The sequence below is a fragment of the Pituophis catenifer genome, unplaced genomic scaffold (assembly GCF_029215685.1).
Source record: "Pituophis catenifer annectens isolate HBS135680 unplaced genomic scaffold, rPitCat1.0.hap2 SCAF_11, whole genome shotgun sequence".
Taxonomy (NCBI): domain Eukaryota; kingdom Metazoa; phylum Chordata; class Lepidosauria; order Squamata; family Colubridae; genus Pituophis; species Pituophis catenifer.
In genome coordinates this window covers 1,139,560-1,200,507 of record NW_027256891.1, presented here as the reverse complement: position 1 = coordinate 1,200,507, position 60,948 = coordinate 1,139,560, and the positions used below count along the sequence as shown (strand labels likewise).

The 60,948-nt window shown below is 46.3% G+C and overlaps 1 protein-coding gene across 1 annotated transcript; it reads right to left on the bottom strand.

The window, feature by feature from the left end:
- Positions 1 to 3,107: 3,107 nt before the first annotated feature.
- Positions 3,108 to 16,243, bottom strand: FGF16 (fibroblast growth factor 16). The gene is made up of 3 exons (XM_070951880.1): positions 15,922 to 16,243; positions 7,542 to 7,645; positions 3,108 to 4,142 (listed from the first exon to the last, which is right to left on the bottom strand). Exons 1-3 carry the CDS (start codon positions 16,187 to 16,189, stop codon positions 3,897 to 3,899), a joined length of 618 nt encoding a protein of 205 aa, XP_070807981.1. The 5' UTR covers positions 16,190 to 16,243; the 3' UTR covers positions 3,108 to 3,896.
- Positions 16,244 to 60,948: the final 44,705 nt, after the last annotated feature.

Sequence of the window (60,948 nt, the reverse complement as noted above, 5' to 3'; positions counted from 1 at the left end):
TTATGGTTTCATGAACCATCAGCCTATGACCAGAATCATAATACTACAATGAAGTATGACTATCTGATTGAAAAAAGATGACTTTGTCTTACAATAGTTGAGTTGTATTGAATGTTTTGCAATACTACATATATGTATCCTGTATTACATTTATCCACCTGATCAAATTAGAATCAAGACAAAGAAAATAAGTGTGGGACATCTCTGATGCGTAGTTGAACAAAAGCTGTTCACTTGCTATCAAGGATTGCCATAAATTGCCATAAATCCACTATAGCCATGATGGTGAACCTATGGCACGGGTGCCACAGGTTGCACGCGGAGCAATATTGGTGGGCACGTGAGCTCAACTCCGGCCAGCTGATTTTCGGGCCTTCTGGGCTCACCGGAAGTCAGGAAACACACTGTGAGGTGTGGGGGTCTCTGGGCGGGGTGGGGAAGGCCGTTTTCACCCTCCCCAGGCTCCTAGAAAGGCTCTGCAGCCTGGGGAGAGCGAAAAACGGGCCTGCTGGGCCCACCATGCCATCGCGTGCCAAAAGCAGGGGGATGTGGGGGGTCATGCATGCATGCCAAGGGGCGGGGCGCATAGAATTATGGGTGTGAGCATGCATGCGACCACCACCACCCCTCACTCCCCCCGCTTGTGGCACGCGATGACCAAAAGGTTAGCCATCACTGCACTATAGATTTTCAAGCAAGATGCTTGTTGCATTTGCTGTGTTTGGGAATTACATTTATGTGAAATAGTTTTGCGATTTAACTAAGCTCTAAAACATGATTAAAGAGGAGTTTGGAGGTCAATTTAGGGCAGGGAGTTCCAGCTGGAATCCTTGTGTGTCTGCTGCATTAGGACTTGTTCATTACCTCCAGAGCTGCAATGCCAAAGCCTTTTTGTACATTTCATACACTTTCAAAAAGTCCCTAGCGAATTGAAAATGGAGCATATCCTGATATACTATTAAATGTGCATTTATTAAACTTTAAAAAGTAAGTTACAAAGCCACTTCACTCAAGTTACTAAACCAGGAGCCTTTTTCATTAACCTAAACACCAACGGTTTGTTTTATCGCTGGGTTCACACACATCATGTGCTCCCCTTTGAAGCAGAGTCTCCTCCAGAGCACAAGGGAGGTGGAAGATCCCAGGGAACAGATCTACTCCACCCTTAGGATCTCCTTGCTGTGGCCAGATTACTTGAGTAAAGCCAGGATTTTTAGTGATATTTTTGAAGAGTGTGAGATTTTGCCTGGTCTATTTTAGATCCTCCACTATGGTGTTGGGGTGTTTCTTATCTCAAAATGGTGGGGAATGACATGGTTCATTTATTAAAGATCATGGTCGGAGCATCCATATTATGACAAAAGATCAAAACAATTTAGGGCATGCTCTTACACAAGGCTATTATTGTCAAAATGTAGCAGGGCTGGCCAAAGCTCAACTGAAACCTTAAATTCAGCATTTATAAAGTTGGGTGTGTTTCTCTGCAGATTTTCCCCCTGAGAGGAGTAAGTGGAAGTTTAAAGGTAAAAAAATAAACACATATGTAGTGAATTATTTACAGGACACTAGATAATGTTTTAGGCAACGGAAAAAACATTATTTCATCTTGACCCCAGCATTCCCCCAGCCCGTTTTAGGGATATCATCAAAGTGGAAAACAAGGAGAATTCCAGATTGCACTCAAGAAGAGATTAAAACAGTCCTTTTCTTAATGGGTATTTTCCAGATGTGTGAGATTTCAATCCCCTATTTCTTCCAGTTAAGTATGACTGAAGGCTATGATGATGCAAAGAGAACGTAATCCATCTGAATGACTCTCAGTCAAAAAAGATAGGACCACAGTATCATTTAAACCACTTAATTCTGTTACAGTCAAAAAATAAGTAGGGGATAATAATTTGGCCAGAAAATAGTTACATGCCCAGGGCCCAGAGAAGGAACCAAATGGAAACGGACTGAAATCTAAAACTCTTCTAAAATGATTATACAAATCTTTCCTGGCATGGTTATATTGTTTTCTTGGCAATGGCACAATGGCAGTTTGCCTTCTTCTGCTCTGTTTTTGCCTTCTCAGGCGAGCCTACAGCCGTGTTTCCCTAGAGCAGAATTTTTCAATCTTGGCATCCTTAAGATGTGAGGACTTCAACTCTCAAACTGAATTCTGGGAATGAAAGTCCACACACCAAGGTGAAAAAAACACTGCCCTCCCAATCCATGCCAAGCGAGTCGCATCCTACTTAGCATCCAAACCGTCAGTACCATCAAAGATCGCTAACTTCACCCTCATGGCGGCTAGAGGAAAACATCAGGATGGGAGAGGCATCCTGAGCAGAAAGAGGCCCAGGCACCAATCTTGCAATTATGGAGTCTATGGAGAAATTCCTATTCCGTCTTATGTCCTTGCCGGTCTAAGACTGGTAGCAAGAAGAACGCTGGGAGAGTTGAGCCTGTTCTACAATGGCAGTAGAGATGTCCTGGGAATGGGTTATATGAGGAAAAATTCATAATAGAAAATGCCACACTAGCTTTGCCATTTTTCAGGGCAGGGTTCCAGGAACTGGTTGCCCTCCAGAATCCCAGCAGCCTCACTGGTTTAGCATGCTGGGAACTGTAATCCAATACTCTGGGCTTCCCCCTCATGTTCTCCAGGTGTGAGAATGACCCAATTGTTAACCTGGAGAAAACCAAGATTTTTTTTTTCCTTAGAGGGGCAAATTCTAAGCAGCTCAAAAACAGATTTCCTCTATGAGGGGAATGGAGTTGCCATAAATTTAATTCAATTTTGGCTACAATTCTAAACTCGCCTCTTTGGGTGTAGGACAGCAACTGAATGGGGCTAGATTGGCAGACAATCCAATCTCTGCAGAAGCACCCACCAAGCCTCTCTCCATCACTTACCCTAGGAGGCTTTCTGTAATTGTAAGTCGGTACCACATTCATGGTTTTAAATCTTATTATGAATCAGTATGATTACAATAAATTAATAAGCCACCTGCAATATATAAAGACATTTTATTGCTAATAAAGCTCCTTAAAGCCCCGCCCCCCTCCCACTTTTGCCTACATCAGTAGGACCTCATTCTTTCTGAAGAAAGTTGGGCCATCATATCTCTCATTTTAAAAATAATATATATATTTATATATATATATATATATATATGAAATAAATAAATATATAAAATAAATACAATATACACTTTATAAATAGATTTGTCCTTATGAACAGTATTGTGTTTACATCTTCAAAATGCTCGTTCTTTGACCTCACCTCCTGCTTTCTATCGGACTCCAACGGAAGGAAACGCAAGCAGGCCGAAGGGTGTGCTTGCACAGAAAAAGCCACATTCACACACGCCTTCCTGAGGAGCCAAACATCCCACAGAGTTGGATTCTCCCCTTTACTACCATGCAAGTCCACGAGTTCTCGGATTTCGGATCACCACCATCTGCCAAGTTGCAAAGGGCCAGTTTAGCAAGCAAGCGAGCTTTTGAGCAGAATGCAAATTATTTCTGAATTCTTCTGTGCCTGGTTCCATGGCCTAGGATCAATGTTGCTGGTGGTTGTCGAACACCCATCTCTTCTGCTCAGTCTGATCTGCTTCCTCTTCCTAGCCCACCAAATTGTGCATGTAATTAGAAAGCGATCCTATGTAGGGTTCCAGGCTCTGCCCCATCCCGTCGCGCTCCCTGGAGACGAAATCCACCTGTGTTATACCCTTCTCTGAAAGCCAAGGGATCCGAGGCCAGGGCTTCTCTACGGGTTAAGTAGGCTTGCAGAAGGGATGAAATGCATAGGCTTATAGTGCTCCAGCAAAAACTTGGAAACCCAACTGTGTACATGTATATATGTTACACAATCACGGGCCTTCATATTTGTTCTCAAGCTGCAGGGAGTATCACCTGTAGCGCAGAAGGTCTCTGTACACAGCAGGTATCTTAGCAGGATCTACCGGCCTGGGTAAAAAATGAGTAAATTTTTGATGTCTCTTAGTCCTGAATCCTTCTCGGGGAGATCCATCTTTGTTCAAAGCAATGTAATATTGCCGCTCAGAGTCCGTGTGCTTGTAGAGGGTCGAGGCGTAGGTGTTATACCAGTTTTCTTCAAATTGCTCGCGGAAAACACACTCCTGTGTGAGCTTCTTCTGTGTGAGCAGGAGGTGGGAAGGAAACAAAAGAGACATGAAAAACGATCCTGATAAAGGGAAAAATCCCCCTGACTCAACCCAAGGATGACTAATAACTGAGTGACTTCTATCTGGATCTCCTTCTTAGAGGATCAAGATGGACAATTACATTTTCTCTTTCTCTTGTTCACCAGAGCTTCGTGTATTAGGGCTGATTATTGTTGGATTATTGCAGTTCTGTGCAAAAAATTAGCCCATCCCAATGTCAATTTGTATGTTTCATCCTGAAGGAATGGAAGCCGACAATGAACCCTACATGGCACAAAGGCCAACACAACTCCTATGGTTTCTAAACTTCTGGCTTTGCATGTTGTGTAAACCCAGCCCAAAGTGGCTTACGCAGCAAGTTGTGGTTAGAAATCCCTTGGCTTATTGTGATCTCTGATCCCTGCTTCTGTGGTCTTAGAAGCTGGCATCTGCTTTGCTCAGGCACCCTGAACAATGGCAACAATATGCCTCCGTTGGAGATGATGAAGCCGCTCCGTTGCCCTCCTTTGGGGGCTGCCCTCCCATTCCGGAAGTTGTCTATTTTTCAAGTTGCACTAGAGTGCTCCAGAGACAGGATCAAAGAAATAAGAATTGTTTGACTAAGGAGCAACTTACGCTGTGTGAATATTTAACTGTAAGGAATTGTTGTTTTTAAACACTATTATGGGTCCACCAAGCCCCAAAGGGACAACTGCTTAGCTGCTTGTGAAAGTATGGAAACTGAGCCCTTGCACTCACATTATTCAATTTTGATTAATTATTTAGTATTAGCTTTATTTTAAAGACTTTGTGTTTGATGTTATATTTTATATTATATTATATCTGTGTGATTGTTTATATTCTATTCCAACTTGTTTTATTATTGGACATTGACCAAAATATCCTGGCTCCCCTTAACAGATCCTGGGCTTTTGCCCTGGGTGGATTGATCTTCCTTTTGTTCTTCAGCACCCCCAAAAACAGGAGGGTGGGATGTGGGTGTCATTTGCCTTCAGAATCTTACGATATAAACAGGCGCTTGTTACATTATTGAAATGTAAAGTTGGTGCTGCAGGTTGAATGTGAAACTGATGTCCTAGTTCTGCCCTTAGAGCAGTGTTTCTCAACCTTGGAAGCTTGAAGATGGGTGGACTTCAACTCCCAGAATCCCCCAGCCAGCAGCGCTGGCTGGGGGATTCTGGGAGTTGAAGTCCACCCATCTTCAAGCTTCCAAGGTTGAGAAACACTGCCTTAGAGTAAACCTTAGGATGTATTCTCCTCCATTTGCCAATTTGGGGTCCCACTAAAACATGGGGCATCAGAGCAGGGCACAGGAAGGAGCGGGCAACTCAAAGCCAACACTCAGACCTCGGTACTCCCCCTGGCCTAGAGCAGCCGTGGTCTCTGCTGAATGGGCGGAGGTCAAATTCCACCCTTCCAGGGCATTGCCCTCCTTGGGCCAGAAGAGATGGAAGCTCCAGAGGAACCTTCGGGTTGGCTGCTCAGTAATACCCTTCTTGGCTAGGCCAGGGGTGGTGTCCCTAGGACCACAAGGCACCAACAAAAATGGGAGGGTGGACATGCCCTCCATCAAGGAAATATAATTCATGTTAGTTAACTTCATGTGGGAGAGAGCTGGACAGATCAGCAGGAAAGCTCATCTGGAGAAACCAACTCAAAGGGGTCACTTCTTGGACAATGAGGAGGAAAGGCAGCGTAGGTGGTTTCCCCACTGAGAAAGCCTGTGGTGAGGGCAGGTCTGAGGATCCCACCTAGGACTTGGTACCCTGTTAATCTCTCCTGCCAAAAGATACTCTGGGAGGAGCAGGAGGCAGGTGTGGGAGATATCTGCTCACATTCAAAGGGCTAAATGTCCCCAGACTTTGGGTTGTTAACAGAGATGGCTACCCCCCCTCCCTTGTTTTGAAGTCACATGACCCTTCCTGCCCCACCTGGGGGCACAGGGGTAGTGGTTGCCACTAATGCTGTAATACCCGAATGGGAAGGCTCATGTGGCAAAATTACACAGAAGAACTATACAAGAATGAGCTTAACGTTCCTGATAATCATGATGGGCTGGTCACGGACCTCGAGCCAGACATCCTAGAATGTGAAGTCAAATGGGCCTGAGGAAATCTGAGCAACAACAAAGCTAGTGGAGGAGACAGTGTCCCAGCTGAGCTATTTAAAATCTTAAAAGACGATGCAGTAAAAGTGCTACACTCAATTTGCCAGCAAATTTGGAAAACTCAACAGTAGCCACAGGATTGGAAAAGGTCAGTTTACATTCCAATTCCAAGGAAGGGCAATGCCAAAGAATGTTCAAACTATCGCACCATTGCACTCATTTCACATGAGTGCAATGTTATGCTCAAAATCTTACAAGCTAGGCTCCAGCGGTAGGTGGATCGAGAACTAACAGACGTACAGGCAGGATTTTGAAGAGGCAGAGGAACTAGAGATCAAATTGCCAACGTACACTGGATCATGGAGAAAGCTAGGGAGTGCCAGAAAAACATCTACTTCTGCTTCATTAACTATGCTAAAGCCTTTGATTGTGTGGATCACAACAAATTGTGGCAAATTCTCAAAGAGATCTTATTTGTCTCTTGAGAAACCTATATATGGGTCAAGCAACGGTGAGAACTGGAGACAGAACCACTGATTGGTTCAAAATTGAAAAAGGAGTTCGGCAAGGCTGTATACTGTCGCTGCTTATATGCAGAGCACATCATGAGAAAGGTGGGACTAGATGAATCACAAGTTGGAATTAAGATTGCCGGGAGAAATATCAACAACCTCTGATATGCAGACGATACCACTCTAATGGCAGAAAGCGAAGAGGAACTAAAGAGCCTCTTGATGCGGGTGAAGAAGGAGAGTGCAAAAGTTGGCTTGAAACTCAACATTAAGAAAACTAAGATCATGGCATCCGGCCCTCTCAATTCCTGGCAAATAGATGGGGAAGAAATGGAGGTAGTGACAGATTTTATTTTCCTGGGCCAAGATCACCGCAGATGGGGACAGCAGCCAAGACACTTGCTCCTGGGAAGGAAAGCTATAATAAACTTTGATGCGGCTCAAAGTCTAGCCTTTCATACAAGGTGAGGCCGAAAGGGGTTACATCATCTCCATTGTGGCTCTGGACCTTTGCAATTTAGTCTGGAATTCCTTTTTGCAATTTTAATCTTGGTGTTTGCTATATATTATCTTTCTCCTTCTCAAGAAAAGGTGCCTGCAGCTCGTGGCTCTTGCCAGGGCCATAAACGCACCAGCTGTCCTATTGCTTAGAATCATCCAAATGGCCAACAGATCAAGGTCATTTAGGGAGGTCACTCTGAATAATATCAAATTCTGATAAAGTCAGAAGGTTGTAATAATTATACTTACCGATCCGTACAGCTCCCCTCTCTCATTCATTCCAAGATAAAGGCCAGAATCCACTCCACGGATACTAACCAGTCCTACAGCCAAACTTATAAACTCCAAAATTCCTTTAAAAAGATAAAAAAAACAAAAAAACACCAGAGTTACTTGAAGAATGAAAAAGGGAGAAAAAACTTCACTCTTCTTGAGCAACGAACTTTCCTAGCCGTATCACCTTGGAGATCTTACAGACCCAGCCCCACTCTCTCCTCAGGGGTGTGGACGCAGTCCTTTCAATTGGGAAACCTTGCATACGCAAAGAAGGAAGGTGACAAGTTGAACATCACAGAGGGCTCCAATACATTCAACTCCTTGACATTCAAGAAATGATCCATCACATTTGCACCATGCTTGGCGTGCACCAGTCTGAGCATTCAGCAAAAACCAGGGGGAGGCTGAGCCTTTGAAGAAATGAAACCCGGGAAAGAGACAGGCTAACATATATACTCTTGTACAAGCCCATCCCTAGATAACAGAGCCTCAAATTTTAAATCAAAATGAAAAAAGTACCACTCACGGATAAGCCAACCTGCATTTTCCAGGATGTTTTTATTTAAAAAAATTGAGATTTGGCATATCTGCAGATATAAATGTGAATACCGTATATACAAGATATTACTGTATCTGTGATAAGCCCAACCACGGATAAGCCGAATCAAATTTGGGGTGTGTTTATTAGCACCTAAAATTCTCAGCTTATCTGCAAGTATATTGTCTATAGCCTGCATTTTATATATAGGGCTCCTCTAAACAGAGTATGATGAGGAGAGGCAAACCCCCCCCCCCCCGCATCCTTTCACCAACAAGCACGAAATGACACTCTTCTGGAAGCCCAGAGCTCCTCTCCCTCTCCCCGTTTTCTTGGATTTCGATAAATGTCAGGAATTGCAATGACGTGGAACCTGCCCAGAGCACTTCGATAACAACCGGAGTTCTGTCCAAATATCTTTTCAGCAGTGAAGCACAGAGATGAGTCATGAATCTCGTCACTGGAGGAAATATCTATGGTTCACTCTACTACCCTCTTCCTCCAATCTTGTTGTAGACCACTGAAAACGCCCTGACCTTACAGACAGTAGAGAATCTCAGCCCAGAACCTCCCACTTGTAAGAATGAAATTACTAAACTTTTGAGTTAAGGAATTAGTTTACCATCATGTCAAGGGCCAATAAAGAACATCGGACTGTAAAAGCATCTAACTGTATCAATGGAAGCTCATGACAGGCCAACTCCAGAAAAATTGACAAAGGAGGTAATTATTCAAAGAGTAAAATGAGGAAGCGTTGATTTTATTTGCAGAGCTTCTAGGATGTCCAGCCATTCGTCAGACCATCATTAGATTACATTTCCATCTTCCCTTTGCAAGCTCTAAGGTTTTTGAGTACTACTTGGAAAGGACTTAATACAATATACTACAGGAGAGATTACAATGAGGCTTTCACATTCATGATCCAATCACAAACAAGGATGTCATCAGGCTAAATGTATCCTTGGTAGGTGACAGAATCATAGAATATCAGGATCGGAAGAGACCTTGTGAATCATCGGCCAACCCCCTGCAAGTGTGGAATCCATTATTGTAACCTCATTCCAAGCCACCTTTTGGACTTTAAACCATGCCTGCCATTGCCTTACTGTCACGGAACAGCTCCGATAACCTGAGTTGCCTTGTTCCACAGAGGGAACTCCTGTCTTTCAACAAGCATCAAAGTGTTTGTTGTTTGTAGTCACACTAGAAAGCAGAGCTGAACTTCACCTCTGAAGGCATGAAAGAACTTTGGGGCAGGTGGAAATGTCCACATAGCACCCGTCTCCAGTTCTGACGGCCACTGCGCTTGGTCCAAATCTGGAAAGGCAGTTTCAAAATCCTATCCTGGCACTGAAGGATAAGTTGACAGTGTGAGACTGCGATCCTGGGAAAAGATGCGGCTGCTTTAAATAGGTGTGGATGGAGCGGCCTCCGTTCCTTCATGCTCTGAAGCGCTCCTTGGCTTCTGAAACTGAAACACTGCAGAGTCCAACTAATGAAGATCTGAACGTTCCCTATCTTCTCTCAATCCTGGCTGCTCTTGGGTGACTGAACAGCACCCTAAACCCTTATTGGATGGTGCCCAGGGAAGGAACCCCCGTCTGCTACTTCCATTGCTGGGAGCATTTTTACACACACAATCCCATACATACAATTTCTTCTCCATTTTTTCTGAAATCATTCTGGGCAACATTGGTCTATTCAGCCTATATTGTAACCTGCTCCAAGTTTTGGGGGAGGTTCTGAAGGTCCTAATCCAAATCCACAGAGAAATCGGAGTCAGCCTCATCAATTGCCAACCTCGGTGATTGAGACTCCAGATCCCAATGGGAGAATGTCACGCCCACAAGAGGCTTTAGAGCAGGGGCGTCAAACTTGATTTCATGGAGGGCCGCATCAGGGTTGTGTTTGGCCTCGGGGGGCCGGGTTGGGTGTGGCCAGGGTGGGCATGGCAGCTTGACATCACTCGTGTCAGGGGCGCCTGTGGTGGCCCGAGTGCTCTGCCAGCGAAAACGGGCTCCCAATCTCCGTTTTCGGCTGGGATGGCCTCCTGCAACTCTCTGCCAACAAAAACGGAGGTCGGGAGCCCGTTTTCACTGGCAGAGGCACCGCAGGCCGGTCTCCTTCGCTCTTTCCAGGGCGGCCCCGTGGGCCTGATCTAAGCACCCTGAGGGCCTTGAGTTTGTGATCCCCCTGCTTTAGAGGAAAGAAGGAAAACCGAGGTCTCTGCAGGGTCTGGTCAAAAAAGCCCAGATGGTGACTGTGATGGTGTGATCAAAGCTGTCCACCTGTTTGGACATCAAAAACAGGCCGAGCTTCAACATCACCATCAGCTGCCATCTTGACTTTTTTGACCACACCCTGCAGACTTCCTGGAGGGAAAGGCCGATTCCTAGGGGTTTGCAACATTCGGCAGCCAAATCAAAGTCAGCTTAGGTGCCTTTTAAAGCTTTTGCAGCTCTGGGCGTGGCTATTGGGCGAGGATCAAGAATCCACTTTCTCGTGGTTTTGGTGGCCAAGTGGGGTTTGCTTCCCAAGCCCTCCTTGCTCTTTCCTCCTGCAGCCAGCGACTGCGTTTCTTCTTTGGAGCCTCTCCAGATTGGCTTCTGGAATTCCTGAGGCTTGGAAAACCCGTCTCTCTCTCTCAGCTTCCCCCACAGCTGCCAGTCATTGTCCTGGCACGAAGACAATCGCTTCGTGACGACTTCGGCCGGCCAGCCGCTTGCACCTGTCTCTCCTCCTACGAGCTGGGGATGGCGGGAGGCCCTGGCTGTGGGGCTCCTGAACAAGCTGCATGTTGTACTCGGATCTGCAGAGCTAAACTTTCAACACCCACCCCCCACCCAACAGCTGCCTGGAAACAGGTGCACAGGGGCTGCATGTTAACGCTGGAGGGATTTTTTTTTGGGGGGGGGAATCTTCCCAGCAGCAGAGGGGCTCCAGGAGAAAAGAGGAACTCAAGCACACAGCCCCATAGCTTCCTCCCACCATGGATCAGGGCTGCAGCAAACTCAGAAATTCTCGTCCCAAGCAAGAAATTGGGCTCTCAGGCAAAAAGAGGAGCCCTTCTGTTCAGGTCTGGGGAACGAAGACCAGTGCTGGCACAAACCCCTTTCTGTGCATGGATGAGAAGGACAAGGCAGCACTAGCAACATGAATACACACACACACACACACCGCTTCACCAAACGTGTTCCCAGAAATTTGCTTCTGCCAAAAGCCTTCTTGTGTTTCAAAGCCCCCACCAGCCGCCTCGATCACCCGCTGCCTTTGAAGGTCTGCCAGGAGAAAGGCATGGCGGAGGGGACTTTCAGCCCCCGTTTTTTATTCTCCATGCTGAGTCACAAAGGAGCTCGTCTTGGCCAACGCTCCTCCTTGCTCAAAGCTAACTCCTGTTGTCCACTGTCCAGGTGAGCTCAGCTTCAGCCTTTATCTCACCGAATGGAGCCATACCCCTGGCCTGCCTTGCAGGATCATTGTATGTCTATGCGTTGTACTGTTACTTCACAGAGACATATAAATGATACCAACCGTCTGGCCGGCTTCTGCTTCCACCACCACTGGTTGAAGTTCCCCGAGAGGTCTTGCCCAGAGACAACCAAGCTTCCCTTATTTTCACTTGGGTTTTGGCATCTCCCCTGCACTTCCTCCTCCAGGAGAGCCAACTCTGCCCTCCAACAATGGGGCAAGGATGGCCACACTAAGATCAGTGGGTTGGACTAGATGACCTACAAGGTACCTTCCAACTTTGTTAATTGAAGAAAATCTAAGGAGGGCAACTTCACCCCAGCTTCTCCATCGGTATTCTGTCCAAGCAACAATTGCCCATTTCAAAGATCTGCCAGTCATTTATATTTTGGGGACAGCTTCTTCCTGCTTTTCTAACACAATCAGTCTGTCCTGCATTCAGTTAAAAAAAAATTGCTCAAAAAAATGTCTGCATTAACTAGCAACAGAAACTTTATGTTTAAAACATGGGGAAAAAATCCCCTAGGAGGATAAACTGCTTCAAAAAAGTAGCACGTTGACTTTTAAAAAGTCCCCCAACTTTGAAATGGCCAGGTATCAGGAAATAAAAGAGGGCTGCAATGCATTTTCCCCCTGGCTCTTTTCAAAGAGGGCAACTCACGGCCGCAACGTTCCCAATATGGCTTATTATCTCCCGCTGCAGAAGCTGGGACTGGCCAGAGTGTAACGTGGCTTAGTGGCCCTGGATTCATTGGCCACAGAACTCAAGTTCAACGGCTGCCTTCTTGGAGAGGTTGGGAAAAACAGGATCTGTCACCGATCTGATAGAGACAGAGGCGAAAATACAGGTAGTCCTCAACTTACAACAGGGTGTTTAGTGACGTTCAAAATTACAACAGACCTCCCTGGGGATACCTAGAAGTTCCAATGGTTACCCACCCCCCCTCCCAGTCACGCGGCTGCACTCCGGCTTTAGGCAACCGGGCTGCATTTACAACCATTTCTAGTGTTCCCCAGATATGTGACCATGTTTTGCAACAGTTTGGCCAAAAGCCACTGTTTAACAGGTTAACAGAGTTGGAAGGGACCTTGTAGGTCATCTAGTCCAACCCCACACCCAAGCTGGAGACTCAACACCATTTCTGACAAATGGCCGTCCAGTCTCTTCTTGAAAGCCTCCAGTGATGAAGCTCCCACAACTTCCGAAGGCAACTTCTGTTCCATCGGTTGATTGTTCTCACTGTCCAAAAATTTCTCCTTATTTCCTGGTTGAATCTCTCCTTGTTCAGTTTCCATCCATTATTCCTTGTCTGGCCCTTCAGTTGCTTTGGAGAATAGCTTGACCCCCTTCCTCCTCTCTGTGGCAGCCCCTCAAGTATTGGAAGGCAGCTATCATGTCTCCCCTGGTCCTTCTCTTCACTAGACCAGCCATGCCCAGTTCCTGCAACTGTTCATCGTATGTTTTAGCCTCCACAGCAAACCCTGGTCCACTTAATGTGGTGTTTACTTTACAACTGTTGCAGTGACTTTATGGCCACTGTGTTCATTTAACAAGCACCACAAAAAAGATCATAAAATCGGGTCAGTCACATGGGTGACCTGATTTATAACTGTCATGAGTTACTATCGTAGTCATAACTTAGCAATTGGTAGTAATGGGAGCAACTCGGAGCTCCCATATAACGCCTCTCCTGCGCGAGCTGCACTGGCTCCCGGTGGTTTTCCGGGTGCGCTTCAAGGTTTTGGTTACCACCTTTAGAGCGCTCCATGGCTTAGGATCTGGTTACCTACGGGACCGACTCTGCTTTATTGGAGGACTTGGGGCGGCCCAGCCACTGGATTTCTGCATTGGTGGGGTTGCTGTACAAGATCCCTTCCAATCCTTCCAGTCTACATAACCACTGGGTTAGAAAATGCGGCCACCAGCAGCGCCTAGGTGAAGTCCGATCCTCTGTGATAAATGGTCCCTTGAGAGACACATCAAAGTCACCTCTACAGCTCTATAGAGCCACTGTCTCCAGTAGCATTTCTCAACTTCAGCAACTTTAAAATCGCTGGACTTGAGCTTCTAGAATTCCCCAGCTAGTGTGCTTTAAGAATTGGGGATTTCAGCTCCTAGAATTCCATTCTGGCTGGGAAATTCTTGGAGTTGCAGTCCACCGGTCATAAAGAGAAACGCTGATCTGTGGGACATCTTCTAGGCCAAATGCTGCCTCATTCTGGTCGCTCTCTTGCTCAGTGGTGGCTTGGCATGCCGTCTCCTTATGCACAGAAAGCCAAGATTGTCTCTTTCGACTTTCAGGGCTCATTGGCACCAGAAAGCCCAGAGGGCAGGAGGCGTTTCCCCGTCTTGGTCCAACATGGTGCTGCTTGATCCTGCAATCAAGAGCAGCTGGCTGGAGTGGAGAGCTACCTGCCCTGCAATGCAGGGCTAAGGACTAATCCGACTTCGGCACGAGGAGAAAAGGCCTAATCAAGAAAGAGGAGGAGCCAAAATGGAAGTGCTGTTCTGAGCAGCCTCAGCCTCTCCAACTCTGTCCTGCTAGCCAGATAGGCAACTCCCTGCAAGAACCTTCCTGCAGGTTCCTCTTCCTCCTTCTTCTTCTTCCACTTAGTTATAAGCACATCTGTTCGTCTCCACAGAGAATCTGAACTCAGAACTCTGCGGTTACCAAGCGTAAAGGCCAGGCTGGGTGTCTCCAAGCCTGCTTTCCTGGCTGAGGGGTCCTTTCCCAGATCCCTCGTGGAGAAGCAGGCAGCACGTTGCCTAGGCTAACACCTGACCTACTTCCTTTTCTTAACAGATGGCTGGATCTGGGCAAGGCAAGACAGATGGCAAGGATTTAGCCGATCTTCTTTGAATTGTTTTGTCTACCATTACATCAAAATATGAAAACTCCTTCAGGTTGGGGTCAAGGGGAAGTTAGCCTGGCGTAAAACATCTGGCTCAGGCATCACTGAATTTCCAACCATTCATTTGATTCCCAAAAGGGATCCTAAAGGTTTTCTTGGACAATGAAATGGGAGACAATCTTCCCCTTGTCTTCTGGCAAAGGTGCCTCTTTGACTGGCCCATTTCCCAAGGCTGCCATTTTGTAAGCGTCTCCACAACATTCTCCCCGGGTTCCAATCACACCCACTGACCCCCAAATGGGGGTCTCTGTTCTTTACAAACAACATTGTTTTATCTGAAACCAAGCTTAATCTTAGGTACAATTGAGATCCACTGAAGTTATGTCTTGTGGTCTTGTTTGGCCTACAAGAAAATCCAGGATGAACCCCTGGAGTTAATACTCTTCCTTTGATCTACTCAGGGTGGTTGGAAAGCAGAGGCGGCCGTCCCGCCTGGTTCCTTCTGCCCTCATGGTCCTTAACCGAATCCCCCGCCTCTTCCTCCAATCACAACAAATCGCCCTCTCTTTGGAAGAGGCAGGAATTCGTAATATTTAAAATCAGAAGCGGTAGCTGGATACCAGCAGCTGAAACACTTGTGGAATGCTGCAATTTATCAGGCGAGGAGTTCAGTTAACAGCCCATCTTCACCCTGCCTGTCTGCCGAAAACGGGCACAGCTGCTGCGACTGAAGGCCGGCCCGGAGCTGCTCTCCTGGCCCTCCCGCTCCCCCTCCCGCTTTCCTAGCTGACTTTGCTGAGGGCTGCAGACGGAACCCTCCGCTTCTCCCCTGAAAGCGCGTTTCAAACCGGGCTGCCTGGGTCTCTTTGTGCGCCCGGCCAGCTCAGGTCAGGCCAGGCGCCGGCAGGGCCTCTCCCCCCCCTTTCTTCAGGGGACCCCACCAACGCCAAAAGCCAGGCCCCCCCTCAGCCCCCCCCCGGAGCAAGGCGAGGCGGGTGAAGAGGCGGCCTTGCTGAGTGGTCGCCTGTCACTGTGGGTGTGTGTGTGTGGGGGGTTCTTATTCCGCAACTGCTCCGGGAAAGAAGCGCCTCAGAGCCTTCCCAAATCCGTCAGCCCAACTTCGGAGTCAGCCTGGCGGAGCCTGCTTGGAAGCGGCCTCGTAGCGGCCAGAAAAGAGGCTGCGGTGCAAGGCAGGGAGGCAGAAGAAGCGCTCCGGCCGGGCAGCACAGGGGCGACAGCCCCGCATCGGCCCCGGCCCCCGCAGCGCTTCCCGCAATGCCAGCCCACGGCCTGCGGGGGACGAAAAGCGCCGGCAGAGAGAAGCGCAGCGCCCCGCTTGGCGTCCGTCCCCGAAGCACCTGCCGCTTCTCCGGCTCTCGGGACGCCCTTTCTGGGCAGCGGCTCCTTCCCGGCCGGCCTCCCGTTGGGGAAGCCGCGCCCGGCCCCTCGACGGGCTGCGTCCCGGGAGGCTGAGGGGGTCCCCGGCGGGCTTACCGAAGCGGCTGTGGTCCTGGCGGGTGCCGCGCACGGTGCCGTTGGGGAAGAGCTCGAGGTGGAAGCCCATCCGGCAGTAGAGCTGCCTCCGGCGCAGGATGCCCTTCAGGTGGGCGAAGTCGGTGGGCGAGCCGCGCTGCAGCCGGCCCTCGATCTGGCCCAGCCGCTCCGTCAGGAAGGCCGGCGGGTCGGGCAGCGGCGCGGCCCCGAGGGAGGCCGACAAGCCGTGCAGCTCCAGGGAGCCCAGGAAGCCGCCCACCTCGCCCATCGAGCCCCTCAGGCCGGCCGCCCCCGGGCCGCCCCGCCTGCGGCCGGCATAGCGCGCTCGCTCCTCTCCCGCCGCCCCGGCCGCGGGGCCCTTATATACGGCCCACCTCGCCCACCCCCGCCCCGCGCCGCGCCGCGCCGGAGGGAGGGAGGGAGGGAAGGAGGGCTGGGCGGCCGCGGGGAAGGAGCGGGGGCGCCGTCGGGCGGGCCCGCCCGGCCTCCGCCCTTGCCCGCAGCCAGCCGGCTCGGGGGCGGCGGACTACGCGGCCCATCAGCCACGCCGGGCCGGGCCGCTTGGGGCTCGCTTGCGGGGTCGAGCGGGGTTCCGGCGGCTCTTTCCGACGGCAACCGGGGCGTCCTGGCTCCGGCGGCCCCGGGAGCCGGGGGCGGCCGAGACCCTCCGGCCACGCAGCGACCCTCTTCCGAGGGGCTCCAGAGCCGGAGCGGTGGCGGCGCTCTTCCCTGCTCGGCCGCTAAGCGGCGCTGTCGCTCAAGGCTCGGGCCGCCTCCTCGCCCCTCCGCCCCCCCCCCTTGGCAGCCTGGCAGCGGGTCGGTGGGTTGTGGGGCGGCGAAGCTGCGCGGGGTGGCCGAAGGCAGGGCAGGGGCGCCTGAGCGCCAGGCGGCCCGGCCGGAGGAGGCCTCGGCTGGGGCTGCACGTCGGGCCCGGCGTGTTAGGTGCGCAAATGGCATCCAAGCCAAGCGAGGAGACGGGCAGAGGCCGTTTCTCCCACCTGGGAAGAAGCCACCGTCGTTTCCTCCTCCCCCCAACCACGCCGGGCTGCCTGGCCGCAGCAGGAGCAAAGGCCGGGGGGGGGTCTTTGGGGTGTGGCCCCCTCCCCCCTTTGTCTTCTCTCTGCCTCGGCTTCCCCCACTTGCGCTCAGGCCCCCTGGATTAAATGCTGCCTGGGACCCAGCAGATGCCCAAATGCCAGCCTCCACCTGGGCATGGGAGAGGGGAGAAGGCTCCCGGGGGTCAGATCTGATTCTTCCCTCCAGGATTCTCCCCTGCCTGGCTGGTCCTTCCCAAGCCTTGCCCAGAGCTCCTGGCAAATCACCTCTGGACTTGCCTGCCCCATGTTTTTTTTTTTTTAATTTGATTTATATGCCGCCCTTCTCCAGGGATTCAGGGTGTCTTACAATGCGTTAAGCAATAGCCTTCATACTTTTGTATATTTATACAAAGTCAGTTTATTGCCCCCACAATCTGGGTCCTCATTTCACCTACCTTTGAAAGGATGGAAGGCTGAGTCAACCTTGAGCCTGGTGAGATTTGAACTTGCAGTAAATTGCAGGCAGCTGTGTTAATAACAGGGTGCGTAGACCACTGTACTATCAAGGTATAGCGTAGTGTAGTATAGTGTGTCTAGAATAAAATAGGATAGGATAGAATAGACTTCATTGTCACTTTGAATGTATAGTAATCAGCATACATTAAAATGAAATTTCGTTGCCTACAGCTCTCAGAGGGTCATCACCTCTAATATACACTATATATACATGACAAAACAAACATACAGCATTATGCATACACCCACATATATTCTATGGCACAGAGATCTGGATGTATACGTGTACATGGTAAGAAAAAGGAACCTTGCAAGTTTACCAGTTGGATGGCACGAGGAAGAAAGCTGTTACAAAATCTGGTGCCTTTCTCTGCATGGGCCCAAACGCCCGAGAGGTATTTGTGTGGCCCAGAGCACCCGAAACCTGTGCCTGGGTGAGTTTGTGCATGGAACGTTAGCACAGCCTTCCAGATAAACCCATTTGTTTGTCTTGTTTGTACATCAGCCATTGTTGTTTAGGGCTCTCAAATCAGGGCTGCAAACACACCACAAGGTGACCCAGAGAGAGTCAGAAGACGGTGACAAAGGCCGGGATCCATTGGGCAAATCGCTCAAGCATCTATATCTTTTCCCCTTATGTTGCTGGGATTTTGGGGAAAAAATGTTTATTCATTTTGGAGAGGTTCTTTTTACAATATTGGTGATTGTCAAACTTTTTGGGAATATGTGACATATGTATTAAGTAGAGTGGTCAATCAAGCACCTAAAAGGCATGCATTTTTTTTTCAGTTTTACCCTCAAATGACAAGGAAGGATATACTATAAGTTCTAGTGGTCAGTCACCCCTTATTATAGATGCTCCCAGAGAAAAAAGTAGCATTAATTGTTGTGCTGAAGGTGGCCCACAGATGACCTGAAAAGCAGAGGAGTCTGGGTGGAAGTAGCTGGTCCTGCAAATAACTCTGTCCAAGGTGAGAAGCGAGGCTCAACACGGAAGTACCACGGTACGTCAGTACTTATTGGGGATTGGTTCCAGGAGATGCAATCCAGGAGTAGCAAAAATGAGCACCAAAGAAAGTTTTCCCATTAGGAATAATGTAAATAATTTTAATGTGTTCCCAAACCAAAGACAATGCACCTTTTAAAGGCAATATGTAAAAGGATTGTAGCTCATTACATGAGAAATAAGCCTAAAAATTAATAAATACTTAGATTAAATAAAATAAAAACTTCACTTTACCTGTGCTGAGATTTTTTTTAAAAAAATTATGGAACCAGCTATGGCTGGCCTTGAAGACTTCACTTGGGGCCAGTTTGTTTTTCCAAAGATTGTCATGCAAATCTTTAGCTTTTCCCCATATCGTGGCTTCCGATACACTGCCTGCCACCAACTGCTTTTCGTTTACCCACATTAATAACAGCTTTCAATTTCCTCACAAAAATGCAAAACTACACAAAATGAGCCCAGAAGCTAAGAGAGGACTGCAAGGCAAGGATGTGCAGAGGGCAAGAGGAGCTGCGTGTCTGAGGCGAGGCTCGCTCTTTCTAGCTGGAAAGGGTAGCGAGTCACAAGGCAGCTCACACTGGCATCTTCTAGCTTGTGCATGGAGTACCAAAGAAACGACCAGAATGTGGCCAGTACCAAATTAGACAAGTTTCAAAGCAGCCAAGTACCAAGGTATGACTGTATATGGGAATAAAAAGGGTTGGGTTGAATTTATGAGTAGTTGCAAGGATGGTCATAGATCCAACTCTGTAACATCACAGCCTCTTTGCATTTCTAATCCAAAACTGAGGGGGACAATGTACCTCCAACATTTTTTTAACCCATCAGAATTTTCAGACCTTCCTTCCTTCCTTCCTTCCTTCCTTCCTTCCTTCCTTCCTTCCTTCCTTCCTTCCTTCCTTCCTTCCTTTTTCTGCAACAGCTTTGTTCCCTATGCCATCTGTTTGGTAAACTTGCAAGATTCGTTTTTCTTGCCATGTACATGTATATATATCCAAACTAGACTGTGTTGTTTCTCTGTGTCATATAATATATGTCGCTATATGCATAATTTTGTATTTATATTTGTTTGCTTAATTAATTAATTCATTCATTCATTCTGTCATGGTTATATAGCGTATATTGAATGTGGTGACCCTTTGAGAGCTGTATGCAACAAAATTTCATTTTAATGTATGCCGATTAGTGTATATTTAAAGTGACAATAAAGTTATTCAATTCTATGCTATGCTATGCTATTCTATGCTATGCTATGCTATGCTATGCTATGCCATGCCATTATTTCTTCAGAAGAGTAGACTATTCCTATGTTTTTCTTTTCCTTTCTGAAACCTGGGAATATCGTGCCCATGGCCTGTCATTTTAATCAGCATACATTTTTTCCTGACCTTGAGTCACTTTTCCCTTGCCATTTCCATTCTCCTTCAGCCTACATCTTGCTGAGCAAGTGGCAATATCTCCAATCTCCCTTTTCTCTCTGTTTGTGCTTCTAAGTTGTCTCCTTTTATAACACGCATGTCTCAGGCCAGTTCGAAGTAAATCTATGCTCTGTTTAGAAGGGGCTGTTCCAGCATTTGTGAAAACAATGAATAAATCTGCCAAACAAGCCTTATACTATAGGAAATTTCTTGCAAAAAGGAAATGTAAGCTTCAACAACTTCAATTTATACTTTAATTTTATAATTTTTGTTTTCTCTTTTTAGATATTTCATTTTCTTTTTTCTTAGATATATTTCTTAAATCTTTAACATTCACGGTGGAAAACCAATCTTTGGTAAAAGAAAAAAAAAGAAATATATAATTGATATAACCAATATAAAATGATAAATTAATATTTAATTTTATATTTAAAATTATTTAAAAGAAAAAAAGAGAAAATAATGGAGCAGTTAAGTTAAGCAGTTAAGATGCAGAACACTGACATTTCTTCTATAAAACAGTTTGAGCAAGAAAATTTTAAATTTTAATCTGGAAATGAAATATAAAAGCCACAAACTATAAAATGCCATTAAAAAGACACTAAAGGAATGACTTGATCTTGTGGATGCTCAAGGGATATTAAGATCTAGGGGAGATTTGGCTGACAAAGGAATCAGGCTAGATGGGTGGACCTACACTACTGTTCAATCTCGTTACAGGAGAGAGAGAGATAACTATGGGATATATGTGATGGAACAGAGTTTTGATAAAATATTATTGGGAGAGGACCATAAATACATAACCAAAATGTATGCACAATTGCTTGAGTGAATGATAGGAGAGGACGTTGTAAAAGATACTTATGATTGCCTGGGGGAGGAATTTTGGGTACTCGATTCCTTTAGAAAAATGGCAACAAATGTGGGGGGAAAATATTAAAATGACTACGGCAACGTCTTTCAAAGAAAATGCATATAAAATGTTGTATAGGTGGCACCTCCCACCAGCAAGAATTGCTAAAATGTTTCCGGGTGCATCAGAGTTATGTTGAAAATGTGGGAAAACCAGAGGTACGTATTTCCATCAATGGTGGACTTGTATAATGGCAAAGAAGTATTGGAGAAGGATGAGGAATTGGATTAAGGAAATTACTAATGTGGACCTCCAATGGAAACCTGAGATATATTTACTAGGTATTCGTCCAGAGGGGCTGAGTAAGAAAAAAATGGTATCTCACGCTACATATTTTAGTCGCAACTAGAATAGTGTTCGCCCAACAATGGAAAGAAAAAGAGATACCGGCTAGTGCCCAAATCTATATAAATAAAAATGTAAATGTCAGTTTGTACATAACCGCACATCTCCAAAAGTTCTTCACCGATTGCTTTCAAATTTTGACACAACGTTGCATTCGACTACCTATATTATATACATGTCACACCTGTGACAGGTAAAATCATGAAAAACATTGGAAAACATTGACAAACATTGAAAAACAGCGCCATCTGCTGGACGTAAAACCAACATGGCAGCCTCCCAGCCCTGATTACGCTCAACAGATTTCTGCTCCTTATATTTAGACTCTCCCTATTGCTTCCAAGAAACTGCGCATTTGGAAGGCAGAGACGCCCGAGGGCCATATCCTGCCACCAGGCTCGGCAGGTAGGCAGCCGGCTCACCGCCGGGAAGCCCTCGCAGCCGGCACTTCTAGGGCTGGGTGGGGCCCGCCCAAGCCTGACTCTGACCTCCCCCTCCCCTGGCCGCCCCACAAACTAGCCTCGCCCGCCGCTGCTGCCCATCCCCCTCGCCAGCCACTCTCGGGGCTCCCTCCAAAGAACACCTGGCAACGAGGCTGCCTGGGTCCGCTGAGCAGGAACCCTCCGTCCCTCGCCTGGCCCGAATTGCGCCTGGCCCAGCGCTACCACAGGCCCTGAGGTCAGAAAGACCAGCCACTAAGTGGCACTATGCGAATTGGGTCGGTGAGCGGGAGAAGGAGGCAACTGGACCCTCGGGGTCGCCTTTGACCAGCTCTGCCTTTGATTCCCAGATGGGCGCTCTGGCAGTCCATGGAGCCTACACAAAAATTTCGGCCTCTGGCAGAAAAGGGGCTTTGGGGGGCGGAAACGGCCGGGAGAGAGGATAGCCGGCCTTCCTTCGTTTCGCCTGGAAGAGCGGGGGATTTAATCATTCCCCTGCCCTTGGCAGGCGGGGGAGAAGAACTGCGCAGCAGGAGTTCAGTGGAGTGTGCGTAGCTCTTGGCTTTGCCTCTTTCTTCCTTCGGGCAGGAAGCCCCAAACCAGCCTTAAACCCCCGCTGCACCCCCTCTCTCCCTCCCTCCCTCCCTTCCCTTCCCTTCCCTTCCCTTCCCTTCCCTTCCCTTCCCTGCTATGCGTCTCCCCGTTGAGCCCCCAGAGAACATCTGTGTAGGGAGGATGGAGAGGGCCCCCTGAGTTTCTGCTGTGGTGTGGAGAGCTGCGAAGGCCTGGCCTGAAAAGGTAAGGGCGATGGCGGGGGATGCAGAAGAGGCCGGGCCAGAGACAGAGATAAACAGAGAGGGAGGGAGGGAGAGAGAGATAGAGAAATACAGGGAAAGAGAGAGACAGAGAGAGATACAGAGAGAGAGGGGGAGAGAGAGACGGAGGATTTTGTGGTTCCCATTGTTGTTTAGCAACCAGTTCTGTGCCCTAATCACCAGCTGGATAGGCGTGGCTCGGGGGCTGTCATGTGACTGATGAAAGTGAGTGACGTCGAGTTGGCCACGCCCACCAAATGTTCGTGGAGAGTTTGGAACTTCAGCCTCGCTCTTTTAGCCCAGCGGAAGCACCAGACTGGGCCACAGCAACGCGTGGCCGGGTACAGCTAGTTATAAATAAAGTATTAGAGTGTGCTGAGGCGGACAGAATGATGTATCTGTTGAAAGAAAAAGAGGATTCTGAATTTTTTCAAAGTTGGGACAGTTGGTATCGGTGGTTGAATAAAAGGATTGAGATGAATTGAGGGCCTAAGTCAATAGGCCCTCAATTCAATTTGTATACCGCCCTGAGTCCACTAGTAGAAAGGCGGTATACAAATTGAATAAAAGAAAAGAAAAGAAAAGAAATAAAAAGAAATATGAGGCGAGATATATTTATCTAGATTGAAAGATAATTGTATGAAAACTATATTTGGGGATTATTTACTTTATTCTGTGTTGTGGGCATAATTATTTATTAATGAGGGCAGGAATATGATCTGCCGGGATAGACGTGTTTGTATGTTTAGTGTTATGAATGGGGGAGGGAGGGAGGGGAATGTATGGTTTTTGTTTTTATTTATAATCAATGTTTTTGTCTTATGTTGATTTTAACTTGGAAAAATTAATAAAATTTATTTTTTTTAAAAAAGACACTAAAGTAATGACTTGATAAAATCACAGTCATGCCAAATGACGAAGCCAAACAAAATGAAAAGCCAAAATTTCTGAATGTCTCAATATAAAAGAGTAAATTTAAATAAAGAAAAAGCATGGCAACCCCTCCGCCAACAGCAGCCCCCCTCCCTTTTAAGGATTGCCTTTATAGAAGCTCAACTTGTGGAAGGGGATTGATTATTCTGGGGTTGCAGTTGCTATCTGAACATTCAACCTTACATTTGCTCTGATGAGAAACATATTTTGGCTATCAAGGGTGGGGGAAGTGGAGAATAGATTTATACACATAGAAATTCAAAAATTGCCAGAGGAATGACAATGCGAATTAAGAAATTCTCCAAATTTACAGCTGAGCAATCAAAGTTGGATGTTTTGGGTGGTTGATAATGGAGAGAGTTGGATGACTCAAATCAATTTTTATGTGGTCAGACTGGTCTGACCTTTTACGTAAGTGTTTTGCAAATTTTTTTGATTTACAGGGGCCAAATTATTACAGTTTGGAGTTTTAATTTAGTTTTATCTCCCTCCTCTATCTTTTGGTGGCCAAAGTTCTCAACCAAGTTGGTCAGGAACCTGTTCAATCTCCCATTTGATGCACAGTTTGTCTCCCAGTTGATGTCAGGGCAGACAAAGTCTCCCATTACCACTGTGGTGTGTTTCCTACATACATTGGTTAATTGACCAGCAAAAAGTTCATCTATTTCCTCTGCTTGATTGGGTGGCTTGCAATACAGGTAGTTCTTGACTTACAACAGTTCATTTAATGACCGTTTGAAGTTGCGATTCCTGTCACCCCTTGGGGGCCCCATCGCTCCTAGCCACCTATGCCACAAGCCCATCGGCTGGGCGAAGTGGATGGGGTGGCCGATGCTTGTCCTGTCCCAAGCCCTGTTCCCAGGGTCGATGACTTCACTGATGCCACTCCCCGCATCTCCATCTCTACGAAACTCTCCCGCAGCTGCTCTACCAAAGGGCTGCGGTATGTGGTCAAGAATTATGAATTATTTTCCAAAATTTCTGAGCTTTATAATATTATCACTGAAGATGAAAACATAATGTGACTTGATCGCTGCATTTCCAGCAACTTTTAGAAAATAAATAATCACTTTTAGCAATAAGGACTGGGATCATATAGCAACAGAGAGAAAAGTCAGAGTCAACAAAGAATATCATATACTGATTTTTCTAACATTTGGTAGAAATTTAATAATCTTCCACTGAAAATCCCATTATTGCACATATATTTGCATACTTAAATTCTGCATTCCTTTAATGATGCAATCTTTGCCTTGTTCTTAGTATTTCACCAGTAATTGAGAAATGAGCCTTAGCAGCTTTTCTAAGTTACATACAGTAACTATTTCAAATTCAAATGCAGTAATTTTCAAATTCAGTCAAATCTCTTTGTTCTCTTTGCTTCTGCAATTCTTTAAATACTCTGCTCCTTGCATGAAGATACTAATGATCGTGTGGGCTGCCCCACATGTGTCTGTTGGCAGAGGCAACCCTCTTATACGCACCTAGAAGATGGAAAGACTAATTCCCACAGTGGAAGAGTGGCTGGTGAAGGTGTTTTAAATAAAGAACTTACCTACTTTCATTTCTTTTTGCTCAAAACTGAAAAAGAATGGAAAGTCTGATTATGGATTTTTATGATTAGAAAGACTTTGTTGTTATAGAAATGGATTTAGATTTTGGGAAATGTAAAGCCAATGGTTGAGGGTTTTTTTTATTTTATTTTACTGCACTGAAAAATGTCAGAAGTCAACATTTTCCCCCTCCCTCTCTGTTTGCAGTTTTTCTTTCTCTTAGTTTTCTAACTCTTGTTTTTTCTATATTTTCATTTCATAATGAAATTTAATAAAGAAACATATAAAAATGTTAAGCCCCGTAAATAGATTCTGTGTTGCAAGAGAGGGGGGTTGAGAATCTAACGTTACCAAAACTTGGGTATGCATTAAACAAAAAGCAATTCATTTCTAACTGATGTATTTTTACAATATATTATAAAATATTGTGCAGATCTTTCAGCTAAAAGGTAGTGGATATGTCTAAATAAATAGCTAATCAGTTTATGATAAGACAAGGCAAGTAGATCAAATTTTAATAAATCAAGATTCAGTCAAGTACATTAGGAAAGGAAAATGTAACCAAATCAGTCAGTATATTTGCCAGCAGGGAAATATATACATCAAAACAAGCACCCGTAAACATCCAATGGCACCTTGGACAGTTCCCAACCGTCTCTCTAATTGAGATGCAAAAAATGTTGTCTCAGCAAAGGAAAGATGGCTTCATTTAAAGCCTTGGGAAAGGTGAAACAGAATAAAAGAGGTGAAAGGGACCTTGGAGGTTTTCTAGTCCAACCTCCTGCTCAGGCAGGAGACCTTCTGCCTTTCCAGACAAATGGCTGCCCGATCTCTTCTTGAGAATCTCCAGTGCTGGAGCACCACAACTTCTGAAAGTAAGCCATTCCACTAATTAATTGTTCTCACTGTCAGGACATTTCTTCTTAATTCAAGTTGGATCTCTTTTTGATGATCTTCCATCCATTGCTTCCTGCCCTGCCCCTTCTCTGTGGCAGCTCCTAAAATATTGGAATTAGCCATGGTGGCCCAGTAGTTAGAGTGCAGTACGGCAGGTTACTTCTGCTGACTGCTGATTGCCAGCAGTTTGGCAGTTCAAGTCCCACTGGCTCAGGGTTGACTCAGCCTTTCATCCTTCTGAGGTTGGTAAAATGAGGATCCAGATTGACTGTAAACTGCTTAGAGAGGGCTGTAAAAGCATTGTGAAGCGGTATATAAGTCTTAAGTGCTATTGCTATATTTATTTATATCGTGTGAAGTGATAGTATCACTTTATAATCCACTGGTGAGAACACACTTGGAACACTGTATCCAGTTCTGGTCGCCATGATCCAAAAAATACGTTGAAACTCTAGAAAGAGTGCAGAGAAAAGCATCAAATGTGATAAGGGGCCTGGAGGCTAAACCATATTTTGATTGATTGAGGGAACTAGGTATGCCTAATCTAACAAAGAAGAGGGCTGGGGTGACATGATAGCAGTTTTCCAATATTTGAGGGGTTTTACAGAGAAGAGAGGGGCCAACTTAATCTCCAAAGTACCTGAGGGCAGGAAGTAACAGAGGAAGATCATTAAAGAGAGATACAACCTAGAAATAAGGAGAACTTTCCTGACAATGCAAACAATGAATCTGTAGAATGGCTTATCTCCAGAAGTTGTGAGATGCTCCATTGTTGGAAATTTTCAGAGAGAGACTAGACAGCCGTTTGTCCAGAATGATATAGGGTCTCCTGCTTGAGCTGGAGGATGGACTAGAAGATCTCCACGATCCCTTCCAATCCTTTTTTTCTATGTTCTGTGTCACCCCTGATCCTTTTCTTCATTAGACTAGACAGCTGCTGCAATTGTTCATAGGGTTTAGTCTGAACCGTATGTGTCTATGAGTCTGTGAGGCCACACTTGGAATACTGCATCCATTTCTGGTTGCTATGATACGAAGAAGATGCTGAGGCCCTAGAAAGGTTGCAGAGCAGAGCAATGAAGACGACAAAGAATCTGCAGAATAAATTGTATGAGGAATGGTAATGGAACTAGGTACGTTCAGCTTAATGAACAGAAGGCTTAGGAGTGACATGATAGCCACCTTCCAATACTTAAAGGGCCCTCACAGGAAAGAGAGGGGTGATTTATTTTCCAAAGCACCAGAGTCAGGACAAGAAGCACATGGGAATTCTAGAAATTGAAGGTTATCCATCTTAAAGCCTGCTGGCTGAGGAATTCTGGGAATTGAACTCTACCCACCTTAAAATGATATAGTTTGAAAAATGTTGTTTTAAACTTTGCAATAGCCTGGGGGCCTATATCCTCAGATATGTCTATGGAGATTCTCAGTCATCCAGGTCATAGCTGTCCAAGAGGCAACTGGACCTTCTTATTTTCCTTTGAAGACGTTTTGCTTCTCAACCAAAAAGCTTCTTCAGCTCTCACTGGATGGTGAGACCACAACAGACAGCTGGTCTGTTGTAATCTGCCGGTGGCCTGAGGAGCTGGCAGCAGAGTTGGACAGTGAGGAGGTTGGGGGGGAACATGGGCCAGTCCTGGAGTCTGGGGAAGGCTCGGACAAGGGCTCTGCATCGGAGGAAGAGAAAAGGCCATCTGGGATGTACGTGCTGCCTCCAGAGTCAGATCTCAGCGAAGCAGAGGGACAGGGGGAGCCCGTTCCCAGTGCGCGCATGCACAGAGCTGCCAGAAGGCAAGAACAGTTAAAACAAAAGGGACGACTCGGGAGTAGGGCTTGGAGATGATTGGCCCCTCCCATAAGATTTAAAAGAGGAGCAAAGGCACGTGGGCTTTTGCAGGAAACAACTTTGTTAATTTTGTTCAGTTTAAAGCCTGAAGCTCTGTTTGATTCTGGACTCCGTGTGGCTTTGCCAATTAGGTCTTTGGCAGCGTGTCAAGGGAGATAAAGGTGGGTGATTATCAGCCTTATCCCGAAGGACTCTTTACAACTATTGGGGACTCATCTGTGAATGAACAGAATTCACAGCTGTTGCAATAAAAGAGATAAAAGAAAATAAAAGGGATTACTCGTGTGTTTTACTGACTCAAGAAGCCTAGGTCACAATATGGTCCTTTGCATTCTTTTAAGGGGTCGTTGAGGCCACTTGGAGGTTTAGCTGTGTCGTCAGGGTCACAAATAGGTGTGGAGCCTTCTTGGAACTGTTGAAAGGACTGTGTTGTAAACTGGAGACAGATGATGTCATATCCATCCCCCTCTATTGAGAGAGGGCTGTTCAGGTTTGACATAGATGGCCTCAGATACTTCCTAAATACTGAACTCTGATAAATAGCTTGTAGGTTTCTCTGCTCTGTCCCTCCGATTCTGGGCACAAGGGCAGAGGACAGTTGCAGTCATCCAATATGTCAGTTGAAGCATGGCATTTCTTCTTTAAAAAGGTGGGAGATACTAGGAATAAAGGGGAGGCAAATTTTGGGGGCCTTTTCTGACATTTCCCTATGCCGATTGTGATGCTGCTGAAATTAGTTCTGATCAGTTCCATTTTTTTAAAAAAAATTGATTTATATGCCGCCCTTCTCCGAAGACTCAGGGCGGCTTACAATGCGTTAAGCAATAGCCTTCATCCTTTTGTATATTTATACAAAGTCAGCTTATTGCCCACACAAACTGGGTCCTCAATTTACCTACCTTAGAAAGGATGGAAGGCTGAGTCAACCTTGAGCCTGGTGAGATTTGAACTTGCAGTAATTGCAGGCAGCAGATGTAAGTGGATGTTAATTAGTCTGCTGAGCCATCAGAGCTCCTTTTTCTGTCTGGTTTCACATCAGGCAGACCTTTGCTGGCATCAGGGGTCCAGCCAGTGATGGAGAAGAGTCAGAATTGCTCAACAAACAGACCCAGCTGGCTGTTGATTTGTGTGAAGGGTGCTTTAAGCATGAAAGACAACACGGGGCACATATTTTTACGTTGCCGCTTTGACCTCATCTCCTTTAGGAAACGAGTGTCTCTTTTATTGGGAACGTTTCTGAGATTCTTACCTGAATTCTATGTCACCTGGCACTTACTGGATCAAAAGACAAACGTTCTCACAATGGGGCCCTTTTTGGTGTGGGTGTCTGCAGAAAAACATCCACCCATTTAGGCAAGCCATTATGTTTAAAATCTTCCTCCTTAAACATGTTTAACCATGTACAATGTATGCATTACTTGGTTGGTCTATGAACAAAATAAAGATACGATTTGTCAGGGATTAATTATTGTATAAACCGAACATGAGGACAAGAATTTGTTTTTTTAAGATCCCTCTTACTGAAGTAACAGAAGTGTATTTTCTTAACTCCAGCATAATAAAGTTTTATTAGTAGAAGTAAAGAAAACAAGAAAAATGCCTTCCACAAACTCAAGTTCAAGTCTCTTCTTTGCCATGGAGGATCGCTGGATGCCTTTAGGCCAGTAACTGTCTTCCAACCCAACTTAGAGGATGGATGGGATATGAATCAAGGAATAAATAAGGCTAACAAATCAACACAAGGGCAGCCACTCTGCAAATTTAAAGGGAAAGACAAGCATTAGTAGAATGACTGAGTTGTGCCAAAGATCCCCACTGCACTGAAAACACAAGTTTACTCCTTGTACAATCTGGAGAGGCCAACTAGCCTCATCACAGGTGAATCTTCAGCTCCCCTGGCTTCTTGGTATTTAGCACTTCACATAAATTTAAGGCCACCAAGCCTCAAAAGTTATCAAGGAAAATATATCACACCTCCCCACCTCCCACTGAAAAAGCGAGATTAAAAATATTTTTGAAAGGTCTCCTTAAATGCCACATTAATCCCCACCTTTTTGACTGATGATTATCCCAGAGCTAAGTGTGACTAGTAAAAATGTATCTCCAAATCATTTGCCAGACCAAAGTTGTGTGTCTTGTGATGACTTTAATCACCATGGGGATCTCACCAAGTCATGCACTTTTCCTGGAATTACTGATTAGCTGAGGGTTGGTTGGTTGGATGATGGATTGAGGTTATTATTTGGAACACATTTTGTCCCAGTGCATGTTTGCTTTCATTTTGTGTGTTCTTCAGAGCTGAAGAAGCTTTTTGGATGAGAAGCAAAATGTCTTCAAAGAAAAACCAGAAAGTCCGGTTGCCTCCTGAAAAAAACACCTTTGGGACAGGAGTTAGTATGATTTCTCCTGCTAGTTTTATTTTATTTGGGAGAAGAACTTTAAAAATGTATGTCAGTTTTGGCTTCCTCTTTTCTTGATCATTGGACTTGCTAGGTAATGGGAGATGAGCTCACTGCTGACTGGGAAAGATTAAGAGCAGTATCATAACTTGGCTGGTCTTAAAAGAACTCCTTTCTGAATTCTGTTTTGAAATCTCACAGAGTATGTGGCCCAGTAATTGGAATTGGAATTGCTATGAAGTTGTTTGAAATAATGAGGGCTCTGCCTATCTACAAAAGCTACACGATAAGGTCATTTGAACTAATAAGGGCTGTCTAGTGTGGAGATGTTATACAGGGAGATTGAGGTGGGCAATTCCTGAAATTTTTTCTTTGAAGTACAAAAAAAAAAAAGAAAAAGAAGAATATGGCCAGACTGAGATATTTGGAGAGCTGAAATGAAAAGTCTTGTTTTGCCATGCGTACAAACAAACTGTCAGATCAAAACCAACCAAAACTATTGGGGAATGTCTCCTTTCCTCCCAAGGATTTCCCGAGGTTGTTTTTTTTTTTTTTTTTTAATTTGATTTATATGCCGCCCTTCTCCGGAGACTCAGGGTGTCTTACAATGCGTTAAGCAATAGCCTTCATTCTTTTGTATATTTTATACAAAGTCAGCTTATTGCCCCCACAAACTGGGTCCTCATTTCACCTACCTTAGAAAGGATGGAAGGCTGAGTCAACCTTGAGCCTTGGAGAGATTCGAACCAGCAGAAATTGCAGGCAGCTGTGTTAATGACAGGGTGCACTAAACCACTGTACTATCAAGGCTCTCTCTTGTTATAAAAAAAGTCAAGATCCTTCCTTCCTTCCTTCCTTCCTTCCTTCCTTCCTTCCTTCCTTCCTTCCTTCCTTCCTTCCTTCCTTCCTTCCCAGAGTTGTAGGTTGTTCACAAAAGCAGTAAAAAGAAAGAAATATATACCCTGTCTATTCCTAAAACAGACTCAAATCACACAGCTGACTTTTCAATCGATGTGCTGCCAAATTTCAACCACAAGTTTAACATGCTAGGGGGAGCACATATGTTTGCGACGTGTGCATGCAAGATGGAGGAAAATGCAGGCAACCTCTCCTATAGAAGGCTCTACATGTGACACCTGCTTTTCCAGTGTTGGTCTTGATGCATGACCTTCTTTAGTTCTTCCTTGGTCTAAGTACTCTGCTGCACCTGGCCCACCACCTCTTCTGAGCACTGATTTCATTTGGCTGGACTTTCAACCCAGCGCCCTCCTGACTTCCAATATCTCACTGTTGATAAAGTCCCAGTCCAGGTTTTCAGTTCTTCAAAGATCCTCACTTGAACCTTCTTCCTCTTGGCCATCTCGGTGTCGTCTCAGGACGAAGACTTCTCTGAGGAGCCCATCTGTTTCTGGAGTTGCAACGTCTTCACAAAAGATTCTTAACTCTATGAAGTTTTTCCTATTTAACAATTGTCTGGGTAAAGAGCAGCTCTGATTTACATAAGATCCCAGCATCAGTTTGCAAAAAGGGGAGCTAAAAACTGCCTCCTTTTAAACAGAGAGGAAACTAATTTCAGCCATAAACGCAAAAGCAAATTTCCCATTTTGAGGCTATTCCTCATCTTTGCCAACCAAACACCACCTAGAAACAAGAGAAAAGTAAGTCCCAAGTTTTGATGAAAATACCAAATTTATTTAGAGAAAAAATTAAGAAGGGACCTAACCCTCAAAGAGCCTGTAAAGTGAGCTCGGTATGAAGGTGGGGTCTGTCTTGAGAAAGACGGCAGGAGTCATGACCTCATAAGATCTATTCATAATCTCTCTATCACACTTAAATTCTGCTACAATCCAAAGGCAATTAGCAGCTTTCACGATCTAAAACATTAAACATTCAGGGCACATCAAACAGAAAAATTTAAATGTAAATAAAACATCATAAACCTATGAATCGTTTTAGCAACAATCCCAGAAGCAAAGAAAAAGCAAAGAATAAAAATAAGACGACTAGGAGATTGAGCAAGTCATGAGCTCAGCTGGGATGCTTTCCAAAAGAGCCGTTTGCAACATCCTCCTAAAACACACCAGGGAAGAAGGGGCTGGGCTGATCTCTGGCTCTTTGGAGGACTCTTGCAAAGGGCCCCCATGATCTCCCAAGAGACAAGGTCAAGGTTCCATCCCTCTGCGGCTCTTTGAAAATCTGCCCTTCGCTTTTGGAAGGGAGCATCCAAGTGGCTAACAGCGCAGGGTTTTCAATGCTGGTGCTTCTATGTGTTACTGTCATCAGGTGCCAGGAAGGAGAAAAGAGAAGAGCAGCAGCGGAGGGGAAGGATGTAATTACAATGGCAACAAGGATACAGAGTGGCTTTATTGCTTAATCAGTAAGCAGAAAACACCTTTTGTTTTTCTTGAGTTAAATTATTGTTCTGAGATGATAAAATATAAATCTGAGATCAAGAAGATAACAAAAGCAAAGAGCTCTTCATCTGAGGGGGAATAGCTTTTCAAAGCTGCAGAATAACCCAAAGTCAACACCCAAGAGGAAGTTTCTTTTCAATTTAAACAATGTTTCTCATGATTTTTGGCATGAGGCAATTCCTGCAGAGAAAAATTACAATGAATGAGTTGAAACAGAACTTTGAAGACAATGCAATCTTGATTCTTCAGATCAGAATGGCACAGTTAAAAACTTTAGCGATTGATTCACATGAAAAAAGAATAATCTAACTTGAAAATTTTGATTAACATACCATAAGAGATCTGATTTCAAGACTCTAAGAGAGAGATTGGGTAGGATTCTATGGATGGAAAAAGGAAAAACAACAGCTTGGGAAATTCAGAAAAAATAGATTATAAAAGCCTAGTCTAGCACAACCCCTGAAAAAGAAAAACGACAGTTCAGAAGAAACCAGTGTGGTTGCACAAAGAACTCTCTGGTAAACTGAAAGACAAAAAGGACAAGTATAAAAAAAAAATGGAAAAGTGGGGCACATAACTAAAGCAGAATACCAACATATAACTGAGATTGGATTCTGTTTCTTGGCAAGAATTTCAGCTCCAGGGAATAGGTCTATGGACCTAGTCACAGTCTTTTTTGTGGAAGGAGGACTGAATCTTCTTTCTTCCCCAAAACATCTGCAAAATCTGTGTCGTTTCTTGGTAGCCTGGAAGTTTTTTCCCTGGGTTTTATTGCCAATGGGATAAGGGCTTTGCAATCTGGGCACAGTGATCATGGCAAGTGTGTTTCCTCCAATGAGTAGTAGGGTTGTGAAGTTGCAGCCATCAAGTGTATGGCTTTATCTCACTTATCCAAATTTCATGAGCTGACAGCCTGACATCAGTGGGAGTTGGGGTGGGGGAGGAGAGGGAAAGATTGAATGTAAGGAAGAAGCCCCCAACCTTTTGGGCACCAGGGACTGGTTCCAGTTTTTTTAATGGACCAGAGGGGGCGTGGTTTCAGGTTGGGGTTAGGATTGCCTGCATCCCACAGATGGGGTTTTGCTTGTTTGCCTGGCCCAGTTTCTGGCATGCTTTGGCCCAGTATCAGTCCATAGACTGGGTGATTGGGACCCCTGACATAGAGGGATAAAAGCTCAGTGGATGTGGCTATTCTTAAATGCAAGGGGTCTGCAACATGAGTAACCAGACCTACTTTCAAAATCTATCCATCAATTGTTTCGACTGGTAATGGGGAGTTCAAAGTGGTAGTAGGGATGTTCTATGCCTTAACCATTGAGAAGTCTATAAAGCTGGTTGTAGCCTTTGAATTGGCAGGGACAAGGAGACATAACGTATCTTGAGGGGGATGGTATGGGCTCTGTTTAGTGCAGGATCCAATCTGGGTCAGTCACCAGGACCAAAGGTTTTGTCTTCTGAGCTTTTGAACTTGTGCTGGAGCCCATCACAAGTGTGCTTGTATGCTATTCTGTGTGTAGTATTTATAGTACCTGTTATTTGTAGTTTTTTAGATGTTGATTGTGGTGTGTTGATGGTTTTTAAGACGTTGGCAGTTGTTCCCTTGTGCTGCCCAGCCCTCACCTTCCAAGTACTTGATAGGCTGGTGGTAAATCAGCACTCCTGTTGACTGACGCGGGGCCTGCTTCCCAGGCTTCAATCACTTCCCTGGCTGTTTTCGGGCCTGCTCGTCCAACAATCTCAGTAGCTGCAAAATCAAATGTGTGTCCGTGTTCACTGCAATGTGAGGCTACCAATGAGTTTGGGTCTCCTCATCTGACCGCTCGCTTGTGTTCTTGCAATCTGGTGTAGTTACCTTCCTGTCTGCCCTACATAGTCACAGTGGCAATCCATGCAAGGGATTCAGTGGATTACATTGGAAGCATCTCCTATCCCCAAACAATCTTTACAACGGATAATTTGTCCTCCTATGGTAGCCTCTGGGCAGTGTGCGATGCCCACTTGCAGATCATGGAAGCTGCGTTCTACAGCTTCTGAAATGTTTCTGATATATGGCAGTTGTGCCATGTGGTTGGTCTTGTACCTTGTTTCTTCCTTTCTCTTCCACCGTGTTGCGCAGACATCTTGTGACAAATGATGGTGAGAACCCATTCTGCTTGAATTGTAGGTACCCGCTCTCCAACTGTTTGGCTTGCTGGGTACTACAGTGGGTTCTCACCTGCCATATTGTGTTCTGATGCAACTCTTTTTGTGTGACAGTGGATAGAATTCTGTATTGGCCAAGTGTGATTGGACACACAAGGAATTTGTCTTTGGTGCATATGCTCTCAGCATACATAAAAAGACAAGATATGCTCGTCAAGAATCACAGGGCACAACACCCAGTGACAGTCATACGGTACAATAAGCAATCAAATCATACTAGGAAACAATATCAATATAAATTGCAAGGGTACCAGCAACAAAGTTACAGTCATGCAGTCACAAGTAGGAGGAGATGGGCGACAGGAACGACAAGAAGACCAATAGCAATAGTAATGCAGCCTAATGTGAATAGTTCGACAGTGTTGAGGGAATTATTTGTTTAGCAGAGCGATGGCGTTCGGGAAAAAACTGTTCTTGTGTCTAGTTGTTCTGGTGTGCAGTGCTCTATAGCATCCTTTTGAGGGTAGGAGTTGAAACAATTTATGTACAGGATGCGAGGGATCTGTAATTTTCACAGCCTACTTTTTGACTCGTGCAGTATACAGGTCCTCAATGGAAGGCAGGTTGGTAGCCATTGTTTTTTCTGCAGTTCTAATTATCCATTGAAGTCGGGTTGCAGAACCAAACCAGACAGTGATAGAGGTGCACATGACAGATTCAATAATTCCTCTGTAGAACTGGATCAGCAGCTCCTTGGGCAGTTTGAGCTTCCTGAGTTGGCAAAGAAAGAACATTCTCTGTTGTGCTTTTCTGATGACATTTTTGATGTTAGGTGTCCATTTTAGGTCTTGAGATATGATAGAACTTAGAAATTTGAAGGTCTCTACTGTTGATACTATGTTATCTACTTTGTAAGCGGTGGAAGTATGGGAGGGTTTCTCCTAAAGTCTACCACCATTTCTACGGTTTTGAGTGTGTTCAGTTCCAGATTGTTCCAGTTGCACCACAGAGCTAGTTGTTCAACCTCCCATCTGTATGCAGAGTCATCATTGTCTCGAATGAGACCAATCAATGTTGTATCATTTGCAAACTTCAGTAGTTTAACAGATGGAACATTTGAGATGCAGTCATTGGTATACAAAGAGAAGAGAAGTGGAGAAAGTACACATCCTTGTAGGGGCCTGTGCTAATTGTACAGGTATCTGATGTGATTTTGCTTAGCTTCACCTGCTGCTTCCTGTCTGCTAGGAAGCTTATGATCCACTTACAAGTGTGTTCAGGTACCGCTAGCTGGTTTAGCTTAGTTAGAAGAATGCCCGGAATGATGGTATTGAATGCTGAACTAAAGTCTACAAAGAGGACCCTTGCGTAGGTCTTTGGAGATTCAAGATGTTGCAGGATGTAGTGCAGAGCCATATTAACAGCATCATCTGTTGATCCATTTGCTCTGTATGCAAATTGGGGGTGGGTGGGTCTAACAGCGGATCCGTGATGGTTTTCAAGTGGGACAGCACTAGCCTTTAAACTAAAGATGTTAGAGCAACTAGTCTGTAGTCATTCAGTTCCTTGATGGTGGGCTTCTTTGGCACTGGGATGATAGTGGAGTGTTTGAAGCAAGAAGGAACATGGCACATATGTATTGATTTATTGAAGATTCGGGTGAAGATGGGGGCCAATTGGTCAGCACAGACTTTTAAGCAAGAAGGAGTTATCTTGTCTGGACCTGGTGCTTTTCCTGGCTTTTGTCTATGAAATAGATCTTGCACTTCCTTTTCTGTGATCACTAGGGGTTGTGAACCCAATGGGATGAGGTCAGTTGTAGGAGGCTTGGCTGTTGTTGGTGTGTCTGAGATGGGGGTTTTGGAGATAGGTGGCTGTAGTTTCCTTTCAAACCTGCAGTAAAACACGTTGAGGTCATCTACCAGTTGCTGATTTCCTTCAGCCTGGGAAGGAGGTTTGCCATAGCCGGTGATATTTTTAAGAGTTTTCCACATGTTTGCTGGTTCATTTGTTGAGAACTGATTCTTTAGCTTTTTGGAGTAGCTAAGTAGCTCTTTTTGCTGCTCTGATCTCCCTTGTTAATACATTTCTGGCCTGATTGTACAGCATCTATCACCTTTTCTGTAGGCTTCCTATTTGGAACGATGTAGCTGCTTAATTTTAGCTGTGAACCAAGGTTTCTTGTTACTGTATATTCACAAGTTCCTGGTCGGTACATATAGGTCTTCACAGAAGCTGACATGTGATGGTTGGTGTAGAAATTCAGAATGTGTGGAGCGTTGGTGGTCTTGCAATAAACTGTGGTTTCTAGGCTTCCATCCTCTTGTCTGTTGACAAGTACATCTAAAAATGTTAATTGCCTAGCTGTTTCTTCCTCCATTGTGAACTGTATGTCAGGGAAGTGTGGTATAGAAGTCTTTCAGTGCATTTCTCTTGATGATGATAAATGTGTCATCCAGCGGCACCAGAACTAGGTGTGCAGTTCTGAAATGCAGGGTGTTCTAATTCATGCAAGACTGTTCCTGCAATGGCTCCTGACATTGGGGATCCCATCAACGTCCCTTTTATTTGTTCACACAATTTTGCTTTTGAATGTGAAGAAGGTGTGTTGACAGTATTGAAGTAGCTTCACGACTTGTGTCCAGGTTAGGTTGTTCTGATCTGTGTGTTGTGCTCTTCTTCTAGTTTTCTATCTATTAGTTCATACGCTCAGTGAGGAGGGATGGCTACGTCAAAGGAGACCATGATCTCATCAGAAGCCTTGTAGTTTTGTCAGGAATTGTGTAGATGATGTGACTGTGCTGTTCGAGGGTTGGGTCAGGAAGCTTAAGCATTGTGATAGCCATTTAGCCAGGTTATATGGAGGGGTGTCTCTTAGTGCTACAATAAGTCTGAAGGGGACTTCTATTCTGTGTACTTTGGGGAGTCCATATAACCTCGCTGGGACAGCATCTGTTCCTCTCACTTCCCACCATTCCTTTACCGTTATACAGTTTTGTTTGAGCTGGCTGAGATAACTCACCCAACTGAATGCTTATCTCAGCCAACTCCAACAAAACAACCGTATAACAACCGTGATCTTCAACATTAAATGTGATCCACATACAGATGATCATACTTTTAAATGTCAGTGTCAGCTGTCCAGTTGGCGAATCCAGAAAGAAAAAACTCGTGTGCGAAGTGCTCTCTGTCTGGCACTCGGTGCCAAAAAGGTTTGCCATCACTGCTATAGGTCTACACTACAGGCCACCAAACCAAGCAGAACAAAATGGATGAACTTTTTGCTAACCAGTTAACAAATGTATATAGAAACACACCACAGAGGTGATGGGGGACTTTAACTACCCTGACATCAATTGAGAGATAAACTTTGCATCAAGTGGAAGATTGAACAAGTTCCTATCCACCTAGCTGACAATTTTGTCATCCAAAATGTAGAGGAGGGGACTAGAGGGGCAGCTGCAAAGGGAAAAACAAAAGGGAAACAACTCAAAAAGCTTTGGACGCTTTGAAAAATATGATTATAAAAGCCCAATCCAATATGGTTACACAAAGAACTCTCTGATAAACTGAAAGACAAAAAGGATAAGTACAAAAAATGGAAAGGGGAACACATGACTAAGGTAGAATATCAGCAGGTAGCCCGAATCTGCAAAGATTAAGCCAGAAAAGTTAAGGCTCAGAATGAAGTAAGACTTGCAACAAATGTCAAAAATAATTTTTTAAAAATTTTATTTCAACATATATAAAAACAAAAATAAAGTCAAGAAAGCAATCCGTCCACTAATGGGAGAAGATGGCAAGAAAGTAACTGGCACCAGAGAGAAAGCAGAACTACTTCATCCATTCTTTGCATCAGTCTTCACACAAAAAAGATAATACAGTCCAACCTATAAAAGACATCACTATAAAAGACAGACTAGGAATACAAATTAAAATAAGCAAGAAAATGAGAAGAGAACAGCTGTCTGATCTAGATGAGTTGAAGCCACTGGGACCTGATGGATTGTATCTCAGAGTAATGAAGGTGCTGGCAGATGCAATTTCAGAACCATTGAACCAGAGGTGCTATTCAGATGGTTCTAGCCAGTTCGGGCAAAACGGTAGCGGTAGCTGCGGGAGGCTCCACCCACCCGCCCGGATGTCATCACATCCCATTTTTGACACTCTGCAAAACCCAGAAGGTCCTGTGCATGGACAAAGGTGGCGCGTGCGCTCCCATTTGTGAACCAGTGGCCATAGTTCCATTGAACCAAGCCTTTCAAAGATCCTGGAGCCCCAGGGAACCATCAGAGGACTGGAAAAGAGCTGATGTGGTTCCCGTCTTCAAAAAAAAGGGGGAAAAAAAAACCATAGATCCAGGAAACTACAGACCAATCAGCTTGACATCAATACCTGAGAAGATACTGGAAAAGATAATCAAGCAACAGATCTGCGAAGACATAAAAGCCGGTAGAGTTATAACCAGAAGCCAATACAGGTCTTACGACCGTTTTTCACATTTATGACCATAGCAGCATCCCCATGGTCATGTGATCAAAATTCAGATGCATAGTAACTGGTTCATATTTATGACGATTGCAGTGTCCTGGATCATGGGATCCGCTTTTGCATCCTTCTGGCAACAAATTCAATGGGGAAGCCAGGTTCACTTACAACTATGTTACTAACGTAACAGCTGCAATAATTCACTTAACAACTGTGGCAAGAAAAGTCATAGAATGTGGGCAAAACTCACTTAACGAATGCTTCACTTAGCAACAAAAATGTTGGGCTCGATTGTGGTCGTAAGTTGAGGGCTCCCTGTATTCTGTTAAGGCCACTCTGGGATCTCCAAGGAGCATTTCAATGCTACAGGACGGCAGCAGTTTTCATGTGACAGAGCAACAGGTGTGTGGGGTTTTGTTGAATTGCTCCTTCCCAAGAAGCATCGAAAGGTTGGAAAGATCTGCCCAGAGGATCTGCAATTCTTTCCAGAGATAGTTGAGAGCAAAGAGGCTGAGTCATGTTTTTGGGAACAGGCTGTGTTTTTTATCCTCAGTTCAGGGTGTTGCCATAATATTAATCATTATTATGAGTAAAAAGGAAAATAAGGAAGGAATAAAGAACAAAACTTTGGCCCTAGTTGTGACCTATTCTGTATTTTATTTTGTCCTGATAGTTGCTGAAGTTCATTGTCTTTTTTGGCAATGATTATCCCCCCCCCCCAAAGAAATGATCAAGTGTTGATCTCAAAAGGTTTGACTGGACTCTTTCTGAATCGGTGCTGCTTTCAACTAACATGGCTCACCTGCAAAATCTTCCACAAGGCTGTCAGTGAAAATGGTAGACCAGCTCCATCGAATCCAGAGGTCTTCAAACTTGGCAGCTTTAAGACTTGTGGACTTCAACTCCCAGAATTCTCCAGCCAGTGCTGGCTGGAGAATTCTGGGAGTTGAAGTCCACAAGTCTTAAAGCTGCCAAGTTTGAAGACTTCTGATCTAATCCCTTTCTCTCTCCATCCCCCCCCCCAAATTATGGTTCAGCTTCCCTTGTTTAATAGCATGCGGTTAGTAATATTTGAAGGAAATTGTTACAAGATGGATGTTTTATTTATGTACCTAAAATAAAATTGTTAGTCCTAAAAAGATGCTCCCATACTCTTTCTAAATTCTGTATAAAATGGAGTTCTGCCTGAATATGATTGTCTGGAGAACTTTCTTTTCCATTCAAATTACAGCAAGTTCATCGTACTCTACCTAACATTCTTTCTAAATGTACTCACCATTTTATATAAATAAGTTTTGCAATTTTTATCTTGAAGTCGTCTATCTTCAGAGGGCTGCCAACAGGAGAAATAATATATGAAGGCCGAAGTATGAACCTATCAGGCATTATTAGAACTAATCTTCTTCTAGTCTCTTTGATGCCTCCTAGTACTTCATTTTTCCAACAATCACTTTCATGTTTCCTTCGCCCCTTATTGCAGTTTTCTTAAACATTTATTTTATAACAGTAGAAGATAAACCTTAAACCAGATGAGCTTCTGGAACATAGTAGACCTCTCATACAAAAGTTGAGCTCCCTTCAAATTAAGGTTGGCAGTTGAAGCTTTGCAAGAATTCAGATGCAAATTAATAAAAATTGAACCTTACATAAATAAAATGTAGATTATATTGATGTTTGCGCTTTCAGTGGTAATTTTAATATTTTGATATTTCAGTATTTAAATCCGGGAATTCTTTTATGTTGTGCTTTAATTGAAGCTATGTTGGTCTTTTATAAGACAAAAGAATGTTAACATTTTTGAATAATAATTTATTTGGATTTTATTTTATTTATTTATTTGTTTCCATTTCTATACCGCCCTTCTCCAATAAGACTCAGGGCGGTGAACAGCCAGAGTAAAAAAAAAAAAAAAAACAGAACATACAAAATTTAAAAAACAGTTTAAAATGATTAAATATTTTTGGCCGTAATTTAATAGATGTTCTTGTATTTTGAGATATTAATACTGGTATCAGTGAAAAAAGTAATGTTTTTTTTACAAAAGTTATCGAAGCGTTGTGTTAATATTCATGATTTATGACTTATTCAGTGTCACAGGTATGTCTCTGTGTATGTTTGTGTTTGTCAAAATAGTCAATATTGTGGCCAGGACTGGTGACTGAGCTACTGTTTTTTTTAATATACAGGTCATCCTCAACATATGACCACAATTAGGACTGGAACTTCAATCACTAAGCAAGGTGATTGTTAGGTGAATTGCATCATATTTTACAAGCTTTTTTGCTGTGGTCATTAAATGAATCACATGATTCTTAAGCAAATTGGCTTCTACCATTGACTTTGGTTTTTTGGAAGCTGACTGGGAAAATTGCAAATGGCGACCACATGAACTGAGCATACTGTGACCGTCATAAACGCAGCCAAGCACCTGAATTTTGATCACGCGACTGTAGGCATGCTCTGATGGTCATAAGTGCAAGGACCAGTTGTAAAACACTTTTTGCAGCACCTTTGTAACAGGCTAAACTCACTAAGGGTCATAAGTCAATGATTACCTGTATATCACCTCTGTAGACATCTAACTAAGGCAGAATACCAGCACACAGCCTGAATCTGCAAACATGAATCCAGGAAAGCTAAGGCTTAAACTAAGATCTGCAACAAGTATCAAAATAATAAAAAAAGCTTCTTTCAACATGTAAAAAACAAGGAAAAAGTGAAGGAAAGGCTCAATCCACTATTGGGAGAAGATAGCAAGGAGGTGTCAGGCAGCTGGGAGAAAGCAATACTGCTTAATTCATTCTTTGTCTTTACACAAAAGAAAAAAACAAGTGCAAGATATAAAAAATACTACCGTAACAGATAGTTTAAGAATAGAGGTCAAAACAGGCAAGAAAATGGTAAAACAACACCTATCCATCCCAGAAGATTTGAAATAATCAAGTCCAGATGGATTACATCACAGGGTTCTGAAGAAATGAGCATATATAATATCAGATTTGAATTCCCAAAAGTAATACTTTATTGGATACCCCATATTGGTACTGAAGAAACAAAACCAGCTCTAGTTTTCCCACGCAAATGCTTACCATGTTAAATCATAGCTTCCTCTCCTCTCCACCAATCCCCACCCTTCCCACTCACACTGTCCAATTATGAGACGTCCTTTTGTTATGGGAACAGTCCATCTCTTTCTCCAGCATCTGCAGTCGTGACCTTGATGGTTTCTATGCTCTCATGATCTCTGCATACATTCTTGGCATTCCATTTCCCCCTTCCCTCCTCCCAGTTCATTGGCAAGCATTAGGGTTTGAAAGAAGCAAAGTGATTCAATCTTGACAACTGCATTTGGTGTAGGAATTTTAGATCTATAGTGACAGATCAAGTTTCATTCAATAACAGTTTTACCAACTCGACTTGGTAACCAGATACTCTTCTTCCTGCTGTCTCCATAATTCCTGCACAAGTTTTTAAGGAACAGGGAGTGCTGGGGCCTTTAATGCCAAAGGTATCAAAGAAGGTTGAGGTGGCTAAAGACCTGTTGCTTTGATCCTCTAGAATGGCCTAAAACTTAATGGCTTTGTCCCTTTGGCCTGCTGGGTAGACTCTGACTGAACAGGTTTTGGAGCAGGACCTGCCACCTGTGGTCCCTTGGCAGAGTTCTGTGCACTTTGCATTGATTTCTGTTGTGGTTGTAGCAGTGCTCACTGGCACTGTGAGTATATTGTAAAGTCCATGGAGTTGGCCCAGGGTATAGAGTCCTGTGCTGTCACATTCTGTGGCACTATTTTACCTTACAGACCTTGGCAAAGTGAGGGACTGAGCAGCACTTGTAGCAAATATTGTTTGCTTTCGGGAAAACTTTGTGGTCTTCCATGGACTTCTCCCTGAAGGCTCTGCATTTTAGGAGAGGATGTGGCTTCTGGTGTGTTATGTCCTTATAAGGACATCCGCCCTTATTGGCTGCTTGCCATCGGGCGGGAGATTTGAATCCCTGTCAAGGGGCGGTGCGTCTGCCGGGAGCGAATATAAGGCGAGCTCCGGCAGCGCGCCAGCAGTCTTGACTTGTTACTTTTGTAGCTAATAAAGTTGCTAAATGTATCGAGCTGGTCACGTCTTCATTTCCTGCGCCTGATCTAACACTGGCGACGAAGGACTAGAGAAGAGAACCTGAACAAGACTCGTGGCACGATCGCCCACCGAGCTGAAGCCACTACACCACAGCGACTTCCAGAATGGCAACCCCGCAAGCCCCGATGACCGCGCTGAACCCATTCGACCCATCCCGGGAGAAGTGGAGGTCGTACATGGTCCGTTTTCGACAGTTCCTGCGAGGTAATGGCTACCAGAACCTCGACGATGAGCGGAAAAGAGCCCTCTTCCTGGCTCATTGCGGATCGGACGTCCTGGAGATGGCGATTGACCTTGTGGCACCCAGGGACATTGAGGAGATGTCCTGGAACGACCTGCAGGAAGTCTTACAGGAGCACTACGCACCCACAGGCACCCCTATCGCAAACAGGTTCACCTTCCAGCAAAGAAACCAGCGGGAAGGTGAATCCATCAAGGAATTCGTGGCAGCGCTTCGCCAAATCGCTGCCAACTGCGAGTTCGACAACGTGGATAATGCCATCCGAGACCGCGTTGTTTTTGGAATGCGAGATGTGGGTCTGCAGAAGAAGTTCCTCAGCCGAAAGAGGATCCCGCTCAAAGACGTCCTCGACGAGGCAACAGGGGCTGAAACATCTGAGCAAGCAGCCGCCGCGATGGTAAAGGCAAGAGGGATCCATAAGATCCACAAGTCGGGCCTGACCTCATCAGACGAGGCAACCACGCAATCCGAGTCAGATGAGGAAATGGCCGTCCACAAGGTTTCCTGCCCCCCCAGGCGGGAAAACCCACAGCATGGCGACCGGGGAGAACGATGCGGCAGCTGCAGAGGCGACCACCCCAGGGCAACCTGCAGATGGAGGGACGCGACCTGCCGCCGATGCCTGAAGAGAGGGCACATCACCAAGGCCTGCAGAGCCACAGATCCAGCCCCGGAACCGCCCAGACCACGATTCCGGGAGAATCGCAAAGACAATCAGAGGACATCCAAACGGTCCTCAAACCAGTCCCGCCGCGGGGAGGAGGAATATCCCCGAAATAGAACGGTGCACCAGACCACCATCGCTCACACAAGCGACGAGGGGACCACCAAGTTCCACGTGACGCTGCTAGCAGAGGGGTCACCGTGCAAGATGGAGGTAGACTCCGGATCCGCCTACTCCATCATGGACTGGCAGCACCTACAGCAGCTGAAGCCATCCTACAAAAAGGCCCAGCTGAAAACCCCGAAGTCGAGGCTTGTGGACTTCAACGGAAACCCCATTGGAATCCTGGGCAGAGCCACCATCCACGTAAAATACAACAACTTCAACGGAGAGCTGCCCATCACCATCGTGGAGCACAGCCGACCGAACCTGTTAGGTGTGGAGTGGTTTAAGCCACTGGGGCTTTCCATCGAGGGCATCCACGAAATCCACAGGGACGAACTCGACACCATCATCGAAGAGTTCAAGGAAGTCTTTGATGGTAAGATGGGGAAATTTGTGGGGAGGCCAATCTCTTTTAATCTGGATAAGGGAATCACACCAATTAGGCTTAAGCCCCGCCGAGTTCCGTTTGCCCTGCGGCCTAAAGTAGACGAACAGCTGGATAAGCTGATCGCCCAGGGCGTTCTGGAACCGATCGATCATGCCTCATGGGAGACCCCCATTGTGACCCCACTGAAGCATGATGGGTCTGTGCGCATCTGCGCCGACTACCGTTGTACCATCAACAAGGCGTTGGCACAGAGCGCATACCCAGTCCCAGTAGTGCAACACCTGCTGCATTCCCTGGGATCTGGCTCAATTTTTGCGAAACTGGACCTGGCCCAGGCTTACCAGCAACTGCCAGTGGATGAAAAAATGGCGGAGGCACAAACAATTGTCACGCACAGGGGGGCATTCAAATGTAACTGCCTCCAATTTGGAGTCAGCGCTGCCCCCGGCATCTTCCAATCTATGATGGAACGCCTCCTCCAAGGCGTTCCAGGGGTGGTGCCTTACTTCGACGATGTGCTCATCTCCGGTGACTCAAGAACTCAACTCCTTGAAAGGCTCAGGCTTGTCCTGCAGCGGTTCAAGGCCAAGGGCTTGAGGGTCAGGCGGGACAAGTGCATCATAGGAGTACAGGAAGTCGAGTTCCTGGGCTATCTCATTGATAGCACTGGCATCCACCCCACCAAATCAAAAATGGAAGCAATCCATGAAGCTCCAAGCCCAAAAAACAAAACGGAGCTTCAGGCTTTCCTTGGGTTGCTCAACTTCTACGCCATTTTCTTGAAACAGAAAGCCACAGTTGCTGAGCCACTCCACCGCCTGCTGGGGAAATCGGCATCCTGGAAGTGGGGCCAGGAAGAGGAAGCAGCATTCCGGGCCATCAAAGGACTATTGACGTCCAAAAGCGTCCTCATCCAATACAGCGAGACGTTTCCCATCAAGCTGACTTGTGATGCGTCGCCATACGGGGTGGGGGCAGTCCTCAGCTACGAACTGCCCAACGGCACGGAAGCCCCGATCGCCTACTTCTCAAAGACGATGTCCGGCGCAGAACGGAACTACAGTCAGCTGGACAAAGAAGCCCTGGCCATCGTGGCTGGAGTGAAGCGTTTCCATGAATACCTCTACGGAAGACGCTTCACCATAGTCACTGACCACAAGCCACTCCTGGGACTCCTCGCAGGCGACCAACCCACCCCGACCTTCATGTCTCCACAGATGACGAGATGGGCCATCTTCCTAGCCGGCTACTCCTATAGGCTCGTGCACCAGCCAGGCACAGCCATAGGAAACGCCGACGCGCTCAGCAGATGCCCGTCGAAGAATCCAGTCGAAGACCCAGCCCCCATGCTCCACCTATTCCATATAGATGACGACGCCAGCTGTCCAGTGTCATCCGCAGATGTGGCCATTCACACCCAAAAGGACCCCACACTCCGCCAAGTGAAGTCCTGGATCCTCAGAGGGTGGCCATCGGAAAAGACAGAGGAGAGGTTCAGCCCGTTCCCCAGGAAACAGAAGGAGCTGTCCACCATAAAGGGCTGTCTGCTATGGGGAGACAGGGTGCTGATTCCAAGCACTCTGCAACGGCGAACGTTAGAGACTCTGCACAAAGGGCATCCGGGCATCGTCCGCATGAAGGCCCTGGCACGGAGTTACGTCTGGTGGCCCTCCATGGACAGAGACATTGAGCAATGGGTCTCCAGATGTGACCCGTGCCAAGAAGTTCACCCAGCGCCGCCGCAATCCGAAGTCGCGAAGTGGGAGACCCCCAGCAACCCCTGGTCGAGGATCCACATCGACTTCGCGGGTCCGATGCAGGGGCGACACCTCCTCATCGTGGTAGATGCCTTCTCCAAGTAGCTCGAGGTGGTACCCATGGCATCTACCACAACAGAAGCGACGATCCGAGCCCTGCGCCGTCTGTTCGCCACACATGGACTACCAGACGTGCTGGTCTCGGACAACGGCCCTCAGCTCACATCCCTGGCCATGGAGTCCTTCCTGGCAGGACTGGGCATCCGCCACGCCCTGTCCGCCCCGTACAGGCCGCCGGAAACGGACAAGTTGAACGCATGGTCAGACTCACCAAAGAAGCCCTCACCAAGATGGGCCCGGGAGACTGGCAAGAACGCATAGATAACTTCCTCCTCACCCAGCACATCACGCCACATGCCACCACCCACAAGAGCCCGGCCGAACTGCTGATGGGCAGAAGGTTGAGGTCACCCTTGGACCGGCTGCACCCCCAATACAGCCTGGAAGTGACCGCAACCGCCAGCTGCCCGCTTCGCGCCTTCAGCAAGGGAGATTCAGTTTTCGCGCTGAATTTCAACGGCTCTCCTAAGTGGCTGAAGGGGAAGATTGCCAGCACAACCGGCCCCAAATCCTACACCGTCGAGTTGGAAGATGGACAGGTCTGTAGACGTCACATCGACCAACTCCGGAAAAGGTGGGGGGGAGCACACGAAAACCAGCCTGACGAGGGAGGCCTACAACACCCAGACGAGGTAAGCCTCCAACACCCCGGCGAGGTAGACCTACCACACCCAGACGAGGTAGGCCTACAACACCCCGGCGAGGTAGACCTACCACACCCAGACGAGGTAGGCCTACAACACCCCGGCGAGGTAGGCCTACAACACCCCGACGAGGTAGGCCTACCACACCCCTGCGAGGCAGAGCAACGCCATCCCGACGAGGTCGGCCCGGCACACTACCAGGTACTGTCACGTCGGCAGCCCAGCGAGGTAGACCGGGGCCAACCGCATGGGGGATGGCAACACCAAACCAGCCAGGTGGGCACCCGGCACGACAGGGCCAGGGACCACCAACCCAGCCCACAAGTAGACCGGGACCTGCCCAGAGGAGGAGCAGCGCACCCCACCAGTGACGGCAGCCTACGCCAGCCCAGCCAGGGAGACCGCAGTTCCAGGCGAGTAGACCGGGACCCAGCCAAGACGGGCACCCCACTACCCATGGGCAAGGGTGGCACACGACTCCCCGGCGAGAGGGACCCCCGCCCATCTCAGAAGACAGCCAGGGAACAACAACCCGACCCGGATGACCCCAGGCACCACCCGACGGTAGACCAGGGACTAGGGGGAAGGGAAAGCCGACAACAACCTGGCCAGGGAGACCTACACCACCCCGGCAGGGGAGACCTCCGCCGCCCCGCAGAGGTAGTCCCGCAACAACATCCCGACCAGGTCGACCACCACCAACCAGACGGGGTAGACCAACGCCAGCCCAACCGAGGGGACCAACACCACCCCTGCGAGGTCGGACAGCACAACGCAAGCCAGCACCACCCGCAGCCGGCGGACCGGACCCGAGGGCACCGAGCGGAACCACCACCCAACCGGCAGCAGGCCGAACTGCAACCGAACCGCAGCGCCCGGGAGACCAGGGAGGAGCAGGCGACAGACTTACCGAGACTCAGACACTCTTCCTGGGTCGGAACCGAGCAACCGAGACGAGGCGATAGATCCACAGGCCAGGAGGAAGACCACCAGAACCAGCCATCCAACGTCTGCGGTCCGGCCGGAGGCGCTGGGGGTGACCCCGCTCACTTGACAGCCGAACTGAGCCCGGTTCCGGAGAGGGAACCAGGAGACGAAAGAGCCCCGTCCATCCAGGCCGGAGACGGAGAAGAAGTGAGACTGCGCAGGTCAGCTAGGGTGCCGAGGCGTCCTACGTACCTGCGCGATTACGTGACTTTTGTGGATGAGATTTGACAGTTCGGACTAAGGGGGGAGGAGTGTTATGTCCTTATAAGGACATCCGCCCTTATTGGCTGCTTGCCATCGGGCGGGAGATTTGAATCCCTGTCAAGGGGCGGTGCGTCTGCCGGGAGCGAATATAAGGCGAGCTCCGGCAGCGTGCCAGCAGTCTTGACTTGTTACTTTTGTAGCTAATAAAGTTGCTAAATGTATCGAGCTGGTCACGTCTTCATTTCCTGCGCCTGATCTAACATGGTGTAGAAGGCACTGCTTACCAGGATCTCTACTCTCTGTTTCTGTGTGAGAGGAGCTGGCAGACTTGTGAAATGAATCTGGAGGAGTCACATTAATTTTGGAAACTGCTACTGGAGGCTTACGAGGATTATGTCCTGAAGGAGTAGCGCATGACAATGTGAAGTCAGAGCTAGGGTCATTTCTTGTTTTAGCTTCTTGGCACATGAAGTCCACAAAAACAGAGAACGGGGGAAATGGAACATTGTACTTTCTTTTGTGATCCACTCCTCTGATAGGCTCTGTCAGGTATTTTGGGAAAGTTATCAAGTCTTTCGAACAGTGCATTTTCCACGGCTTCTGCTGAGCCATAACACTCACTGTCCCAGATGGTTTTAAGGCCTGTTTCAGGGTAGTTTATATCTATTATCCTGATTCGTTTTGCATGCTCAGCAGATTCAATTCTGAGCCATTTAACTATGAAGTCTCTCTCTTCACTGCAGGACAAATCTAAGCCTCTGATGGGATTCTGGAAAGAAGGTCGCCAGGCTCTATAGCTTTCGGGATGATCTTGAAACCTTTCAAGTCCTTGTGTGACTAACCGTCACGTATGAAGATGCCCGGCTCTGTGACATGGTGTCTTCTGGAGATGCTCAACTCTGTAGGGACTGCTGTATGCCACTTGCAGAGTAGCAGGCCTCTGCATAGTCATTATCCTGGATGCCCCTTGCTGGGTAACCACTGTTTCACAGTTCTGTCCTCTCTACACAGTTACTCTGTGGGCAGCTTGGCATGCAACTAAAGCCCCCTATCCTCCAATAAAGCAGACCATGTGCGTAGATCTGGATGCTTTATTAAAGAAAACAGGATGGGTGAAACTGGGAAAAATAGAAATACGTTCAATAAGAACCCAAATACAAAATAAGCAGTGTTGAGTTGCTGGTGAGAATAACAATGAACAAATACAGATAAATCTAAATCTCACCAGTGGTGCTGTGTGTATGGAATGTGGATTTTTGTGCCATGGATTAGGCTGAATTCTTCCTGGGGCTTTTGTATCCTTCCAAAGGCTAAAGCAGTGTTTCTCAACCTTGGTAGCTTGAAGATGGGTGGACTTCAACTCCCAGAATCCCCCAACTGAAGTCCACCCATCTTCAAGCTACCAAGGTTGAGAAACACTGGGCTAAAGGAAATAGAGTCTGGCTTCCCAGGATGCCCTTGTTTTGAGACTGAGGGTTTATGGGTAGATGACCCTGTTATTAAGCTGGTTATTAAGACCAGCTGCCTGTAATTACTGCAGGTTCGAATCTCGCCAAGGCTCAAGGTTGACTCAGCCTTCCATCCTTTCTAAGGTAGGTAAATTGAGGACCGAGTTTGTGGGGGCAATAAGATGACTTTTGTATATAAATATACAAAAGAATGAAGGCTATTGCTGAGCACATTGTAAGCCGCCCTGAGTCTCCGGAGAAGGGCGGCATATAAATCAAAAAAAATTTTTTTTTAAAAAAAAGGCTGGGTCTCCATAAAGATTCGTGTTGGCCATAGGTGAAGCTCAAGATACATTAAAGAACAACAATAGCAATAAAAATACATAATTATATACAGAAACTTTATGTAGGGAGGGATACTGGTTCTATGGATATGGGGCCGAGGAGGCGGAATATGGCTATCCTCACCCTTGAGCTTTCTTTCAAAGTCTCCATGGATTGGCCTGGTGAGAGACGGCCACCCTGGAAACTTTCGGGGTCGAATGATATGCACCTCCTTAGCCACTGTCGTGAGAGGACAGTGGAGCTTGGCAGCCTGACCATGGACTGGAATTTTCCCTACGCTTATAACATCAGTGGTCCCCCACCCTTGGACTGTTTCCCCTGATAGCTATATGTACTCGGTGTCGGAACTCCTCGCCCTGCGAGATTCTCCCCTCTCGCAGATTTGGCCCCCCACATTATCGAGGGCCTATCTCGATGACGGACTTTGGAGTCCGGAGAGATGGCATGGAGCAAGGAAGAATTTATGGGGCTTTCTAGGGAAATTTTTAAAGATTTTAAGGGGTTCTGGGGGAGGGGGTTGTAATTATTCTTTTAAAGATATTGGGAAGACGACTAGGGCGGATTGGGGGGGAAATCCACCAGGGTCAGAGCCGTGCCCAGCACAGGGTAACGATCCGGGGGGCACCGGACGAGGGATTGGGAAAGGGATGGGGGACGATATCTATGAGGGCTGTACCATCGGCACGTTGAATGGGAGGGGCAGATATGGCGGGAGCTGGGGACCACATCAGGTGCCGGGGGCTCGCACTTGCTGTCTGAGAGCAATTGCTTGCCCCGGTCCCCAAGGCTCTGCTCGGATACTAGGTGGCTTAGATACTCAGGAGCTGGGCCTTCGGCTGATGCTGTGCAATGCCAGGTCCGTGGTCAATAAGGCCCCCCTCATCCATGATCTTATACAAGAGGGAGGAGCGGACCTGGCGGGTATTACGGAGACCTGGTTGGGCCCGGAGGGTGGCGTCCCTCTGGTTGAAATGTGCCCACCAGGCTTCAGAGCATTCCATCAGCCGAGGGCTCAGGGGAGGGGCGGGGGGGGTGGCGGTTATTATTAACGAGGATCTGGGTCCGAGGGAGACCACTGTGCCTCAGATAGCCGGATGTGAGTCCCTCCTTGTGAGGTGGGGCCGTGGGGTTCAGATGGGCTTGTTGCTTACGTACCTGGCTCCCTGCCGCGTGGCAACAGCCCTACCTGAGCTACTCGACGTGATAGCCACGGTGGCAGTAGATACACCCAGGCTTTTAGTCATGGGTGATTTCAACTTGCCATCCGTCGGTGAAACGTCTGAGGTGGCTCGGGAGTTCATGGCTTCCATGACGGCCATGGACCTGACCCAGTTAGTTCATGGCCCTACTCACAGGGGAGGTCACACTCTGGATCTGATTTTTGTCTCTGGCCAGTGGTTGAGTGGTCTTGTTATAGGGGATATAGACATGGAACCCTTGTCATGGTCTGACCACTCACTCCTTCGCCTAGATCTTCGAACCGCGACCCCTCGCCGCAGGGAGGCGGATCCAATTAGATGGATCCGCCCCAGGCGCCTGATGGATCCTGATAGGTTCCAGACGGAGCTTGGGCCATTTCCTGAGGATCTAGCACATGACTCGGCCGAGGACCTGGTAGCCGCCTGGGATCGGGCGGCTGGTGGGGCCTTGGACTGAGTTGTGCCTTTGCGGCCTCTGACCCGATGCCGATCCCGTGCGGCTCCTTGGTTTACTGAGGAGCTGAGGGAAATGAAGCGCCGGAAAAGACGCCTGGAGAGCGGTTGGAGGGCCAGTCTCACTGAATCTGATCGAACACTGGTAAGGTCGCATATTAAGGCCTACCTAGTGGCGATAGAGATGGCAAAGTCTAACTACTTTTCCGCCTCTATTGCGTCATCAGGGAATCGTCCGGCCGCCCTGTTTAGGGTGACCCGTGCCCTGCTCCATCCGGGAGTGCGGGAGGATCCCTTAGAAGGCAGGGCGGAGGATTTCGGACAATACCTGTATGACAAAATCGCCCAGATCCGGGGGGATTTGGACTCTGACTGGGTAGATCAGGGCAGGGTGACAAGGAATAGTCTTGAGAATGTTATCTGGGAGGAGTTTGATGCTGTGACTCCTGATGATGTGGACAGGATTTTGGGGAGACTTAGTGCGGCCACATGTTTACTGGACCCGTGTCCCTCCTGGTTGGTACTGGCTTCCCGGGAGGTTACACGAGGCTGGCTCCAGGGTGTTATCAACGCTTCGTTGAGTGAGGGTTACTTCCCCACCGCCTTGAAAGAGGCGGTGGTGAGGCCTCTCCTCAAGAAGCCGTCCCTGGATCCGGCAATATTGGCCAACTATCGTCCTGTCTCCAACCTTCGCTTTATGGCGAAGGTTGTTGAGAGTGTGGTCGCACGACAGTTTCCGCAATTCCTGGAGGAAACATCTTATCTAGATCCGTTCCAGTCGGGTTTCAGGTCTGGGCACAGCACAGAAACGGCATTGGTCGCATTGGTTGATGATCTCTGGAGGGCTCGGGACAGGGGTTGTTCCTCTGTTCTGGTCCTGTTAGACCTCTCAGCGGCTTTTGATACCATCGACCATGGTATCATGCTGCACCGTCTGGAAGAGTTGGGGGTGGGAGGCACCGTGTTGCGGTGGTTCTCCTCCTTTCTCTCCGACCGGTCGCAGTTTGTGTTGGCAGGGGGGCAGAGGTCGACCTCGAGGCCTCTCATTTGTGGAGTGCCGCAGGGATCGGTCCTCTCGCCTCTCCTGTTCAACATTTATGTGAAGCCGCTGGGTGAGATCATCCGTGGCTTTGGGGTGAGATACCACCAGTACACTGATGACACCCAGCTGTACATCTCCACCCCAGGCCACCCCAACGATGCCCTTGAAGTGATGTCCCAGTGCCTGGAGGCTGTACGGATCTGGATGGGGAGGAACAGGCTCAGGCTCAACCCTTCCAAGACTGAGTGGCTGTGGCTCCCGGCATCCCGATATAGTCAGTTGACTCCATCACTGACTATTGGGGGCGAGTCATTGGCCCCCACAGAGAGGGCTCGCAATCTGGGAGTCCTCCTGGATATGCAGCTGTCCTTGGAGGAACATCTGACGGCTGTAACCAGGGGGACCTTTTGTCAGGTTCGCCTGATTCGCCAGTTGCGGCCCTTTCTTGATCGGGATTCCCTGTGCACAGTCACTCACGCCCTCGTCACCTCTCGCCTTGACTATTGCAACGCTCTCTACATGGGGCTCCCCTTGAGGAGCACCCGGAGGCTCCAGCTGGTCCAGAACGCAGCAGCGCGGGTAGTGACGGGAGCAGCATGGCGCTCCCATGTAACACCGCTCCTGCGCGAGCTGCACTGGCTCCCAGTTGTCTTCCGGGTGCGCTTCAAGGTGTTGGTTATCACCTTTAAAGCGCTCCATGGCATAGGGCCTAGCTATCTTCGAAACCGCCTGCTGCTACCAACGACCTCCCATCGACCCGTGCGCTCCCACAGAGAGGGCCTCCTCGGGGTGCCATCAGCCAGACAGTGTAGGCTGGTGACCCCCAGGGGGAGAGCCTTCTCTGTGGGGGCACCTACCCTCTGGAATCAGCTCCCCCCAGAGATAAGGAGAATCCAAGACCTCAGTGCCTTCCGTCGCGCCCTTAAAACCCATTTATTTAAACAAGCCGGGCTGGCTTAAGATGAAATTTTTAACTGTTTTTTAAATGTTTTAAACGTTTTTAATTGGTAAATGAGTTTTAATTGGGCCAAATTTATATATCTTTTAATTGTTTTTAATATTTGTTCTGCATGTTTTTTAATCTGGCTGTACACCGCCCTGAGTCCTCAGGGAGAAGGGCGGTATAGAAATCCAATATAAAATAAATAAAAAATAAAATGTTGGAGGCATGACAGAGACCATAGTCGGAATACTGTGTCCAATTCTGGTCACCACTCCTGGGATTTTTCATCAGGTTCTATTCTTGCAATACTGTAATTTTTTAAAAAAGAGGCTCCATTTTCTAAGGCGCTTGCATTTGTTTGTGGAATTTATTTAAGGAGCCACCTTAAAAAGGAACCAAAATAACACCTGCTTGACCACATGGCTAGGTCTGTCAGAGCTCCGGTGCTATATCGGTCTGGATGCCTCTCTCAGAAGCTGAAAAAAAAGGAAGGGAAGTTGGTATTGCTTGACTCTGGAGGACGCCGAATCCTGCAAGTCCTTGAGTGGGAAGGAAGCTGAAGGCTTGCAAGCTCCAGCTGATTCATGCCTGCTGGAGCTGCCTGATCTCCCTGGGTGGATGGGTGGGTGCAGGGTGGGATGGGCAGATGTGGTGAATTCTGCAGGGGTGCTGCAGCCATTGTAACTTTGCAAGGGGGCCATAAGTAGCTTTAGGGCAGTCTGTTGTAACTTCGAACAGTCTCTAAATGGCCTATTATAAGTTGAGGACTACCTGTACTATTATCACCTTTTCCCCATAGAGTCAAAGTCTCCTCAATCTTTCTGGCTGTCTTTATTTTAGCTTTCAAAGTTAAGCAACGGAGAGAGTTCTGAATGAATGGAATGGAATGGAATGGAATGGAATGGAATGGAATGGAATGGAATGGAATGGAGAGGAGAGGAGAGGAGAGGAGAGGAGAGGAGAGGAAAGGAAAGGAAAGGAAAGGAAAGGAAAGGAAAGGAAAGGAAAGGAAAGGAAAGGAAAGGAAAGGAAAGGAAAGGAAAGGAAAGGAAAGGGCAAAAGCTGGCTCACTAATATGAGGCTGAAATTCTTTGGAAAACTTGGCTAATGAAAAGTAGATGATGTTTATTCCAAACAGGTGGCTTTGTCTCCCGTCTCCATTTCAGGAAAGCTCCATCTCCATCATCTCATCCAGATCACAGCTGAGTATAAACTACGTGAAATTCAATTCCAGTTATGCTTTTGGGAGGAGATTCAGTAAATTAGCCTCCACAGGCATGGCATTGAGAGAAAGTCTAGCTGACAAATGTTATTTTAAAAAGATGGTTATCTTTGGAGAACTGGAGAACCGAGTTGTGTTCACCATGTCGTTGCTAGACTCTGTCAGAATTTTGTGTCAGAGTAGAAATTGAGAACTGAAATTCTGAATATACCAGTCCCCCTTCCTTATTTTTGACTCAAAACCCCATGAAAAGTAAGAAAAGTGTGTGTGTGAGAGTGAACGAGTGAGTATTGGGGGAGATGCTTTATAACAATGCCTATCTATCTTTGTATATCTTTAGCCAATTCTTTGCCAACAAAGAAATGATGTGGGGGAAAACAGGAACAGAGAAAATCAAAGGATTAAAACTCCAATGAATATGACTGATGAATTGGATGATTCTGAAGATGTTAACCAGAGCAAGGAAAGTAACGGAAGCCAAAAAGGTTTTCTGGTTTATTGTCCTCAGGTTAGGAGGTGGGCAGCCACGGGGTGGTACAGGCTAGCCATGCTGAATGCCTACGGATGTGCCTCTGCGTGAGAGACAGTGGGTGTGCTCACAATTGCTATCTAAAGACTTAAATATAAATAACTCCATGGATTCCATGCCTCTTAAACAGGATTGTATCACGTCGTTCTCTTTCCAAGGGGAAAACAGAGATTAGCAGTTTTGAAGGCCAAATGGACACCACTTACTGTCTCCCACTTACCTGCTCCAACATGCAGCCTTGTGCACTCAACAGTTTTAAGAAAATTGATGTGGTGGTAAAATGGATGGCTACATTTAGAAAGAGACAATGGAATTCTTTGCAATTAACCTGAAGTGGATAATTTAAAACAATGCTTCAAAAGTTTGTCAATTGTGCTAGCAAACTTTTGTTCTTGTCGTTCACGTGGCAAACTGAAGGGGAGTCATGCAGAAGAAAGCTAAGATTTATTTTTTTTTAATCATCCCAAGGTACAACTGAAGTTAGAGGAAGGCAGAATTTAGTTAGGTAAAATGTCCTAGTAGGGACACGGCAGAGTCAAAAATGTCAGGATGGCAGCTGTGTCCATGCGGTCAAATTCTCATTCTTTTGAAAGTATGTCTTGTGGTTGCCATCTTGACATTTTCTAAACCTGTGTGTAGACGCTGTGTGTGGACACTAACAATGCTGAGCAGTTCATGAGTGAAACTATTTGCCTGCTGATTGGGTGGGATAAAAACCTAATCAATAAAACCGAGCAGAGAATGCATGTGTCAGCTTTCCAGAAAGCCCCCAACTCCAAGGAAAGGCTCTGAGGCAAGCATTTCTCATAGTCCCATTTATTAGAGAAGGTAAACTGGCACATCTGGGAAAACCCGAATCTGAGAGTTCTGGTTTTCCCTCAGTAAATCAAAACCCCAAATCCAGCCCCTGCACCCGTCAGCCCATCACATGGCCCAATCCCCATCCTTCCCAACTTGAGCCATCCCTGCAGCCACTCCTCCGCCAGATGCAGAAACCCCCTGACCTTGACCAAAGGGAAGAATGCTATTATGTCTAACTACAATCACTCTTCTAAATCCCCCCTCCCACTTGGCAACGGGGAAGCATCTGGTGCTAATATGGCTTCCAAAGCTGATAGCATGTGGCACGTTGAAGTGGGGTTGGAGAAAGGCAACTCAGTGGGGTGCGTGGGTGATACTTTCAGCTTTTAATGCTTAGTAGTAATTTAAATTTTATTGCTTGATCTTGGGATGCAGTTGCTGCAGGTCACTCAGGTCCTAGATAATTTTTCATAAAATTATCAAATATGTTACACCATTTTCATCATGAAAAAAACCCCTAATTTTGTGCTTGGAGTACCTGGTTAACACAATATTTGCACGTTAGAATTACAGGCTGTGACACTAGAAGTCTAGAAGTCTAATTTCTCTAAAGAGATGGGCATCCAGTAAATTTAAATAAAGTAAACAAAGAATGAGTAATTAAACTTTTAAAAAACAAAAACTAAATTTGGTGTGTGGAAACAAATCCATGCCTTAAGTTATGGTCCAGGGATGGTTTGAGAAGTGGCAAATCGACAGCTGTGCGAGGCAAGACCCAAGACCAAGAAAGCAAAGAATAGGCTTGGCCTCTATCGGAAGATCCAGGTTAAAGAAGGTTGGTAACCCAGAACTGAAAGGGGCAACTTGAACCTTCTGCTGCTAAAGCCTCCCTGAAAGGTAAACTTCCAGGCTCTTCTTGAACAAGGACAAAGTTTGATGTGTAATGCAGGGCAGCCTGCAGTCTCCCCGCTGGAAGAAGAAGAGGTACTGCAAGGTAAAGTTATGTAAGCAAAGTCATTGGTGGAATGTGAGCCATTAAGTGAGGGTGAGCCCTTTGGGAGGGGGGGGGCAGCCGGTGGAGCTGGAGGGAACCGGGGAAGGGGCCACATGGCTGAGTGCAGGAGAGGAGCACTTGTGCAATTTAAAAGGCCCCCAAGATAAACAAGTCAAAGGGAGAGACAGGTTGGTGGTGAAGGAAAGCCAGGTTCAAAGGGGCCATGGAACAATCACTTATAACATCTGAAAATGGAACCGCCTGAGGTGGAGGTTTTTTTTATCCAATTTGCACCCAGGATAACCCTTTAATACACTCAGGACTGTGATGGTTGATGATGGAGGAGCACTTCCCCGTACACCCCCCCTCCCGGGTTCTCTTCCCGTGCATTGCCAGGGATAATACAGGGCCTGCCTCTTATTCATGCCATAGTTTGGCCTGCAAAGAAGAAGTAGGAAAGATCTTCACCAAGTCAGACTTCATTTGCAAGTTACGAGCAGAGCTGGTGAGAATGGCAGGCCAGGCTTCCTCCAGCCAAGTGTAAACATTGTCAGAGGACGAGAGCCGGGTGAATCTGTAGTGGCAAAACAGCCAGGAGGATTTAGCTTTTCCAACTGAGACTCTTTAGTTGCAAGCTTCCATGAACCGCAGCTCACTTCACCGCATGCTTGGAGTGGCTAGATTGACCTTGGATTTAAATTTGGGAGGATGACGGTGGAGGAGAGAAGAAGGGAGATGGGTGAGGGAGATGCCGGTGGGACAGATTACAAAGAAAGGCTCTTTTCACTTAACAATTGTGCTAACATTCATTATGTTTGTTGAATGTATGTTGTACATTCTGAAATTGCCGGAAGATTTTTGGAGTAGGGTATGTGAATTTGGCAATCTCTCGCTCAGCCGGGCAGTTAAAGTCCTGCTTTTCTGAGTCCGTCTGAAGTCTGTTTTGAGCCTGATGTCAAACACCTGTCCGTTAATTCTTTTGCACAAGGGTTTTTCTGGAATCCCGAGGGGCATTGATGGACAAAGATCTCACGCAAGAGGAAGAGCATGGGAAGGTAGCTCTAATCTTGTAGGTGTGTACTTGTTGAGACTTGTGATGGTGCTCTTCATATGGATACGGGGGCAAAGAAGACACCTGGCCTTGCTGCAGTCTGGTTCTCATCGTGGCATCGTTGCTCTTGTTGCCTGTGAGAATCTGCATCGGTTTGGGTGGTTGTCTCTATGCCAATGAGGACCTGCCGCCATTGCCTGAGAAGGCGGGATGCCCTTTTCCAACGCAGGTTGCAGTTTATTAATAATGCATTTGAGTGGTTTGAGCTATAAGCTGTAGGTAGTATCCAAATGGAGGCATTATTTAAGTACAAGTAGTACTTGGCTTACGATTGGGTACTTAGCGGCCAGTGGGAACTTAGAATAGAATAGAATAACAGAGTTGGAAGGGACCTTGGAGGTCTTCTAGTCCAACCCCCTGCCCAGGCAGAAAATTACAGCCTGGTTCTGAAGTTCCAAAGGCTGCCCACCCCCAGTCACATGACCACATGCTCAGCAACCAGCCCTCATTTACAACAATCTGCAGGGTCCTGCAGTCATGTAACTACATTTAGGAGAGTTTTGCCCAAATCTGGCATTCATTTTCAGTTTTTTGGCAAAAGTGGCACATAGCAAACCATTGGTTCACTTAACCCCAGCAGTCCCTTTACAACCACAACACTTGCTTAGCAACCGCCACAAAAATGGTAATAAAATTGGGTTAGTCACACAAGTGACCCATTTCATGGCCATCAAGACTCACAATTGTGATGGACAGGCTCTGTTACGGTCGTACATCATATACACACACCTGTGAATGTGCGAAGCAGGGATTCAGTGAGATCCTTTAGACTTCCGGTCCCACTTTCTCCACAAAAGGTGCAGAACTCAAAAGCTGTCAGTATCTTCTGAAAGAGAGAGAGAGAGAGAGAGAGAGAGGGAGAGGGAGATTAGATCAAGGCAGTGGCTGCAACCACACAACCATCTCTTCTCATCTTTTTTTAATCTGTATTACACATATCCAAGACATGATCATGAATAGGACCAATTTTTACGGCATCCAAAGATACAACTTTTGGAAAATCCACTGTTTGGCTAACCAACCTGATTATGTGCAGGTAGTCTTCAACTTAAGAACTATGGTGATTCACTTAACAGCTGTTGCAAAAATGGCTGTAAAATTGGGTGCAACAACCGCCTTGCTTAACAATGCAACTAGTTGAAGGTTTCCTTTATTGACGTGACAGTGGTAGTTCAGCAATCAAAATGGGGCTATAAGATGCTACTTTTTACTCTGAATGCCAGATGCTAATGTGGCATCCATGTCAGGCAGCTCACGTGCCAGGCTGTTTGAGAAATCCAACCTCTGAGTAGCAGAAGGAGGGTGGAGACAGGGCCTTGTAGGTTTCATTTGCTGGCCTTTTGAAAGCTTTTCTTGCTGAAAAATGTTGGAAATGCCATCAGATACTGGGTTCATATTACCATATTGGTGGATGTGTGCCGAAGCCAAAAGATACTGGACTAAAATCCACACATTGGAAAAAATGACAAAAAAAAAAAAACCACATAGATTTTAAACCAGAATTTTTTTTTATTGGAGATTATACCTAAAATATATAATAAAGAATTGAGATATCTGATTGTGAATGTATTAACAGCGGCTAGGATTGTGTTTGCTAAAAATTGGAAAAATGAGAAAGTACCAACTCAGGATGAAGTTATTAAGAAAATAATGGAATGTGCTGAAATGAGCAAATTAACACTTGAAATTAGAGAACAAGAAGATAAACAATACTATAAGATATGGGACCTATTTTATCAATGGTTAGATAAAAAAATATGGAAATGAAATATGGTAGAGACTTTCACAAAACAAGAATTGTAGAACTATGTGAAATATAACATATAGATGTATTACTATTGGATAGATTCAGGAGGATGAAAGGAATGTTATAATAAAAATTAACTTAAATCTTACAATATTTTGAATGATAATGAGGGAAGAAATAGTCATAGTCAAATAAATGATTAATGAGGATAACAATATACAGATATATATTAGGTCGACGATATGAAAAGCTAGGTAAACTGTAAATTGTAAGCTATGAATTTGGTGAATGATGCACAAAAGACTTGTAACCAACCGACACGCTGTTTGCAATTGAAGATGGTTTTATGTATGTTTGTTTTAAAAAAAATCTTTTCAAAAAAAAAAGAAAGAAAGAAAGCTTTTCTTGCTTCTCCTCAGTTGCTGATAGCAGATCCAGGGTTTTCCAACATGAAGAAGTGAAGCTCCTTCACTTCACCAACAGCTCCTTCATTTAGGATGGCATGAATGCAGAGAACATGATCTGGATGGACCGGGAACAAAGAAAATTCTTCTTGGCAGTGAAATTGCTTGCTGGAGCACTTGAATGAAACTCTCTGCATTTGTTGGTGATGATGATGATGATGATGATGATGATGATGATGATGATGATGATGATGATGATACCCACAGTAGAAATTCTTAGGAGCTTTGGATAACTTCTGCCGGGCAGATTGGCTCTATCTGTTTAA

What these genes read in the sequence shown, in the direction of transcription:
- FGF16 (XM_070951880.1), bottom strand. Translation starts at nt 16,189, where the DNA reads ATGGGCGAGGTGGGCGGCTTCCTGGGCTCCCTGGAGCTGCACGGCTTG. An exon ending in CCAGGACCACAGCCGCTTCG is followed by an intron (nt 7,646 to 15,921) that starts GTAAGCCCGCCG and finishes ATCTTTTTAAAG; the next exon opens with GAATTTTGGAGTTTATAAGT. An exon ending in GAGGGGAGCTGTACGGATCG is followed by an intron (nt 4,143 to 7,541) that starts GTAAGTATAATT and finishes CTGCTCACACAG; the next exon opens with AAGAAGCTCACACAGGAGTG.